At 45.4% G+C, this 72,089-nt stretch overlaps 3 non-coding genes across 3 annotated transcripts; 1 reads left to right on the top strand and 2 right to left on the bottom strand.

Moving 5' to 3' along the window:
* Positions 1–29,809: 29,809 nt before the first annotated feature.
* On the bottom strand, positions 29,810–29,881 carry trnaw-cca (transfer RNA tryptophan (anticodon CCA)). The gene has a single exon. It is a non-coding gene; the product is annotated as a tRNA-Trp (tRNA).
* Positions 29,882–41,757: 11,876 nt separating this feature from the next.
* Positions 41,758–41,831, bottom strand: trnan-guu (transfer RNA asparagine (anticodon GUU)). Its single transcript has one exon. It is a non-coding gene; the product is annotated as a tRNA-Asn (tRNA).
* A 6,687-nt stretch (positions 41,832–48,518) lies between these two features.
* On the top strand, positions 48,519–48,591 carry trnav-cac (transfer RNA valine (anticodon CAC)). The gene has a single exon. It is a non-coding gene; the product is annotated as a tRNA-Val (tRNA).
* Positions 48,592–72,089: the final 23,498 nt, after the last annotated feature.

Below are 72,089 nucleotides of genomic sequence, written 5' to 3'. Positions count from 1 at the left end.
TGTCAATGGGGATGTAGCACTTTATCAGGGAGGCTTTGAGTGTGTCTTGTAGAGTTTCTGCTGCCCACCTTTGGCTCGTTTGCCATGAAGGAACTCCGAGTAGAGCACTTGCTTTGGGAATTTCGTGTCTGGCATGCGGACTATGTGGCCTGCCCAGCGGAGCTGATCGAGTGTGGTCAGTGCTTCAAAGCTGGGGACGTTAGCATGAATAAGGTCGTTGATGTTGGTGCATCTGTCCTTCAAGGGGATTTGTAGGATCTTGTTGAGGCATCGTTGGTGATATTTCTTCAGCAACTTGAGGTGTCTACTGTACATGGTCCATGTATCTGAGCCTTGCAGGAGGGCATGTATTATTACTACAGCCCTGCAGACCATGAGCCTGGTGGCAGTTTTGAGGGCCTGGTCTTCAAACACTACTTTCCTCAGGCGGCCGAAGGCTGCACTGGCGTATGGAGGCCGTGTTGATCTCGTCGTCGATGCCTGCTCTTTGTGATAGGAGGCTCCCGAGATATGGGAAGTGCTCCACGTTGTCCAGGGCCGCGCCGTGGATCTTGATGACTGGGGGGCAGTGCTGTGTAGTTAGGACAGGCTGGTGGAGGACCTTTGTCTTACGGATGTTTAATGTCAGGCCCATGCTTTCATACGCCTCAGTAAATACGTCGACTCTGTCCTGGAGTTCAGCCTCTGTATGTGCGCAGACGCAGGCCTTGGTGAGGCCTCACCTGGAATATTGAGTTCAGTTTTCGTCTCCTAATCTGAGGAAGGACGTTCTTGCTACTGAGGGAGTGCAGCGAAGATTCACCAGACTGATTCCCAGGATGGCAGGACTGACATGTAAAGAAAGACTGAATCAACTGGACTTATATTCACTGAAATTTAGAAGAATTAGAAGGGATCACAAAGAAACATGTACAGGCCTGACGGGATTGGACAGGTTAGCGGCAGGAAGAATGGTCCCGATTTTGGGGAAGTTCAGAACCAGGGGACACAGTCGAAGGACAAGGGGTAAGTCATTTAGGACCGAGATGAGGAGAAACTTCTTCACTCAGAGAATTCTGAACCTATAGAATTCTCTGCCACAGAAAGTTGTTGAGGCCAGTTCGTTAGCTATATTCAAAATGGAGTTAAACGTGGCCCTTACGGCTAAAGGTATCAAGGGGATGCAGAGAAAGCAGGAAAGGGGCACTGAGGTGAATGATCAGCCATAATCATATTGAATGGTGGTGCAGGCTCGAAGGGCCGAATGGCCTACTCCTGCACCTGTTTTCTATGTTTCTCTGTTTCTATGTTTCTATGCAAAGCACTGAATAAAATGGTTGAAGTATCGACTCTGCCTCAGTTAGCATTTCGTTCATTGTGCAAAAGAAGGTGCGGGATTAATTAATGATGCTTTCCCATTAAAGCAACACAAAAATTTAACAAAAAAACATACGGTGACTGGCAGCTGAGCGCAGCTTCTGACAGCCGGTGAGAATGGGCGGGGATTTTAAAGCTCCTTGTATTGTGAAACCTTCATGTCGCCAAACATTTCCTATGTGCTGTATAGACCTCGTGGCGCAACGTTAGCACGTCTGACCCCAGATCACGTCGAAGTCTCTGTTCTTCAGGATAATTCTGGAATTAATAGTTTCTTTGCTGTCTCTGATTAACCATATCCTTGCTCCATGCTCTGTCTCACTTTTTTTTCGGAATCAGGCAAAGATACGCCTGCTGCCCTCATTTATTTCATGTGACAGGACACAAAACGTCAACATAAACCTGCAGTTGGTCACATATATCCCTAAATAGTCAAGTTGGCCGAGTGGTATAAGGTTGTGTATTTCGATTGCAGTCTCCACTGGAGGTGTGGGTTCATATCACACTTCTGACACTTCCACTTTTTAAACATTAAGTGTATTTCATTGTTTGTTTGACACCACGACCAATTGCTTGAAAGTGGGAGTCAGCAGTTCGCATGCTCGCTTGACACTTCCGTCTGACCGGGTGCTGAAAGTGTAGATGTTTCTGCAGTGTACCGGTTAACACCTTCGCCTCACACGCGAAAGCTCATCGGGCGGGAATATTTTCTGGAGCTTTCTCCTCATGCATGCTCAGCGGCGAGTTTGTTCTCCCGTGAAAGGTCTTAAGATCATAAACATGTAAGGATTAGGGGTCGGAGTAGGCCATTCGGCCCCTCGAGCCTGGTCCACTATTCAAGAACATCCTAGCTGTTCCTCGAAAGCAATTTTAAACATCTGGGGTGGAGCCAACAGGCGCCTGAAACAACTTTTGTCCCACACTGAAAGTTCTCAATCCTTCTCCTCCGCTGCCCTTTCCAGGAATGTTATGGATCACCCAGCCACCGTGTTCACTTCCACATTCTCAGAGTGCGGCCATAGAGGCTCCTACCTTCTCTCCACGATCAGCGAACTCGCCCAGTTTAAAAAAATAAACCCGGCACACGTGCCCGGCGAAAGGCAGAAGAAGTCAGATTGTCTGTAAGCTCGGTCATGTCACAGAAAGAATCGGTATTCATGGTGATTACTGCAATGATTAATCGTCTCACAGACCTCAATTATTTTTATGCGATGAATTGATCAACAATTCAAACCAGGTTAGTGCGCCGGATCTGAACCCATCGACCACCAGGGAACAATTATGATACATGTCGATATATTTATATATATTTATATATGAACCTGAATATCAACGGCTAGCTCCCTCGACCTCATGGCGCAACGGTAGTGCATCAACTTTGAGTGAAAGAAATTGTTCCACAGTGATGTCGATTTCATCTTTTGTCCCCATTAACACATGAGAAACTGAGACAGGGGAAATAAATAGAGAAATAAAATCCCAGGGATATAGACAAGAGGAAGAGAGAAGGGAAAAGATAATGTCTCCACCCAGAACTAATTCAGAAACCACTCTGCTGTGCTCGAAGTGGCCACCCGCAGCCTGGATACACGAACGGGAGAACACCAGCGGCAGGACGGGGCCATAAAAGGAACGGCGAGCGGCCCTGCGAGCAGCTTGGAGGTCCCGGCAGAATATCCAAAGGAGCAGCGCGAGCTGGTGCAGGAGGGCGGCGGCAGCGAAGAGTGATATCATTAAGGTCCAGGCCGGTGATTGGAGCGTGGGCAGATACAGCAGGAGCGGCGAGATCGGGGCGAAGGAGCGTCGAGAGACTGTGGATGGATGTGATCGGGGCGAGGGAGGCATGAGCTCATGCCAGTGTCCCAGGGGCAGCACGGGCCAGCCCACACTGTGATACGTGTGTGCACTAGCTCCGTGCAGCAGAGCTAGTCTCCAGTCATCTTGGTTGATCCTTGCCACTGGACCAAGACCTCGCCCTGTCAAGCACGTGTCATTGCTGGGGTGCAATGGCCCCCACACGTTAAAAAAATCCACGCACAGGCATCTTCCACCCTACAGGATGTAGTGCGGGTCCTTCATTGAAACAACTGTGAACTCATCCTTTTTCGGCGTGGAAGCAAGTCATCCTCGTTTCGAGGGATCGCCTATGATGACGATGATGGATACATTAATGTCCCAACAGCTCATTTACTGAAGGAGTGGGACCATGCAGCGCTTCTGAAAACATTTCTAAAATGCAAAGTCACCGATTTCGTCTCATGTGCTCCTCCGATCAAGAATAGTAACACATACTAAAAATGCTTCAATAATGATTACATGTTATCTCCACATTTGCTAAGCACGTTGGTCTCGGGGTATGATTGTTGCTTTGGAGTTGTTACTGGCAATTTGCGAGAGATCCTGCTTTCAAATCCCAGAGCAGCCTTGAATTTGCATCAAACATTTGCAAACAAGGACTTGCATTTCTGCAGCGTTTGTCAGGAACTCATGACGCCCCAAATTGATTTGCAGTCGTTGAGTTGCCTTTGAAATGTTGTCACGTGAGGAAAGATGTGCGCAAATCACATCACACGCACCTCAATTCTTTGCAAAGGAGTTCATTGAATCAAAGAAGTTTACAGCACGGAAGGAGGCAATTTCGGCTCATCGTGTCCACGCCGACCAACAAGAGGCTCTCCAGCCTAATCCCACTTTCCAGCTGTTCGTCCATAACCCTGCAGGTTACGGCACTTCTCGTGCACATCCAAGCACTTTTTAAATGTGGTGAGAGTTTCTGCCTCTACCACCCTTTCAGGCAGTGAGTTCCAGACCCCCACCACCCTCTGGGTGAAGACATTTCCCCTCTAATATTTCTACCAATTACTTTAAATTTATGCCTCCTTATTGTTGACCCCTCTGCTAAGGGAATTCGGCCCTTTCTATCCACTATATATGGGCCCCTCATAAATTTATACACCTCAATAAGGTCTCCTCTTAGATTCTGTTCATTGGAAAACAAATCCAGCCTATCTAATCAGTCCTCATGGCTAAGATTCTCCACTCCCAGCAACAGACTTGTAAATCTCCTCTGTACCCTCTTCAGTGCAATCACGTCTTCCTGTAATATGGCGACCACAACTGCACGCAGTACTCCAGCTGTGACATAACCTGCTCCATCGATTCCATCTCTTGTATTCTATGCCTCGGCTAATAAAGGCCAGCATTCCATATACCTTCTTAATCACCTTAGCTACCTGGCCTTCAACTTTCAGGGATCTGTGGACATGCACTCGCTGGCTTCTGGGGAAGACGCAGCAGATTGGAAGAATGCAAATGTAATGCCCCTATTTAAAAAAGGAGGCAGAAAAAATCAGGAAACTATAGACCAGTTAGCCTAACATCTGTGGTTCGGTAAATGTTGGAATCCATTATTAAAGAAGCAGTAGCAGACAATAGAATCATCGAAACATAGAAAATAGGTGCAGGAGTAGGCCATTCGGCCCTTCGAGCCGCACCACGATTCAATAAGATCATGGCTGATCATTCAGCTCAGTCCGCCTTTCCTGCTTTCTCTCCATACCCCTTGATCCCTTTGGCCATAAGGGCCGCATCTAACTACCTCTTGAATATATCTAACGAACTGGCATCAATAACTCTCTGCGCCAGAGAATTCCACAGGTGAACAACTCTCTGAGTGAAGAGCTTTCTTCTCATCTCAGTCCTAAATGGCTTACCCCTTATCCCTTAGACTCTGACATCTGGTCCTGGACTTCCCCAACATCGGAACTTGTCCAGTCCCGTCATAATGTTATATTTTTCTATGAGACCCCTCTCATTCTTCGAAACTCCAGTGATCTCTCGATCCCTTGATTCCACGAGACTTTAAAAATCTATCTCACGCAGCCTTGAATATATTCAGAGACTCAGCATCCACAGGCCTGTGGGGCAGAGAATTCGAAAGATCATAACTCTCTGAGTGAAGAAATTCCTCCTCATCTCTGTCTTAAATTGCAGAACCCTTAATCTGAGTCTGTGCCCCATGGTTCCAGACACTCTAGCCCGGGGGAAACAACCTTTCAGCGTCTACTCTGTCAATCCACTTTAGAATATTGTGTGTTTCAATGCGATCACCTCTCATTCTTCTCAACTCCGGAGAATATCGGCCCATTCTACACAATCTCCCAACTTAATACAGTCCTCTCATCCCAGGAATTAATCTGGTGAACCTCCGTTGTACCACTTCCAAGGCAAGTTTAACCTTCCTTAAATAAGAAGACCAAAACTTTGTGAAGTACTCCAGGTGTGGTCTCACCAGGGCCCGGTGCAATTGCAGCAACTCTTCCTTACTCTTGTACTGTGGTCTATATATTAGGTACTATGGGCCGAGTGCCCTGATTTTTTGCTGATATGACGGTTGTATAAAAAGTTATTAAAATTTGACAGTTCCTCGGCAAACATATTTGTATTTCCTTCAGTGTACTCCTGACTCTTCAAGGGCTAGATTTTCCCCAAGAAGTTTTGTCGGAAATGGCGCGGTGAAAAACTCGCCCCATCCTGGCCGCTGTGTACAGTCCCCGGAGTCCTGGCGTGGGTCGATGGTAAAGTGGAGGGCGGAGCGAAATGCCTGCGCTGAAAACACTGCCGGCACCATCGCGCATGCGTAGTAGGGAGAGAAAATTTGGCACTCTGCCATTGTCAAACAGTGTCAAACCCGATGAAAAGCATAGCAGCTTCTCAGCTTCTCCGCTCGCTCGGCCGGCTCTCCCCCCGTCCCTCCCCGATAAAACGCATAGCTGCAGCAGCTGCAACGTCTCCGGTCCACAAGCTCGCACTTCTCCGATGTGTCTTCCATCCCCTATCCCAGGGATACAGGGACCGATTGTAATGGAGCCAAGTTTGCTGATGATACAAAGATGTCTGGGAAAGTAAATTGTAATACAGCAAAGAAAATTTCAATTATGGGAGAGCAATATGGAAAAGTGCAGTGACGCCGACATGATATAAACACGCAGCCTTCTGATGTGCAGTCAGACACACTACTTTTTCACCACGAGGTCTACAGAGCAGAGTGTCCATGTTGGTGTCCATGAAGGTTCCTGAAACATAGTTTCATTTACCCTGCATTGGTGCAATTAAAGGGCTTTAAAATCCCCGGCCACTCCCACCGTGGGTCAGACAGCATCAGAAGCAGTAATTACCTGTCACTCGTCCTCTCACACCCGCTTTCATTACCTGCTGCCAGCGGACTGCAGAAAATCAACTTCATCATCATCATCGACAGTCCCTCGAAGCGAGGATGACTTGCTTCCACGCCAAAAAAGGATGAGTTCACAGGTGTTTCAATGATGGACCGAATATTCCATGTCCCGAATTGCATGTTGAAGGCTGGAAGATGCCTGTGCGTGGATTTTTTAAAAGTATGGTGGCCGTTTCACCCCAGCTATCACAGGTGCTTGACAGAGTGAAGTCTTGGTCCAGTGTCAAGGGTTATCCAAGATGACTGTACACCAGCTCTGCTGCACGGACCCAGTGCCCACACATATCGCAGTGTGGGCTGGCCCGTGCTGCCCCTGGACACTGGCCCTGAGCTCAAGCCGCCCCTGGGCCACGATCACATCCCTCGACTGTCTCTCGCTGCTCCTGCTGCACCTGCACAAGTTCCAATCACCGACCTGGACTTTGATGACGTCACTCTTCGCTGCCGTCGCCCTCCTGCACCAGCTCGCGCTGTACATTGCCGTGGTACACCACCACACTGCACCCAGGCCGCCGCTCATCGCACATTTTATGGCCCCGACCTGCCGCTTGTGTTCTCACACAGGTCGGGGCATCCACGCTGCTCCCAACAAATCCAGTTACACGCCGTTTCACCGCACAATTCTTAGCTGTGATGGTAAGCTGACTAGATTTAAAGCTATCGCAGAGACTGCACGCAGCGTTCCCTGGTAGTCGAGTGGTTGTGATTTGCTGCACTTACTGCCATGGTCAGGGTTTGATTCCCGGGTTGGAAAACAATTTTTACAGAGCAAGTTGACAAAAATAATTCAAGTCTGTGAGAGACTGAATAATTGTTTCACTCATCATTAATCCATCCACATGTGTAGCAGATGAAGGAAATTCAAATATTTTTGCCGAGCAACTGTCGAATTTTAGTAACTTTTTATACAACCGTAGAATCAGCAGAGAAACAGGATATTTGGCCAATAGCATTTCATATATAGCCCATAGTACAAGAGTAAGAAAGTCTTGCAACAATTGTACAGGGCCCTGGTGAGACCACACCTGGAGTACTGCGCACAGTTTTGGTCTCCTCATCTGAGGAAGGATACACTTGCCTTGGAGGTGGTACAACGGAGGTTCACCAGATTGATTCCTGGGATGAGAGGACACTCCTCTGGTGAGAGATTGTGTAGAATGGGCCGATACTCTCTGGAGTTTGGAAGAAAGAGACGTGATCTCATTGAACAGGACAATATTCTGAAGGCGATTGGCAGGGTAGGTGTTGAGAAGCCCTGCTATCTCAGTCGGTAAAGTATGAGACTCTGAATGTCAAGGTCGTCGGCTCGAGCCCCACGTGGGTCGATTACTTTTATGTTGCTTTTGCGGGTAAATATCATTACGAACCCATGATCTTCATTTGCACAATGATAAAACTGCAAACTCAGGGATGTTGTTAATTTCATCAAATAATAAGAGCAGCGCCTCAGACCGCTCGGCCGTCCGGACTGTTAGATGTTCCAGTTAAAAGTTATTACTCAGGAAAATTTTAGACTGGGCGCTTGTTCAGTGTTGCTGGAAGGCCCAGTGACCGGGATATCCTCTCCCCCGTGGTTTTCCTGAGCCTCTGCTCGGTGCACGGCGAGCTTTGGCCCGGGTCTGAGGTTGCTTCCATCTCAGGGATGGACAATAACCCTCTGAGCTCTGGAACTGGGGAAGAGCGAATAATCACCGAATTTTTTGTCGCTTTCAAATGCAGCTTAGATCTGCTGGGAAAAAGCGATAGCATTTCTTTCAGTCTGTCAAACAACGCTAACAGGGACAGTCAAAATTTCAATAACTGAACTTTAATAATTCATGAAACTTTAATCCTTGATGAAGTTTTATCCCCGATCTGATTTTACACAACCTGTATTTGAGGAGACTGGTTTTCAATGTTCGTTGCTCATGCAACAAGGTATTCAAAAAAGGTTTTGTTCAATTTTATTGCAGACAAGTTTTTGCTTGAGATGTAATGTTTCTGCGCAGGCTTGAACCGGGAACCTTTCACGTGTGAGGGAAATGTGATAACCACGACACGACAGAAACTGTTACTGAGCTCAGTGCCCAGAGAGAAATGTTAAGCAACAAGCTGAAATGCTCAATCCCTCTCTCTGCAAAAAGTTCCTTTCACAATCATTTCTCTGACCAGAACTGCACCAAACAACAATGTTCTCCTTTCAAAGTCATTAACTTCCCCAATTTCCACATCTGCAACTTTAAGGACAAGGACTGAAAGCTTTTTCGATCAGAAAATTGCCGGAAACCCCTGTGGTTAATGACAGGGCTTTTGATGGTTGATTTCTTTAAACGCCTTGTGATATGTATTTAATCCTTGGCAACATGTATCACACCACCATCAGAGGGCCCACCTGTTGGAATTCCAAGTGATCCCAGCATCCCTTGGGAGCACGGTATATAAGCAGGCCACCCATGATGTACCTGCACTCTGGAGTCTTATTAAAGGAGCTAATGTCACAATTACGCATTGCTCACAGTACTCAGTTTCATCCTTTATTTTGAACGTCTCAATTGGCGATGAGACACCGAACAACCACGCGAAAATGCAAGGAACATTTGGTAACCTGGAGAAGTTTTCAGAAGGGGACGACTGCGAAGCCTTCGTGGAGAGATTCGACCAATACTTCGTGGCCAACGAGCTGGAAAGGCATGAGAAAGCTGCCAATTGAAGGGCGATCCTCCTTACCGTCTGAGGGGCAACAACCTATGGCATCATGAAGAATCTTCTCGCTCTGGTGAAACCAACAACTAATTCCTATGAATAATTGTGTACGCTGGTCGAGGAGCATCTGAATCCTAAAGAAAGCGTTCTGATGGCGAGGTATCGGTTCTGCACGTGCCAATGGTCGGAGGGCCAGGCAGTGGCGAGCTGTGTCGCCGAACTGAGGTGCCTCGCAGGACATTGCATATTTGACGGATTCCAAAATGAATGCTGAGAGACGTTTTGTGCTTGGCATTGGCCATGAGGTAATCCTTCGCAAACTGTTGACTGTTGAAACTCAGAATCTGAGCAAAGCCATAACGATAGGTCAGGCAATTTCCACCAGTTCCTTTAAACCCAATAACAGAATTTATTTCGAGTGGACTGGATGGAGGAACATGATACATGTAAAAAAATTGTTATTATTTTACATGAACTGAATGTTCATAAAAGAATTGGAGTGGAAAGTCACTGGATAACGGCACTGCTGGCAATGTTTGCGGAATATATTCGTGCAGCCAAAACGCACAATGACAACCTGGAACTGTCAGGCACAGAATTCTCGGGAAAAAACATTCAAAGACTTCGTTTTTGGGTGGGCTCGAACTAACAACTATTTGATAAACGGCTGAATGCAATAACCCATTGCCCAACAGCAACTAACTTAAACATACGTTGCAAGACATCCCAAACCAGGGTGTCAGTCAGTTAAAGCTTCAGATTGCTCTGGCCGGGATGCAACTTGTCCATTCTCAGTTGTACTTTTCCCAATTAAAGTGTGGGGCATTCATTGTGGATGTGTGGAAGCAGTCTGATCCCGCACACTGCAGACACTTGCATGTCACCGCCAACCAGCTCTCCCACAACCAGTGTGATCTACCTTCCAGCCTTCCAGCCTTGTCTGCGACGAATATGCTGATTGTGCCGAAGCCAGTATTTGGTTTTAATTCCTTTTCAGCTCCTGACTGCAGATATTCCTGTGATTAAACGTGAACTAAATGCTTACAGGGACAGTTGGATTCATCATATCTTTGCTTGGTGAAATTTCAAAGATTGAAAGTGATATACATCAACCCCAAACCTCGTCACCTGCTCGCTAACCACAACACGCTGCTCCCGTGAGATGGAAGCCCAATTGCTGTTTCAAGCTTGAATGCAGGTACAAGCAGAACTCATTCAATGAAAGTCCAAGTCACTGAGGCACCTGATTATTTGCACCAACCTCCTTCGCAAAGTGTTGAGGTTTGTGTGGGGTGATTGGGGCACATCTATCCCCACACTACAACACTTCAAACATAACTCAACGGCTGTAAAGCGCTTTGGGCGTCATGAGTTCCTGAATGCAGAAATAGAAATCCTTCTTTGCAAAGTTTCTATGCAATTTCAAAATTATCAGCAAAATAATGGGCTCATCCAGGGTTTGAACCCAAAGCTTCTCACAACAAAGCTGAATGGAGAATCATGCCCCGAGACCAACAAGCCAACTGTTTGACAAAAATGGAGGTAACGATTATAAAAGTATTATTTTGTGTGTCGCTATTCTTGATTAGAGGAGCACATGAGACCGAATCAGTGACGTTACTTTTTCGTCCTGTCTTCTGAAGTGCCACACGGTCCAACTGCGACAGTCAATGAGCTGTTGGGACGTTAGTGTATCTAGGCTGCGGGTGGCCACCCCGAGCGCAGCAGAGTGGTTTCTGCATTAGTTCTGGGTGGAACAGTATTTCCCCTTCTCTATTCCTCATGTCTGTATCCCTGTGCTTTGGTTTCTATATTTATTCCCCCTGTCTCAGTTTCTAGTGTTTAAAGGGAACAAAATATGAAATGAGTTTCACTGTGGAACAATTTCTCTCACTCAAAGTTAGATGCACTACTGTTGCGCCATGAGGTCTAGGCAGCTAGCCGTTGATAATCAGGTTCATATATAAATATATATAAATATATCGACAAGTATCGTACCTGTTCCCTGGTGGTCGAGTTTTTTAAGTCCGGCGCACTAACCTGGTAACGATTCTCGGTCAATTCGTCAAATAAATATAATTGAGGTCTAAGACGATTAGTAATTGCTGTAATCAACATGAATAACCCCATTATTTTATGTTATGGACCGAGTTCACAGATTCTCGTGTTTCTCCTGCCCGTTGCCGGACATGTGTTCGGGGTTTAAATTTACAAACTGGGCAAGTTCGCTGATCGCGGGGAGACAGTTGGAGACGCTGTGGCCCCACTGTGAGGATGTGGAAGTGAACACGGTGGCTGGGTGATCCGTGACATTTCTGTAAAGGGCAGCGGAGGAGAAGGATTGAGAACTTTCAGTGTGCGACAGAAGTTGTTTAAGGTGAGCCAACACATTCCTGATCCTCCTCTCTTCTTAGGTAATCGCCGGCGTCGAGGATGACTTGCTTCCACATGCCAGCTGTGCCAGAGCTTTCCTGAGTGTAGTGATTATTACGTTTGCTTTATCCGCGAAAGGTCACCGATTTGATCCTGGCCAGAAGCATAATGTTTAAACGTGCTGTGGATGAACAATCAGAGGTAAATCTAGTCTTCTGGCAAATGCTGCCTGACCTGCTGAGATTTCCAGTATTTGCTGTTTTTATTTGCTAATTATTCTCCTGGCAAAAGGGTTCCCTTATACCTAATTGCTCTTTATTTCACTTCAATAAATAGATAACTTTTAGTGAAAGAAAACGGATCCACCGGGGACCCTTCGTGTGTGAGGCCAACTTGATATCCGCTGCACTTCAGCCCATCAAAGGGCGAGAAACCACTGAATATAAAGGATACGTTTACAAATATCATGGGCAGTACAGTTTGTTCAGTTGGTAGAGCATGAGACTCTTCATCTGAGCATCTGTGATTCGAGTCCCACGTTGGGTGATAACTTTTCATTAAATTTTATATTACTTTCACGGAAATACATCATTAATTAATACATGATCTTCTTTTGCACAATTAAAGAAAGGCTAAATAAAGGAGAGTCCATAATTGAATCGTTTCTTCTCTGCTCTGCAAGTGAACTCTTCAACCATAAACCATTTTACACACTGTGCTTTCGGGGTCTGGTTCAAAATATTCATCCCTGGTAACATCAAAAGGAGACTGGGGAAACAGTGAGACTGACTTCAGAGCAAGAGACTGGTTATTGTGAAACAGCAAAGGAAATATAAATTCGAGAAGAATGACATAGAAAACAAATGTGACCCCGACACCCAGAAAGCAATGTTAAGGCAGAAGATTAAATGCTGCATTCCTCTGAGCAAAAAAATCGTTTCACAAACATTTCTTTGACAGAAAATGCACAAAACAAAAATGTTCCTTTCAAAGTCATTAAACTCCCGAATTTCCTCCCCCCCCCCCCGAATCTCCTGAATCAGATGCCTCTAGTTTTGCCGATTCAATACATGGCCATTTGCAATGTTCTGCTTCCACCCACACTATGAAATGTGCCTCTAACTTACAGAAGCATGGAATGGTTATAGCACGGAAGGCCATTCGGCCCGTCGTGCCCGTGCCGACTCTCAGCGAGTCCCACTCCCCCACCCTTTCCCCGTAGCCCTGCAATTGTTTTTCCTTCAGACACTTATCCAGCTCCCATTTGAAAGATAAAATTGATTCTGCCTCCACCGCACTTTCAAGCAGTGCATTCCAGATCCTAACCACTCGCTGCTAAATGGGCACCTCCTGTTCCTATATGTAATGTCTGGGAAATACGAGATCAAAACCTGCGACACTCACAGCCTTCCTAATGATAGCACCATCATTCTATTCTCATAAAACCAGCTCCTTGAAGTATCGGCCAGCTGTGTTGGGTAAAGCTCTGGTTATTTTCCTACCAGAACTTCAACTGCAGTGTTTCCGTAGTGTAGTGGTTATCACATTTGCCCAATGTGTGAACAATTCCTGGTTTGAAACTGAGTGGCAACATTTAGCAAACTTGGTCAACTAAATAAAAAAAAAACTGAATAAATCACATTAGTGGTTCAATGTTAACAAATAGCAGTGAGCCACAGCCCTGTTACAGTTGCGGTTTCTCTGTACAGTTCTGTACACACACAAAATCTCCACAGTGTCTCTCACTCCCTCCCGTTTCCAGCCCTGACGGTGCAGAAAGCCCCTCTCAAAGCTGCACATTCCGGCTGCTTTCAGTTGAGTTGTGAGAGATGATTAAATGCTCCTGCAGCGCCGCCTCGTTTCACAAAAGCAGATGAAAGCCGCAAACAACCCATCGACAAATCGCTCGTCCCCAGCTCCAGAGTGAGTAAGGCCGGGACAAGCAGCAACATTCCGGCCCCGCACTCTCCAATCAGCCGCTGCAGGATTGCAAGTCCTTCTTTGCAAAAGTTCCATGCAGATTCAAGGCCTCGTCCGGGATTTTAACCCGATACCTCTCCCAAATTTCAATCAACAACCCCGAAGTGAGAATCATCGCCCGAGATCAACGAGCCGACTGCTTGACAAATGTGCAGATAATGTGTATCCTTTATAAAACGCCTTTATTGTGTGTTGTTATTCTTGATAAGTGAAGCACATGAGACCGAATCAGTGAATTTGCTTTTTCTACCTGTCTTCTGAAGCGCCGCACGGTCCCACTCCGACAATCAATGAGCTGTTGGGACGTTAGTGTATCCAGGCTGTGGGTGGTCGCCCGGAGCGCAGCAGAGGGGTTTCTGCATTAGTTCTGGATGTGAACAGTATTTCCACTTTTCTCTTCCTCTTGACTGTATACCTGTGTTTTGGTTTATCTATTTATTTCCCCTGCCTCAGCTCCAGTGTTTAAAAGGGAACAAAAGATGAAATGGGCGTCACTGTGGAAAAATTTCTCTCACTCAAAGATAGATACACCACCGTCGCACCATGAGGCCTCGGCAGCTAGCCGTTGATATTCAGGTTCAGATATAAAGATATCCAAATATATCTACATGTATCATAATTGTTCCCTGGTGGTCGAGGGGTTAAGTCCGGCGCACTAACCTGATAACGATTCTTGGTCAATTCGTCAAATAAAAATAATTGAGGTCTGTGAGATGAATAGTATTTGCTGTAATCACCATGAATAACCCCATTACATCTGTCATGTACCGAGCTTACAGATTCTCTTGTATCTCCTGCCCTTTGTGGGACACTTGTTAGGGGTTTAATTTTACAAACTGGGTGAGTTTGCTGATCGCGGGGTGATGGTAGGAGCTTCTGTGGCCCCACTGTAAGGATGTGGAAGTGAACACGGTGGCTGGGTGATCCGTCACATTTCTGTAAAGGGCGGCGGAGGAGAAGGATTGAGAGCTTTCAGTGTGGGACAGAAGTTGTTTCAGTTCAGCCAACACATTCCTGATCCTCCTCTCTTCTTAGCTAATCCCCGGATCGAGGATGACTTGCTTCCACATTAAAAATCAGTGGTGATCAGCACAGAGGGAGCGCACTGGTCAGCTCCCCTCTGTTGTGCCAGCTGTGACAGAGGTTTCTGTCGTGTCGTGGTTATCACGTTTGTTTTTTCGTGAAAAATCCCTGGTTCGATCCCAGCCAGTAGCATTATGTTTAAACATGCTGTGGATGAACAATCAGAGGCGAGTTTATTCTCCTGGCAAATGCTGCCTGACCTGCTGAGATTACCAGCATTTGCTATTTATTCTGTAAAACTCGAAGCTTTCTCAAAATTCAAAGATTCCCCCTCTGTGTGAAGAAACCTTAAGGAAGGATCATTTTGGACTCGCTTAAAATGAACTTTGGGATTTGAAAAGATGCATGGGTCTGCAGGGGAAAAGGAGCTGCAAACCAGGGGACCACGAACCTCTGAAAAAGCGAGTCTTTGGGTATTGGAGCTAACTGCGATATTGGAGCTAAACAAATTGTCTGGGGAACTGTGTACCTCCAAAACTCTTCTCCCGAGGAGTCATAAACATAGCAACAATTGACCCAGAGATTGCCTGCTATAACTGGAAGCATGAAACCCATCCAGCACATGCACAATGTTAATCACCTATGCGGCCTGCATGGAAAACCCAGGTCTTGGCAGACAACGTAAACACCAAAAATAATTCGTATATCGCAACTGGAATCCAACAGATCGACACATCCTGAACAAGTTATCGTTAACGAGCTCGCCACAATTTAACAAAAATTATCAAGCCCGCTAAAACTAAGAAAAAGAATCGTGTTTGATTTGGCGCACAGATTAGAAAGGCTCTCAAGGTATAATTGTGGCCCTGTTCTACAGCCAAAGATCAGACTTTGCTTCCTCACCAGCTCCGTATAATTCAGACCTGGCAGACTTTGACATCAGCACACCAGCTTTCGTTAACCTAGTTCTTCAGAACATCGACCAAGACAGCATCGCAAACAACCTGGACACCAAGCACGCCGCGGCAGCAAGGAGATCATGAATCAACCACCAAGATATTACCAGCAACCAAATTGGTAATATTGAGCCACCACGAGCAACGATTTCCAAATCGAAATCAATTCGACGAAAACCCGAAGATTCACAAGCTGTTTGCACTCTACAAGCTCTCCCTGAGCTACCAACGGGCAAAACATTACCTGAAAGAACTTTAAAACCTACTGCAGAAGGAAGAAAATGGTTACTCACCCCATAAATCCAATATGCACGCTACCGCATCAGCGGACACCACCCAACTGAAGGCTACACAGTAAGAAGTCTTCCACGACGTTCGGGATACGGCAAGCAGAATCTACAGAATCTTCAAAACCATGAAACACCACTGACTATCAATAAGAGGATTGGTGAGCATTATCCCTGTTGCCCGAGGGTTTAACCTAGTCAGGTTTAGGTATTGGGAAGAGGGAGGTATATTATTTTCTGTAACCCATTTTGCAGGTGTAATAATGTGTTCCTTATTCTAGAGATTGTAAGTTTGGACATTGTACTTATCTTTCCTGAATAAATTCAAAGTTTCTTGCACCAAAACCAGTTGTCTCTTGCAATTTGTCACATCCCCAAATAAATCCAAAGTCTAGAACCCAGGGAGTGGGAGCGATTCGCACCACTCAGAAGGTCAGAGGTGGACCTAACTACGAGACCACCCGCTACAGTGCCTGTATTTCAAAAAACGTTACTTTTATTCATCCTGCGGAATGCATATTGCAAAGATAATCTCAGCACACATTGTGCAGGCAAAGGCAGCATTGGACAACAAACTGGTTTCTGCTCCGCTGATTTGAAACAGGTAATTGATGGTTGAACACACAATTTGACAACTCGACTTGGAGATCAAACATCAATGACAAAGGCAACAAAACTGTCCACCAGCACTAGGTGTCTTTCACTTGTTTGTCCCAAAATATCCCAGTCCTCTGACCACCCACTAGCCTTGGCCACATTGTATGCCCTTGTTTTCAATTTGATACCATCCCTTATTTCCTTGGTTAGCCACGGATGATAATCCCTTCTCATACAGTCTTTCCTTCTCATTGGGATATATGTTTGTTGCGAGTTATGAACTATGTCCTTAAATGTCTGTCACTGCGAATTAATCGTCCCATACTTCAATCTATTTTTATAGTCCTCTTCAGCCAACTCTGCCCTCATACCTTTGTAGTCTCCTCTATTTAAGCCCGGTGTGAGAACCAACTTTCTCACCCTCCAACAGAATTTGAAATGTACCCATATTATGGTCACTCATTCCTGGACGATCTTTTACCACAAGATAAATTATTAATCCTGCCTCATTACTGTAAGGAGGTGGTCTCTATGAGGAGGTCAGGTTCCCTTCTCATCAACTTGAGCAGTTCGAATTGCTCCCACTCCCTTGAGTTCTAGACTCTGGATTTTTATGGGGGGTGTGACAAATTGCAAAGCACACTGGTTTGATGCAAAAGAACTTTGTTTTTATTACAGTCAAGAAATTACAAACTTATAATTACTCTAATAAGAAAGTACTGTGTCAAAACTTATTCAAACTTATTAATGAACAATACCTTACAGATTCAGAGGGGTTCACAATAGCTTATAATGACTCTAATAGAGAACAACCCATTACATTCAAAGGGGGTTTCAGTAGAATTACACATCCCACCTCCCAATACCGAATGCTAGCTAAGTGAGACTCCAGGGCAGGCAGGGCCTATGCTTACCAAAACTTTAGACAGTTAGCGGTAGATCGCGGTTTCGGGGTTCGCTGGACGCGGTAGGGTCTGCTTGCCGTACCCCAAATGTCGGAGAAAACTGCTTTCTGCACAATATTCAGTTGGGTTAAGTCCGCTGATGCGGTAAGGCGCGTTTTGGATCTATGGGGTAAGTACGCGGTTTTCTTTGTTAAAAATAGGTTTCTACAGTCTTTTAGGGAATGTTTTACCCATCAATAGTTTTGGATTAGATTGTAGAGTGGAAACTTTTCAATTCTTCGGTTTTTCCCTGTTGGAGTTTTGTTTTGAGATTGGTCGATCGCGGTGGTTTTTCATTGATACCGCGTTGGCTGTGGTCGGTTGCTGCCGCAATGGTGATGTTCTTCATTCTCCAGGACTTCAGGACTTCGAGGTTGGAGAAGTTAGTTCATAACTGTCGCGTTGGTTTCTCTCCTTTTCTTGATGACACAAGCGCAGCATGGTGCTAGACGTAGTTGAAAGTGTGTCATAGCCTGTATTGAAACAGGGGGCCTGTTGTATGGTTTGATTCGTTCGAATCTTGGCACCAAATCAGTTCAAAATTCTTTGTTTAAATTTGGCAGGCTTGAATCTTCTCTGTAATATTTTGGCAGGCCCGTTAAAAGTTGATATGTTTTGTGTAGTTTGATGTTCGAAAATGTTTCCTGATCGAAATATTAGCTTGCTCATTGCAATGTCCTTTTATGCTTAAATTTTCGCATACAAGCTGGCTTAAGCCTCTTTGTGACGTATATGCTGAAATGATTTCCAGTTTCAAGTTGATGGTTAGATATCTTTGGGCCATTTTGTAATGTTAATGTCTCTTGTGGAGAAAGATTCTCGAATACCCATTTCCCTACACCCAGGTAGTCTCACGAATCAGTTTGTCTTCTGTCAGTCCTTTTCGTCCTGCCCACAGCCTTGAATTTGTCTTGTATGTTCAAAATTCTATTAAAGTTCATAGTTCATTCCATAAGCACTTTAGAGTTCCAAATTTTTTGGTAGGTAGTCCCAGATTAAATTTCCTTTCGAATCAGTCAAAAAACAGGGTGGGGTGGGCACTTCTTGTGCATTTTGCACCCTCTTCATTCCCCCCTGTTGAAACTACACACATGAGTGTCATGAAGGTAAGCACAATTCCTGCTCCCGAGTGCCAACCTTCCCTGCATTTACACTTGCTAAGCGTTACCCTGCATCCCCCATTTTAATGCAATACAACATGCAGGTGAATACAATTATTAAAATTCGGTTATAGTATAGAGGGGATGCCCCTCCTTACTCGGTTTTCTCAGTATAATAACGGTATACATCAAACACAATTTAAGTAGAGTAAAATAAAAGCACATAGCCAAACACATTCTTAAGTTCAGTAAAAAAAAAGGGACATAGTCAAAACATTTTAATAACATTCTTATAAAACTCGCGATGTTGCAGTTTACAGCAGGTAAAACCAAACACAAATTAAACATGGCAATATGGTGTCACCCCTCCCTGCACGATTCCCTAGTTCGGCCAAGGAGAGTACACCACCCTTTGCTGCCTGACCTGACGACCTCTGCATTTCACTCAGCAAGTTAGACCAAGTCAAGGATAATCGCGAGATGACAAATAACTAACATGTGGGAAGCGATTTGGATCAAGACTGGGACTTCTATATTTCTGTAAAAGTCCCACCAAGGCAGAATGGTGATCTCTAGAATCCTTTTCCCTATCTCAATGGTTTTCTGTTCCAGAGTGTAGGAGTGTTTTTGTGAGACATTACAGTTTTTGCAGAGCGGTAAGATGTTCGGGTAGAGGAGGAATTGCATAGCCAAATGCACAACATAATCCTGCAGGTTTTTAATGTTTTCCTTCACAGTGAGGTGGACAGTGGAGGTTTCAGGAATGGGGACACATGTTCCTGGCCCACTTGAACTGATGCCTCAGGTTTGAACCAGAAGTTTCCATGTTGGTAGTGGGGCGCACTGGTGGTGACACAGTATGTATGCTACCTGTGGAGGGACATGGTCTTATGCCATTACCTCCACGTTACAGTTGATAGGCTGCAGCTTTAAACCCACAGTGTGGTTTCGAATAAGCGTTCAAGTGCAGGGGACACAATATTACGTGTGCACCCTGCTCCATCTCCCGGAGAGGTCATAGCGTGCTCCCACTTTATGACATATGGTGGGACCGCTGTGAAATGAACGTGTGCCTCTCCTTGAATGAATCCAATGTTCCCCACTCTGTATACCGTTGCGGGTCGGGCTGTCACACCCATGACCGGCATCCTTAGAACTATCCCCATGATGATGTGATTAGAACGCCCGCAATCTACTGGGACAGGGTAGGCTTCAGAAGCTAGGCCGAGCTGGTACGGGCTTAGTGAATTACTGTGTGGGTGGAGGGCTGCGAGGTGCTTGTTACTGATCCAGGAGGGAACTAAACCTTGTTTTAAATCATCGAGGATGTTGCGGCCCTCGCCCAACCACCATGCCCCATACAGCACACACACCTCGTTCTGTGCAGCCTGGTCAGAAGCATTCCTACCCTCCCGTGTCAGTGCATTTGCTCTCTGTGCAGGTTTTTCAAGCTCAACCACTATTTCTTTTAAATGGACAGTCATAGCCTGGTCCTCGTGCAGTTCTGATTATACGGCAATGGGGAGTTTGTGAGGCGAGAGGCCTATAAAGGCCTAACAGTTCGAGGAGTTCTGTGGCAGTCAGGAGGGGGGAGTTCGTGATGCGAGAGGCCTATAAAGGCCCAACAGTTCGAGGAGAGTGGCAGCAGTCGGGAGGCGGGAGTTCGTGAGGCGAGAGGCGTATAAACGCCCAACAGTTCGAGGAGAGAGGCAGCAGTCGGGAGGTGGGAGTTCGTGAGGCGAGCGGCCGACAACGGTCCAGCAGTTCGAGGAGAAAAGCAGCAGTTGGGAGGCGGGAATTGGTGAGGCGAGAGGCCTATAAAGGCCCAATAGTTCGAGGAGAGAGTCGGAATGTGGGAGTTCGTGGGGCGAGACGCCTATAACGGCCCAACAGTTCGAGGAGAGAGGCCACAGTCGGGAGGCAGGAGTTTGTGAGCTGAGAGGCCTATGAAGGCCCAACAGTTCGAGGAGAGAGTCGGGATGTGGGAGTTTGTGAGGTGAGAGGCCTATAATGGCCCAGCAGTTCGAGGAGAGACTCGGGAGGCGGGAGTTCGTGATGCGAGAGGCCTATAAAGGCACAGCCGGTGCAGTTGCAGCTGGGTGAGAAGGCAAAATAGAAGTAGAAAGAAATCGAAGGGTGACGTCACAGCCACGGGGGTAAGTGATTGGCTGGTGATTGGTGAATCGCTTTTCTTTTTTCTTTTCTCAATCATTAAGTAATTTTACCATTGTTGTTGCCAAATTAAGTTTATCCCGGGGTTAATTAATGGCAGGAGATATCGGAGAAATGTTATGCTTCTTATGTACTTTGTGAGAAATCAGGGACGATTAATTGTGCGGGAAGTATACCCGCCTCCAGCTCCTGATGGACTGCAAGGCGGCACTGGAGCTGCGGGTGGTTTCTCTGGAGCATCCACAATGGGGAGAATGACGTGAATAGTACGTTTAGTGAGTTGGTCTCACCGCAGGTAAAGGGTACACAGCCCATCCAGATAGTAAATGGGTGACCAAAAGGAAGAGCAGTGCAAGGAATGTAGTGCAGGGGTCCTCTGCGGTCATCCCCCTGCAAAACAGATACACCACTTTGGTTACTGTTAAGGGGGATGATTCATCAGGGGAGAGCAGCAGCAGCCATGTTCATGGCACCGTGGGTGGCTCTGATGCACAGGATGGCAGGAAAAGAGTAGGATTGCGATAGTGATAGGGGATTCATTTGTAATGGGAATAGATAGGCGTTTCTGCGGCCGCAAATGAGACTCCAGTATAGTATGTTGCCTCCCTGGTGCAAGGGTCAAGCATGTCTTGGAGCGGGTGCAGGACATTCTGAAAAGGGAGGGTGAACAGCCAGTTGTCGTGGTGCATATAGGTACCAACGATATCGGTAATAAAAACGGGATGAGGTCCTACGAGACGAATTTAGGGAGCTAGGAGCTCAAATAAAAAGTAGGACCTCGAAAGTAGTAATCTCAGGATTTCGACCAGTGCCACGTGCTATTCAGAGTAGGAATCGCAGGATAGCACAGATGAATACATGGCTTGAGCAGTGGTGCACAAGGGAGGGATTCAAATTCCTTGGACATTAGAACCGGTTCTGGGGGAGGTGGGACCAGCACAAACAGACGGTCTGCAACTGGGCAGGACCGGAACCAATGTCCTAGGGGTAGTGTTTGCTCGCGCTGTTGGGGAATAATTAAACTGACATGGCAGGGGGATGGGAACCTATACAGGGAGACAGAGGGAAATAAAATGGGGGCAGAAGCAAAATATAGAAAGGAGAATAGTAAAAGTGGAGGGCTGAGAAACCCAAGGCACAAAACAAAAAGGACCACATGACAGAAAAATTCTAAAAAGACAAGCCTGAAGGTTCTGTGCCTCAATGCGAGGAACATTCGGAATAAGGTGGACGAATTAACTGCGCCGACAGCAGTTCAGCGGTATGATGTAATTGGCATCACGGAGATATGGCTCCAGGGTGACCAAGGCTGGGAACTCAACATCCAGGTGTATTCAACATTTAGGAAGGATAGGCAGAGAGGAAAAGGAGACGGGGTGGTGTTGCTGGTTAAAGAGGAAATTAATGCGACAGTAAGGAGAGTCATTCGCCTGGATGATGTGGAATCGGTATGGGTGGAGCTACGGAATACCAAAGGGCAGAAAACGCGAGTGGGAGTTGTGTACAGACCACCAAACAGCATGAGTGAAGTTGGGGACAGCATCAAATAAGAAATAAGGGTTGTCTGCAATAAAGGTACAGCAGTTATCATGGCGACGTTAATCTACATATTGATTGGGCTTATCAAACTGGTAGAAATGCAGTGGAGGAGGATTTCCTGGAGTGTATTACGGATGGCTTTCGATACCAATATGTGGAGGAACCAACTGGAGAGCTGGCCATCCGAGACTGGGTGATGTGTAGTGAGAAGAGAGTAATTAGCAATCTTGTTGTGCGAGGCCCCTTGGGGAAGAGTGACCATAATATGGTAGAATACCTGATTAAGATGGACAGTGACGCAGCTAATTCGGAAACTAGGTCCTCAATTTAAAGAAAGGTAAATTCGACGGGATGAGGTGTGAATTAGTTGGTATAGACTGGCAAAGGATACTGAAAGGGTTGACAGTGGATATGCAATGCAAACATTTAAAGATCACATGGATCAACTTTAGCAACTATACAGCCCTGTTTACAGTAGAAATAAAACGGGGAAGGTGGCTCAACCGTGGCTAACATGGGAAATTAAGGATGGTGTTAAAACCAAGGAAGAGGCATATAAATTGGCATCAAAAAGGAACAAACCTGAGGACTGGGAGAAATTTAGAATTCAACAGAGGAAGACTATGGGTTTCATTAAGAGGGGGAAAATAGGGTAGGAGAGGAAGCTTGCAGGGAATATAAAAACTTACTGCAAAAGCTTCTGTAAAAAAGTGAATGGAAAAAGATTAGTGAAGTCAAACGTAAGTCCTTTGCAGTCGATTTATGTGAATTTCTAATGGGAAACAAAGAAATGGCAGACCAATTGATCAAATACATCGGTTGTGTCTTCACGAAGGAAGACACAAATAACCGTCCGAATTTATTGGGGACCGAGGGTCTAGTGAGAAGGATGAACTGAATGATATCCTTATTAGTGAAACAGATGGGATTGATGGCCAATAAATCCCCGTGGCCTGATAGTCTGCATCCCAGTGTCCTTAAGGAAGTGGCCCAGAAATAGAGCATGCATTGGTGATCATTTTCCAACAGTCTATCGAATCAGGATCAGTTCTTATGGACTGGAGGGCAGCTAATGTAACACCACTTTTTCAAAAAGGAGGGAGAGAGAAAACGGATAATTATGGACTGGTTAGCCTGACATCAGTAAAGGGAAAAATGTTGGAATCAATTATTAAAGATGAAATAGCAGCGCATTTGGAAAGCGGTGACAGGATCGGTCCAAGTCAACATGGATTTATGAAAGGAAAATCATGCTTGACAAATCTTCTGGAATTTCTTGAGGATGTAACCAGCAGAGTGGACAAGGGAGAACCAGTGGATGTGGTGTATTTGGAATTTCAAATGGCTTTGGCAAGGTCCTGCACAAGAGATTGGTGTGCAAAATCAAAAAGAATTGTATTGGTGGTAATGTACGGATGTGGATAGAGAACTGGTTGGCAGAGAGGAAGCAGAGAGTCGGGATAAATGGATCCTTTTCAGAATGGCAGGCAGTGACTTGTGGAGTGCTGCAGGGCTCAGTGCTGGGGCCCCAGGGATTTACAATATAGTTTATCGATTTAGATGAAGGAATTGAGTGTAATATAGAAACATAGAAACGAAGAAAATAGTTGCAGGAGTAGGCGCCTCGAGCCATCACCGCCATTCAATAGGATCATGGTTGATCATCCCTCACTACCCCTTTCCGGCTTTCTCTACATACCCCTTGATCCCCTTAGCCGTAAGTGCCATTTCTAACTCCCTCTTGAATATATCCAATGAACTGGCATCAGCAACGTTCTGCAGCAGGGAAGTCCACAGGTTAACAACTCTCTGACTGAAGAAGTTTCTCCTCTTCTCAGTCCTAAATGGCCTGCCCTCTTTCCAAAGACAATGTCGCCTGGTTCTGGACTTCCCCAACATCGGGAACATTCTTCCAGCATCTAACCTGTCCAGTTCCGTCAGAATATGACACGTTTCTATGAGATCCCCTCTCATCCTTCTAATCTCCAGTGAATAAAAGCCCAATTGATCCAGTCTGCCCACATATGACAGTCCAGCCATCCCTGGAATCAGTCTGGTGAACCTTCGCTGCACTCGCTCGATAGCAAGAATGTACTTCCTCAGATTAGGACAACAAGACTGAACACAATTTTCCATGTGAGGCCTCACTAAGGCCCTGAACAACTGAAGTAAGACCTCCCTGCTCCTACATTCAAATCCCCGAGCAATGAAGGCCAACATGCCATTTGACTTCTTCACCGCCTGCTGTACCTGCATGCTAACTTTCAGTGACTGATGAACCGTGACCCATGTCTCTTTGCACCTCCCCTTTTCCAAATCTGTCGCCATTCAGATAATATTCTGCCTTTGTGTTTTTTCCTATGAAATGTATAACCTCACATTTATCCACATTATGCTGTATCTGCCATGCATTTGCTCACTCAACTAACCTGTCCAATTCACCCTGCAGCGTTTAGCGTCATCCTCACAATTCACGCCACAACCCAGTTTAGTATCATCCGCAAACTTGGAGATATTACACTCAATCCATCATCTAAATCGTTAATGTATATTGTAAAGAGCTGGGGTCCCAGTATTGAGCCCTGCGGCACTCCACTAGTCACTGCCTGCCAATCTCAAAAGGACCCTTTTATCCCGAACTCTGTTTCCTGTCTGCCAACCAATTTTCGATCCACGTCAGTACATTACCCCCAATACCATGCGCTTTGATTTTGCACACAAATCCCTTGTGCTGGACCTTGTCAAATGCCTTTTTAAATCCAAATACACCACATCCACTAGTTCTCCCTTTTCCACTCTGCTGGTTACATCTTCAAAATATTCCAGAAGATTCGTTAAGCATGATTTCCCTTTCATAAATCCATGGTGACTTCGACTGATGCTGTCACTGCTTACCAAATGTGCTGCTATCTCATCCTTAATGTTTGATTCTGACCTGGCTGAGTCTCAGAGCTTTTGCCGTTGTCAAGTTGTGGGCAGAGCCACATGATTGTGTGGCCGACCAGTCCTCCTTTGAGGGCTGCGGTGTCTCCCTGCTGCTCTTCAGCGATAGTGGGAGCCTGGTCATTCCATGTCCCGTTGGGAGGGCAGGTGGGTGCAATCCGTTTGCTCCCAGTACTGGCCCTGTTGGCCAGAGAGGTAGAGCCGATCGGGGGCAGGGTACCGGTAGTGTTGCCTTTGCCGTCCACTGATAGCTAGCCCTGCAGCTGGTATGCTCCTTCTGTATGTGGCCACACTCCCTGGGGTATCACATTTGTCCCGGAGGGGCAGGCTATATGGTCGCTGGAACTGGCTGCTGATGGGAGGTTGCTTTTGGTTTTGTCGGCATGCATGTAAATCACAGCATCGCACATCATCACTTCGTTTACTCTCACAACACATTGGTTCTGGCCGCAATCGCCCGACTTATCATGATTAGTTACATTTACAAACTTGAAATTGTCAGTTACATATTTTACCTATGTATCACCATCATCGCTGTATAAAGAGTGGAAATGTCACTTTAATTGTGATGGGTTGCCGGTATCCTTGAAGAGGGTTTTGCAATCTTTACCCCAATCCGGTTCGCCACTCGGCATCACGTGTTGCTCCCTTTTGGTCTGGCTGCAGCAATCTTGACTTCTGGCGCTTCACCTCGTGATTCGGACGCCATCTTCTTTTTCTCCATGACAAAGGCTGCGGTGATCCTTTTCTCCCCAGGTTCTGCCACGGAAGCCGGGAAGTTACTTTCTGCATGAATTTTCTTCCTCTGGAGTCCTGCCACTGGAGCCTGGAGGTGAGGTCGGGTCGCTTGGGCTGGATGATCTCGCCGTTGGGTTGAGCGGTCTGTGTCGTCACGTCACAGTCGAGTTGGGAGGTTGGTTTTTCAGGTGTTGTGCTGGATCCAACTTCGGGGCCGTGGAGGACGTCGATCGCTGGAAGTTGGAGCTTTACCCAGATCCAAGTGATCTTTTTCATCCACCTTGTTCCTAAGAGCTTTGGACCATCAACAGCAACGATCCACAAAGGTAAGCTGTGCATCGCGCCACCATGGAACACATGGACATCCACGCTGCCAACGACTGGGATGTATCGTTTGTGTCGGTGAGCAGTTTCACTTCGATCGGGATCATTTTAGTGCGTTCGGTTGGATTGTCCCAGAGTTTCTCAAAGGCCGCCTGATTCATCAGTGACTGATTCGCCCCTGTGTCCATCACCATCGTGACTGCAACATAGTTGATTTCAACTTCCATTTTCAACTGGGTAACTCTCGCTGGTTCAGGTAAACACTCCATACACGTCATTGTCGCTGGAGTTCGGATGATTGGCCAACTTCTCTTCAACTCGGGGAGTACGATTTCTCTTGCATATTCGCTGGAGGTGGCCCTTCCTGTTAAAGCCTTAGCAAGTATAGTCTTCATAGCGGCACTGGTGAGCCCTGTGATTTCCTCCACAGCGCCAGCATGGGGTTGTCCGGTTGGCCCCATGTGGCGGACTCAGGATTTTGGGACTCGGGGTTCTGTTCTCTCTTCCCTGAACGAAACTGCTAGCAGCAGCCCTGCCGCTAAAAGGCACAAGTCGGTTCACAGTACTGGCCGGGTGAGAGTCCTGCGGGTGAGACATCCACTAGGAATCGCACGCCGAGATCATGAACGCCTTGCTCACGTTAATTGCCTTCTGCAGGGTGACCATGGTGTCCGCAGAGAGCAGCCTGTGGAGAAGGCCCTCGTGGCCGATTCCAATAACAAAGATGTCCCTCAGTGCTTCGGTGAGGTGATCGCTAGAATCACATGGTGCAGCCAATCGTCTCAGGTCTGCAGCATGTTTTCCAATTTCTTGACCTTCGGGCAAACGGTGGGTATGGAACCGGCGTCTGGCTGTGAGGATGCTCTCTTTAGGTTTGAGCTGTTTCTGTATCAGCATTACGAGCTCCACATATGTTATTGTCTTCTCTGGGGCTAGCAAATCCCTGACAAGTCCATAGACGGCGGGCCACAACTGCTGAGCAGGATAGCTCTTCACTTATCAGCCAGCGAGGTCGGGTCGTCTCCCGCCAGGTCATTCGCAATAAAGTGTTCGAGCCTTTCTGCAAAGGCCTCCCAATTTCCCCATCGACAAATTGTTCAAACGTGCCAATATTAGCCATTTTCGCGTGGAGAATCGTATTCTCGTCGAAAGTTATTGCGTCTGTAAGCACCCTCGTAATGACTCCACGAGGTAAGGTATTGTACTTGAACTGTGGTGACCTTAGTCCATTTATTACAGCTCCTGAGTGCGGGTACAGCAAGGTTGAACTCCCTTTTATACCAAGTTACCTGTCGTGCACAGGTGACCCCGAGGTCTCCACCAGTTGCACCCTCTGTGTGAAAGTACATCCAGTAGTCTTATGTAATTGGACATTGAGTGTACAGGATGTATACGTATTTTATACATGCACAACAAAAATCATCAATAATTAATTTTTCCGTGAAAGCAGGATAATATTTATCGATGATTTAATTTGCATTTAGAAAGACATGGGTTTATCATGGATAGTCAGCATGGATTTGTTAAGGGAATGTCTTGTCCGACTCACTTGATTAAATTGTTTGAGGAGGTAACCAAGCGGATCGATGAGGGCAGTTCATATGATGTAGTGTATAAGGAATTTAGCAAAGCTTTCGCCAAGTTTCCAAATGGAAGACTGGTCATGAAAGTAAAAGTCCATGGGATCCAGGGCAAAGTGGCAAGTTGGATCCAAAAGTCGCTCAGAGGCTGGAAGCAAAATGTAATTTTTGATGGGAGTGTTTTTGCGACTGGAAGGATGTTTCCAGTGGGGTTCCGCAGGGCTCAGTGCTAGGTCATTTGTTTTCGTGAGAACATCAATGAATCAACTTAAATATGGGAGGTATGATTAAAACGTTTTTAATTAAAACTAAAGTAGGATGCGTGGTTGATAATGAAGAAGAAAGTTGCGGACTGTAAGACGATAGCAATCAACTGGTTAGGTGGGCAGAACAGTGGAAAATCGAGTTGAATCCAGAGAAGTGTGAGGTAGTGCATTTGCAGAGGGCTAACAAGGAAGATACACACATTTAAATGGTAGGACATATAGAAGCGTGGAAGAACAAAGGGACCTTGGACTGCATGTCCACAGATCCCTGAAGGTAGTCGGCCAGTTGGATATGATGGTTAAGAAGGCACACGGAATACTTGCCTTTATTGGCTGAGGTATGGGATAGAAGAGCAGGTTGGTTATGCTTGAAATGTATAAAACGCTGGTTAGGCCACAGCTGGCGTGCTGCGTGCAGTTCTGGTAACCATATTACAGGTATTCCGTGATTGTACGAGAGGGTACAAAGGAGATTTACGAGGATGTTGACAGGAGTGGAGAATCATAGCTATGAGGACAGATTGGATAGGCTGGGTTTGTTTTCATTGGAACAGAGGAGGCTGAGGGGAGACAACATTGAGATGTATAAAATTATGAGGGGCCTAGATATAGTGGATCGCAGAGGGGCAATCAACCAGGGGGCATATATTTAAAGTATTTGGTAGAAGGTTGAAAGAGGATTTGAGGTTAAAATTCTTCATGCAGAGATTTGTGGGGGTCAGGAACTCGCTGCCTGAAAGAATAGCGGAGGCAGATACCACATGTAAAAAGTATTTGGATGTGCAGCTGAAGTGCCGCAACCTACAGGGTTATGGGCCCAGAGCTGGAAAGTGGGATGAAGCTGGATCGCCTCTTGTTGGCCGGGGCGGAAATGATGGGTTGAAATGGCATCCTTATGTGCTGCAAACTTCTATCATTCGATAATTCTATGAAAAATAAATGTCACACGTAGGTCTTGAAAACACGACCCTGTGATTAAACGTCTTGTATTCCACCGACTGAGCTTGCCAGGCATCTGTCAAACATACTATTCTGTCACTGATTGCAGTCAAGCGCCTGTTGGCTCCGCCCCAGATGTTTAAACTTGCTGTCGAGGAACTGCCAGGATTTTTTTGAATGGTGAACCAGGCTCGAGGGACCGAAGGGCCTACTCCAGCCCCGATTCCTTACATGCTTATCATCTCATGACTTTTCACAGGAGAACAACCTCGCCCTTGAAAATGTCTGCGGAGAAAGCTACAGAATATATTCCCTCCCGTTGAGCTTTCATGTGTGAGGCGAACGTGTTAACCGCTACACTGCGGAAACATCTCCATTTTCAGCACCAGGTCAGACGCAGATGTTCGGCGAGCAGGTGAACTGCTGAATCCCATTTTTAATGAGTTGGTCGTGGTGTCATACAATGAGATTCGCTTAATGATTAAAAATAAGAAATGTCAAAAGTAGGATTAAGACCCACACCTCCAGAGAAAACTACGACTTAAACAAAGCAACTTAAACCGCTGGACCATTCTGACTATGCAGCGGTGTGTGTGGCCAGCTGCAAGTTGATTTTGAACTTTTGTGTCCTGTCACATGAATTAAATGTGGGCAGCAGGCGCCTCTCTACCTGACATCGAGGAAACAGTGAGACAGACCTTGGAACAAGGGTCTGGTTATTGCCAAAGAGCAAAGAAAATATTAATTCTGGAAGAACAATATCCAAAATAACAGTGACCCCGACGTGATTTGAACACGCAACCTTCTGATTTGGAGTCAGACGCGCTACCATCTCGCCACGAAGCCTACACAATACGGTTGAGATGTTGGTCTATATGAAAATTTCACAATACAAGGGGCTTTAAAATCCCCGCCCATTCCCAGCAGTTGTTCGAAGCAATTATTTCAATCATCATTAATCCAGCCACATGTGTTGCACACTAAAGTAAATACAAATTTGAACGACGGCCGAATTTTAATAACTTTTTATACAACCGCAGAATCAGCAGAAAAACAGGTCATTCGGCCCATAATACCTAATATATAGCCCACAGCACAAGAGTAAGGAAATCTTGCTACAATGGTACAGGGCCTTGGTGAGACCACAACTGGAGTACTGTGCACAGTTTTGGTATCATTATCTGAGGAAGGATACACTTGCCTTGGAGGTGGTAGAACAGGGGTTCACCAGATTGATTCCTGGGATGACAGGACTGTCCTATGGTGAGAGATTGCGTAGAATATGCCGACACTCTCTGGAGTTTAGAAGAATGAGAGTTGATCTCATTGAAACGGACAATATTCTGAAATGGATTGACAGGGCTGCTGTTGAGAATCCCTGCTAGCTCAGTCGGTGGAGCATCAGATTCATGATCTCAGGGTCGTAGGTTCGAGTTGGGCGAATTGTTTGCCTTAAACTTTATGTTGCATTCACGGGATAACGTCTTCAATGAACCCATGATCTTCTTTGCACAATAAAAGGAATGCTAACTGAGGGAGAGGTGATAATTTAATAATTGTTCTGTGATCTGCATAATTTAGATTGATGTCACAAAGCACTCAAGCGTGGTGTCAAAACATATGATTTTGCAATTACAAACAATGAATGTTAAGAGTGGGATTCAAACCCATTTCTCCAGAGAATACTTTGACCTGAACGCAGCACCTTGAACCGCTCGGCCATCCTAACTATTGGATGTTTGTGTTACAAGTTATTACTCTGGATAGTTTCAGACTGGGCACTGGTTCAGTGTTGCTGGAACGCCCATTGACCGGGATATCTTGTTCCATGGGATTTTCCTCAGCCTGTGCTCGGTGTACAGGAAGCTTTGGCCGAGGCCTGAGGTAGCTTGCATCATGCGTCAATGTACCCTGGAATGCTTTTGTTCAATTTTATTGCAGACATGCTTTTGTTTCAACAACAATGTTTATTGTCTGTAATCGAACTGGGAACTTTTCGCATGTGAGGCGAACGTGAACGTCACTGCAATTCGCAAGCTGCTGCTTTGAGCAGTGCCCAGAGAGAAGTGCTCAACAACAAGCTGAAATGCTCAATCCCTCTCTCTGCAAAAAGTTCCTTTCACAAACATTTCTCCGACCGGAACTGCAGTAGAAAACAATGTTCACCTTTCAAAATCATTAAACTCCCGAATTTCCACGTCTGCAATTTTATGGACAAGGACAAGGACTGAAAGCGCTTTGTGATCAGAAAATTGCTGGAATCCCTGTTGTTGATGACAGGGCATTTGATGGTTGTTTTCAGTAAACACCTTTTATTCAGGAGAACCGAATTTATGGTTTGAAGTTCAAGGTAAACCCACGGAGCGGAGCCAACAATCACCTGGCAGCAATCAGCGACAGAAAAATGCAACATAAGCAGGACCGGCTATCAACGGCATTCCCATTGCCGAATCCCCCACCATCAACATCCTGCGGGGTCACTGTTGACCAGAAACTTAACTGGACCAGCCACATAAATGACCAGCAACAAGAGCAGGTCAGAGGTTGGGTATTCTGCTGTGAGTGTCTCATCTCCTTACTCCCCAAAGCCTTTCCAGCATCTCCAAGGCACAAGTCAGGAGTCTGATGGAATACTCTCCACTTGCCTGGATGAGTGCGGTTCCAACACTCGAGCAGCTCGATACCATCCGGGACAAAGCAGCCCGCTTAATGAGCACCCCATCCACCACCTTCAACATTCACTCCCTCCACCACCGGCGCACCGTGGCTGCAGTGTGTACCATCTAAAAGATGCACTGCAGCAACTCACCAAGGCTTCTTCGGCAGCTACTCCCAAATCCGTGAACCATGCCTCCTAGAAGGACAACTGCAGCAGGCGCATGGGAACACAATCACCTCCATTCTGCGGGGAGAGGGTGAACAGCCAGAGGTCGTGGTCCATATCAGGACCAATGACATAGGTAGCAAGAGAGATGAGGTCCTGCAGGCAGATTTTAGGGAGCTAGGAAAGAGATTAAAAAGCAGGACCTCAACGGAAGTAATCTCCAGATTACTCCCGGTGCCACGAGCTAGTGAGTACAGAAATAGGAGGAGAGAGCAGACGAATACGTGGCTGGAGAGATGGTGCAGGCGGGAGTGCTTTAGTTTCCTGAGGCATCGCGACCACTTCTGGGGTAGGTTGGACCTTTACAAGCTGGACAGTTTGCACCGAAACAGAGCCGGGACCAATATCCTCGCGGGGGGCGGGGTGGCGGGGGGGGGGGGGTGTTTGCGATTGCTTTTGGGGAGGGTTTAAACTTGCTTGGCAAGGGGATGGACCTGAGAATAGATTCAGTCGGGAGGGGAGTAATGCTGGAATTAGAAAGCAAAAATAAAGAAAGTGAGTTTGAAAGAGAGACGAAACAAGCAGTTAAAAACGGTAAATAACCAAACTGAAAGACAATGTTGTCGGAAGGCAAAGGCACCTCGTGAATATATAAATGTATGTACGTTTAAAATGTTTGCCAAATATACAATGGCTGCCAGGGGGCTTAGAAAAGCATGATGGGGGCACGGTCAGCCAAGTTAGCTCAAACTGCTGACTGAGCGCTGACCCTGCAGAGCCTGGTACCAGGAATGTCTTGAATCAACAACTTGAGGCAAGATAGTATACAGAACGCTGCGGTAGCTAGTACGGAATGTCCTCAAGTCAGTGACCCCCAGATGGGGTGCCAAGCAACCACGGAGATATGGAGCTGGGCACCGGCGGCACCCATGATTAACGAAGATAAGGGGGGTCTGGAAAACATCACACGGAAATGAATCAGCCCCAAACTGTCATGAACTGATCATGCAGCCCCCTGATGTACCGGGGTTAATTCTGTTGGCCCATTTAAACCTATATGTAATCTATAATCATTATGATTGGATTGTGTCCAGCCGAAGTGGGCTGAGGAACTGCAATGAACTATTGTAAAACATATAAATATCGATGAATTTCTTTGTTCGGCAGTGTAGAGAGCCTGGATTTGGACCAGAGGCTCACTCCCCGCCGGCGTAATAAAAGCCGTTTTGGCATTGAAACCGATCCCGAGTGTCAAGTGATTCTTCCACGAAAACATTTGCGCTAACAGTGGTGTCACGAACAGGATTTCCTGTCGTCGCTGGATGTCCATAAAAAATCCGGGTGAGTATAAACATGTTTAATTATAAAAGATGCGGAAGGTGGAGGCTGCTTGATCGACATGACGAGATGGTCTATAATCTCAAACGCCAAGCCTGTGCCTGAATTAAGAGAACTTTTGTCCCACGTGACGGCCAGGAACTAAGTAGGCGTAGGGAACACATTTAGACCTTGGGATCGTGATACCGAGCGACATCTCCCTGAGCCAGTAGTGTGATTTGAAAATATACCCCGGAGACCAGGCGGTGCACAGCGACCAAAGGAAAAGAAACCTGTGAACAGGGTCGGACCGACAGATAAAACGGTGGTAGTTCGTCGTTAAGGAGGCGTGGGGCACTGCGGGAATTGATTAAACGCGTTTTAAGAATTGTATAAGTTTGTGTAATAGCAGAAATTGTGACCTGACAGTAGCCAGGAGACGGTCTGCTCCAAGTTACGCTCGGAAGAAAGTGGACCTCTGAGAGTCGATTCCGAATGTTTCTAGTCCTACCCAGGAATGGCCAATAAAGCAAGTAATCTCGAGTGGAGAGCAGAAGGGTCCCTTACCCGCCACCTGGCAGAAAAACAAAAGAAACGAATTGAAAGATGATTAAGTCAGGATGGAACTGTCAGGACCCGCCAGCAAATCAACGGGAATGGTGGGAGAAGGAAAGGAAAGATAAAGATGAGAAAGCCGTTGTCTTGTTTCTTCAAGCCCACATAAAATTAACAGAGGAAGTTAATCAATATGTAAGAAATAAAAAAAAACTTGATTGTGATTATCTTAAGTGAAGTATGGATCCAAGAATAGAGCAAGCCAAACAATAAAATTTGTTGAATGAAAAGAGACTTTTGTGAATATCTGTCCAGGAATGAGATAAAGAATGGAGAACAGAAGCTGTCAAGCCTTTAAAAAAAAGCCTGTGTCTCTGGAGGCTGGGGAAGTACGCTCCCATTTTTTCTTTGTGTATAACCTTGACGCGAAAGCTTTTAGCTCAGGAAAGAGATTTTTAAATTACAGATTGGCAATACAATATTTGAATTGGGATTTTGAGATATTTCAGGTGATTCTCATTGATAAACATTTTGGTTGAAAAGGAAAATCTTGGATTTGTTAGCCTTTTTAATAAAAGTACACATACTGCGTCTGGAACTGAAGCTTAAGAAATATGTAATTTATGAGATATAGTATCCCAAGATTGAAGTTACAGAGCAAAAGATGGGAGTTTTTGATCAGCTTCGAAAACGGAAGTTCGGCAACAAAAACCAGTAATACCATATTTGACATTTTGTTATTCAAAAATAAATACAAATTCTTCAAAAGGGGAGCAGAAATTAGGATGGGAATAGTGAAGAGTCAATTTTGTTGTGAAGGTTTCAAGTACCACTGGTTAAGAAAATGCACAACAAAATGCGATATATTTAAAACAAAAAGTTATATCTGATCACATTTAAAAAATAAAACTAAAAGATTTGGAAAAAAAGATGTAACGTATCAATAAGTGCTGAAAAAAAGGGTTTGCGATGGAAAAATACATAATTTACTAAATACGAGTTGATATTGGCTGTGAAAAAGATATTGGTTTGATTGGGAAAAGGAAAAAAATTTGGAGGAGATAAGAGACACTCTCCATTGATAATGATTTGAAATTACGAGAAAGTTTCACTGCAGTTTGAAAAGATTTCCAGAATAGACGTTGTTAATCAAGAAAAGTCACGAACAGTCGAAGCAAGCAGGAGGGTTTTGAAAATAACGAGGAGAAAATAAATAATCTATGCGAACTCAGCAGAGAGAGAAATAAAACACAAGATTTGCCCATTGAACGGGACCGTTAAAAAAACCCGAAATGTTGACATGTATATGGCTTGTGTGAACATTGGATTTCAGTAAACAATATAGCTATTAAAAATATGTGCTCTCATTTTAAAAAAAAATCTTTGGCAAGTAATTCAATTAGATGTTAAGAAAAAAAATTGAGTTTAATCTAAAATGCTCTCTTTCCCGATGAGAAAATTTTTATTATGACCACTTTACTAATGATTTCTACTGTTTTAACGGATTCCTAATTTCTAAGCAAGTCTTGAAGGCACAAAGATTTGGATGACGACGAGAAGGCACGTAATGACATCAGGCTTTCTGACAAACCTGTAAAGGAGTTAACCCTTTCCATTGACAGCTGTTTTACACTGGACCTTAGTAATTTGAATTTCTTACTAAAATGGAGAAGACTCACCTGACAGACAGTGGAAATGATGGGATAGTCAGAATAAAAATAAAAAAGAATTGGCTGGTCAAGAGTTAAAAGCTAAGATAAATAAGCTGGAAGAGATTTAAAAAACAGGACCAGACGGATAGTGCATTGTGCAGCCAAAGCACCATCACCTATGGCAATCGAGCCAATGTATCCCACGGTGGGTCGGTGGAGTCCACAAACCCAACCTAACAGTAAAGCAGACTGCGATGTTTGGAGTAATAGTGGTGTTAATTAGAATTTGCATAATATTTCGATGGTTCATCGTGCAGGCACGAGCACAGCAGGCTCAAATACAAAACCGACGGCAGCCCAGACAGGGACATGAAGTGATAGAGATGTTACGACTATAAAGAATATGGATCACCTAATCCTTACCTCCGATTTCACAGAGTGACCACGACACAAGTAGACCAGAACCTATCACCTGGTGACGACCAGGCTAACTGTTTAACATTTGCAGATAAACCCATCACCGAGATGGGACCACAGCGGCGACTTCGAATCTGGGGACTCATGATACTGGGAGCCTTGAGGCCCACACAAGCATTGGATAATACAGACGGACTACGAGAGATACAGCACACGCAAGAAAGACACAACTGCATCAACGATGGGGTTTTGTTTACTTTGACTGACGGAATATGCATTCCAGGAGCCAAGGACTGGAGCATGGACAGAACTGATTTTAACGCATGGCTGCAAATGAATCCGGATAAGAATAGAGATTGTGTGCAATGCTCCACTGGCACAAGAAGCATTATACGAAGGGAGGCCGGGGGGGGGCCCGATGAATGTATCTTTGGAATAATTTGCGCGCCTCCTGCCCAGCCACAACCGTTAGTCACCCACAAAAATGGGGTGGAGCTGTGTGGATACTATGAGCAGGTAGAGGCTGCCGCAATATCGGTGTATTTATGCTTCTCACCCATTCCGTCACTGCGTCCCATAAGAACCACCACACTGCCCATGGAATTGCCATGTCCAACAATTACAAGGGGACCAGAAAATGGGATCGTGCTGTCCAACGAGGGTGAACGATTGTATGATAATGTTAAGCATGAAATTGTGCCTGTCCTGATCAATATCTCAGGTATACAGATGCCGGAATATTGTACAGAGCAGGCAAGAAAAATATCTAATGTATTAAGTAAAGTTGTCATGCAGCAGGCTGCCGATGCCATGGGTGCCAGTAGATTCCGAGGACATGAGCCAGTTCATAGGAGTAATAGGGAAATATTTAATGATGTTGCTGCCGGTTTTAATGCTGGAACCTCCATAGTAAACTCACTGGACATACAAAGGCTAAATGAAAGAGTGGAGCAGAATAAAGGGGTGATGAAGGGATTATTAGAACGGGCAGAGCGGAATCAGGACGATCAAGCGAAACTCGGAAGAGAGGGTGCCGAAATCCAATTGGATGGCCTCTCGGTCCTGGAAGCTCAGGCAAAAACAATCAATCACCTTATCGACAGAGTGAGAGAAGATACCGCAGAACTGAGACAGGGACAACTCTGTCACGCTTATAGCCTATGTATGGTGGGACAGATATGGCACAATCTCGATCATATCCAAAGGGGGGAGTTGTCGGACTGGATAGACAGCCCACATCTGGCTCAGTTGGCCAAACTGAAGGGAACACTGGATAATTGCACTCTGAAGGAACTAACCAGAGTATGCACAGTGATCCTAAACTGTCGAATGGGCAAAGCTGCCGGAGCGGGAATAGCCCTGATGATACCTATCGTCACATAAGACTCAGGACCGTTTCCCCTTTATCAACTGTAGAATATCAGGATCATACTGGAAAACACCTCCCATCATTACTGTCTGATTGCAGCTCCTGCTATCCGCAGAGACAACACAATCTATGGGATCTTCCTGATGGGATGCAAGCAGACGGGTGACATTACGGTGTGCCCTCACCCGGTGGGACAGGGAGAACTAGTCGAATGTGGATTTAATCCAACCGATGGATGTGTATTGGTAATAATACCTGCCCCCACACATTTTGCCAGAACAGGTTACGGGGGCAAAGGGAAATACTGTGTCTCTACCACGGCACGTTCATATCGGTACAATGGCTTACAATGCCAGATCTCACAACCAATCTTTGCTTCACACCCCGACGACCCATCACAATAGGACAAGCCCGCATTATCCAGGTTCGAGAAAAAGGCCCAAAATCATTAACGCCAGCGATCAGCTCCACGATCACCTGCAGGATTATGACGAGCCAGAGCAGGCCCCAATCCCACTTTTAGTTGAAGTATTAAGGGAACTAAGACTCAGAGTAGGCCAGTGTGTCAGACTCTATCAGACAAAGATTAAAATACTGGTGAAGGATACTGACCAAGAGTTACAAAACCAGAGTTGGTGGAGGAGTGTCTGGGACTGGGGCATGAACGTAAACATCCACCACTGGATTGGAATAATAATACACATACTGGGAGGGATACAGCTGGTCTTAGCACTGACATGGAGAGTCACGGCCTGTCGATCCTGCAGGCATTATGCACGAAAAGGAGTATCAGAACAAGGGCTCAAGTAAATAAAGAGACTTGTCCAGCAGAGGGAAAGGGGAATCTGAACTATATCAATTTGATGTAAGCAACTGGGACTTCTGACACCACGTGACTGGACAGCGCGTTGAAGCAGGAATTACCGGGTGGTACATAAAAATATAAGTCGAGCAACAACTTATGTTGTCGGTTAAAGGAGACTAGAATTAGTCCACTACCGAAAGGAGGGGTTGTTGTAGGGCAAAGGCACCTTCTGAATATATGTATGCATATATGTATGTGTAAAATGGTAGCCAGTATAAAATGGCTGCCAGGGATTCTGCATAGCACTCGGGGAATTGAGCTAACAGTTAGCTTGACTACATTTTTGGGTAGCTGATGACACTGCAGTTCTGTGTACAGGAACACTGGAAAGAGCGAGCTCAGCAGAACGACCTTAAACAAATAAACCACAGATAAGACGTCCTAGCAAAATACTGAACAAAGAAATTCCTGTGACTGTGTAAGGATAAGGGGGTTAGGTGCAGAGAGAACCCAAAGACAGTAAAGATAAGGGGTTCTGGAGAATATCACAAGGCCATGAATAAGCCCCAGCTAAAACATGAGTTGATCACGCAGTCCCCTGGTGCCTGGGGGCCAATTATATTGACCCAGTGGAATCGATTTGTAATTTATAGTCGTTATGATTGGATTGTGTCCAGCCGACATGGGCTAAGTAATTGTAATGAACTGTTGTTAAAACATATAAATATCGATGAATTTCTTTGTTCAGTTGAGTGGAGTGCCTGGAGTTGGTCCAGAGGCTCTCTTCCCCGCCTGTGTAATGAAGACCATTTTGGCGTTGGAACTGACCCCGAATGTCGAGTGATTCTTCCAGGAAAACATTTTTGCTTACTTAACCCGTGCTGTGCCAGCCCTGGGAGAGAATGATGGGACAGTGTCGAGGGAGCTTCACTCTGTATCTAACCCCGTGCTGGACCTGCCTGGAAGAGGTTGATGGGACAGTGTAGAGGGAGCTTCACTCTATATCTAACCCCGTGCTGGACCTGTCCTGGGAGAGATTGATGGGACAGTGTAGAGGAAGCTTTACACTGTATCTATCCCCGTGCTGTACCTGTCCTGGGAGAGATTGATGGGGCAGTGTCGAAGGAGCTTTACTCTGTATCTAACCCCGTGCTCTACCAGCCCTGGGAGAGAATGATGGGACACTTTAGAGGGAGCTTCACTCTGTATCTAACCCCGTGCTGTACCTGTTGGAAGAGATTGATGGGACAGTGTAGAGGGAGCTTCACTCTGTATCTAACCCGGTGCTGGACCTGTCCACGGAGAGATTGATGGGGCAGTGTAGAGGAAGCTTTACTCTGTATCTAACCCCGTGCTGTACCAGCCGTGGGAGATAATGATGGGACAGTTTAGAGGGAGCTTCACTCTGTATTTAACCCCGTGCTGTACCTGTCCTGGGAGAGATTGATGGGACAGATTAGAAGGATCTTTACTCTGTATCTAACCCCGTGCGGGACCTGTCCTTGGAGAGAATGATGGGACAGTGTAGAGGGACCTTCACTCTGTATCTAACGCCGTGCTGTTCCTGCTCTGGGAGTGTTTGATAGGGCAGTGTAGACGGAGCTTCAATCTATATCTAACTCCGTGCTGTACCTGCCCTGGGAGAGATTGATGGGGACAGTGCAGAGGGAGCTTTACTCTGTATCCAACCCCGTGCTGGATCTTTCCTAGGAGGATTTGATGGTACAGTGTTGATGGAGATTTATTCTGTATCTAACCCCGTGCTGGACCTATCCTGAGAGAGATTGATGGGACAGTGCAGAGGGAGCTTTACTCTATATCGAACCCCGTGCTGGACCTGTCCTGTGAGAGATTGATGGGACAGTGTAGAGGGAGCTTTACTCTGTATCTAACCCCGTGCTATACCTGCCCTGGGAGAAATTGATGGGACAGTGCAGAGGGAGATTTATTCTGTATCTAACCCATGCTGTACTTGCCCTGGGAGGGATTGATGGGACAGGTTCGAGGAAGCATTACTGTATATCTTAATTGGGCTGTACCTGCTCTGTGAGTCTTTGATGGGACAATATAGGGCGAGCTTTAATCTGCATATAACACATACTGTACCTGCCCTGGGAGAGTTTGATGCGACAGTGTAGAGGAAGCTTTAGTCTGTACCTGCCCTCTGACTCTTTGTTGAGACAATGTAGAGGGGGCTTTAATCTGTATCTAATCCGTACTGTACCTGCCCTGGCGGGTTTGATGGGACAGTATAATGGGAGCTTTACTCTGTATCTTTCCTGTGCTGTGCCTTCCCTGGGAGGGTTTGATGGGACAGTGTAGAGGGAGATTTACTCTGTTTTAAACACGTGCTGCACTGTAATGTATATATGCCCGGGTTTACGTGCCACCAGGGGGACCCGCCGTCGAAGGTCATTGGGCCACAGGCACACAAATGCAACCTTTGTATATAAAGAAATCCTCCATGTTTAATCCTTAGTTCGACAGCTATAAAAGTAAGGTCAGAATGCACCAGATTGAGTTCACTGTCGTAAGCCTACTGAGTTATTGCATATGCAACATGCACCTGCCGTGGAGGAGTTTGATGGGACAATGTAGCGGGAGCTTTCCTCTATATCTAACCCCGTGGTGCATCTGCCCTCGGAGCGTTTGAAGGGACAGTTTAGAAGAATCTTTACTCTGTATTTAACGCATGCTCTACCTGCCCTTGGAGAGTTTCAGCGGACATTGTTGAGGGAGCTTTACTTTGTATATAACCCGTTCTGTACCCGGACTGGGACTGTTGATGGGACAGTGTAGAGGGAGTTTTACTCTGGATCTAACACGGGCTGTATCTGTCCTGAGAGGTTTTGATGGGATAGCGTAGAGGGAGCATTACTCTATATCGAACACGTGCTGTACCTGTCCTGGGAGAGATTGATGGGACAATGTAGAGGAAGCTTGACCCTGTATCTAACACGTACTGTACCTGCCCTGGGAGGCTTTGATGTGACTGTGTCGTGGTAGCTTTACTCTGTATTTAACATTATGGTGCTTTTCAAACCACTTGTTTCACACCGAAACAAATGGTAACCGTGATGTGAATTTAACGCCACGTGATTCTTTGAAATCTTCTTTTAATGATTGGCTAAAACGATTCCTTATTTCACCGACAAACAGTTTTGATTCCAGGTCTCGGCGATAACTTTTGTAACACCATATTTAAATTCAAAACCTTCTAAAAATTGACGACATGCAGCCAACGTGCAAAAGTAAAAATTCTTTTAATCACCGTTAATTAGCCGATAACCTTCTTCAGAATGAAACAACGAAGAATATAATGACTGAGGAACAGTGGTATCTCCTATCATTCATTTTCTCTTTGCATGTGATGAAGTTTTATCCCTATCTCATTTACACGCTGCATGGGAATGACTTAAATTTGTAAGTATTTATGATTCAGTTGCAAAACCATTGATTGTGTATGTGCCGATTCTTGATAGGAGGAGCACTTAAGACAGAAGTTCCAGTTCAAAATATGTATCAATAGAATCAATTTCCACCAGTTTCTTTAAACCCAATAACATAATGTATTTCTTGTGGGCTGGATGGAGGAACATGATCCATGTAAACATTTTTTATCGTTATAATGGAACAGAATGCTCAAAAAATATTGCAGTGGGAACCAAGTGGATTATTGCACAGCTGGCAACATGTGCGGAATAGATTCGTGCAGCCAAAACGGACAGTGACAACCTGGGACTGTGCGGCACCGAATTCTGGGGAAAAAACAGTTGAAGACTTCGTCCCTGGGTGGCCTCGAACCACCAACCTTTCGGTTAACAGCCGAACGCGCTAACCCATTGCGCCACAGAGACTGATGGCAATATCAGGTGCAAGACATCCAAAACCAGGGTGTCTGTCAGTCAAAGCTTCAGATTTCTCCGACTGGTATGGAACTTATTCACTCTCAGTGGGACATTTCCCCAAAAAATGGAGGGAAATTCATACTGGATGCGTGGAAGCAATCTGATCCCGCACACTGCAGACACTTCCATGTCACCACCAACCAGCTCTCTCGCAACCGGTGTAATCGACCTTCCAGCCTTCCGGTGCCTTGTCTGTGACAAAGTATTCTGATTGTCCTGAAGCTGGTATTAGGTTTTAGTTCCTTTTCATCTCCTGACTGCGGATATTCCTGTGATTAAACGGGAACTAAATGCTTCCAGGGACAGTTGGATTCAGCGTTTCTTTGCTTGGTGAAATTTCAAAGATTGAAAGCGAAACACATCAGCCCCAACCCTCCCATGAGATGGACGCCCAGTTTCTGTTTCAAGCTTGAATGCGGGAAAAAGCAAAACTTATTCAAAGAAAGTACAAGTCCCTGAGACGCCTGATTATTTGCACCAAACCCCCTTGCAAAGTGTTGAGGTTCATGTTTGATGATCAGGGCACATCTTTCCCCAAACTACAACACTTCAAACATAACTCAACGGCTGTAAAGCACTTTGGGGCGTCATGAGTTCCTGAAAGGCACTGCAGAAATGCAAGTCCTTCTTTGCAAAAGTTTGATGCAATTTCAAAATTTGCGAGCAATATAAGGGCTCCTCTGGGACCCCTCGTAAATTTCAATTCACAACTCCGAACGGAGAATCAAAGCCCTTGATCAACGAGCCAACTGTTTCACAAACGTGAAGATAAGGTGTAACCAAGATAAAAGCATTTTTTTGTGTGTCGCTATTCAGGACATAAGAACTTAAGAACTAGGAGCAGGAGTAGGCCATATGGCCTATCGAGCATGCTCCGCCATTTAATATGATCATGGCTAATCCGATCATGGACTCAAGTCCAGCTCCCTGCCCTTTCCCCATAAGCCATATTCCCTTATCAGTTTAGAAGCTATCTCTGTATTAAATTGATTTAATGTTGTGGCGTTCTCAGCTCTCTGAGGCAGTGCGTTCGACAGATTTACAAACCTCTGAGAGCAGAAATTCCTCCTCATGACAAATATAAATGGGCGGCACCTTATTCTGAGATTATGACTCCTAGTTCTAGTCTCCCCGATCAGTGGAACCATCCTCTCTGCATCCACCTGGTCAAGCTCCCTCATTACCTTATACATTTCGCTAATATCAACTCTCATTGTTCTGAATTCCAATGAGTAGAGGCCCTACATACTCAACCGTTCCTCATAAGTCAACCCCCTCATCTCCGGAGTCAACCGAGTGAACCTTCTCTGAACTGCCTCCAAAGCAAGTATATCCTTTGGTAAAGTGTTTCTGATCCTCGCCCAATTGCCAGACGGACGGTTTGAAACGCCCCCACCTTACGAAAGTTCTAGATCCGGGAATTATTATTCAGAGTGTAAATTAAATGAGTCACGGAAAGGAATGCTTCGGTGATAAATCGTAGGATATTTTTTTGTTCTAGCATACACTGGCTAAAACATGCTCTACTAAACGAAATCACTGTCTCTGTGGAGAATAAAATCCAGATTACAAACAACATACATACAGTACAGAAATGCGACCTTGTAACACGCAGTAATAGCATGGTGGATTCTAACCCCACCCATACCAATGAATTATCCCTCCACAGAATAGCTCAGAAAAGCATCACTTCTGAGAAAACCCTGAGCCCTTACACAACTGGCTGGGATATCTGGTTACTGGCTACGGATACTTGCGAACATGTTCACCACCACACGCAGCCCTTTCCTTGCTCAGCTCAGCTGTGGGAAGTCACTGCCTGGTCTTCAGTCTCGGTGGTTTCTTCTGCAGTACTGCGACCCCTTACTCTGGGACATCGATCGGTATAGCGAGAGCGAGAGAGAGCTCTCTCTAGACACAAGCTGCAAGCTGCAAGCTCCAAGCTTTACACCAAGCCTCTGAAAAATAAAATCCACAACATATTCTTGACTGAGTCCATTCCTTGAACAGAAACTTTGCGATCTCTTCATTAGGCTCTGCTAATTATCGATCTTGCCAAGTAAAATTGCGTTGGCATTGCAATGAATTAATGTAAAATTAATGAAAAGAAAATGCAACGTGTTGTCGAGTGCAAAACATGCAGTGCCTGCATTTCAAAAGGCATTTATTTTATTCATCCTGCGGAATGCATGTTGCACAGATAATCTCAGCACACATTGTGCAGACAAAAGCAGCATTAGACAACGAAGTGATTTCGCCTCCGCTGATTTGAAGCAGATAACTGAAGGTTGAGCACACAATTTGACAACTTGACTTGTCGATCAAGCATCAATGACAAAGGCAAGAAAACTGCTCACTAGCACCAGGTGCTTTTCACATGTTTGTCCCAAATTTTCAGCAGCTGGGATAACAAGAACTTGAGTTACACTGAGATTTGAATTCAGATCACCGGATTTAAATTCCAGAGTGCTCACCTTTACACCATGGCACCAAGCATGCCAAAACTTTTGAAACATACTTCGTCACAGACAAGGCACCGGAAGGCTGGATGGCAGATTACACTGGTTGCAAGAGAGCTGGTTGGCGGTGACATGGAAGTGTCTGCAGTGTGCGGGACCAGACTGCTTCCACACATCCACAATAAATGTCCCACACTTGACTTGGGAAAAGTAGAACTGAGAGCGGACAAGTTCCATTACGGTCGGAGCAATCTGAAGCTTTAACTGACTGACACCCTGGTGTTGGATGTCTTGCAGTTTGTATCTGTGCCGCAATGGTTTAGAGCATTTGGTTGGTAGCTAAAAGGTGGGTGGTTCAACACCACCAACGGGCGAAGCCTTCAACTGTTTTCACCCGAGGTTTCAGTGCCGCACAGTTCCAGGTTGTCCTTGTGCATTTTGGCTGCACGAATATATTCCGCAAACATTACCAGCTATGCTGTTATCCAGTAAGTTCCCACTCCAATACTTTTATGAGCATTCAGCTCAAGTAAAACGATAACAATTTCTTACATATATCATGTTCCTCCATCCAGCCCACTCAATATAAATTATTTTATTGGGTTTAAAGAAATTGGTGAAAATTGATTCTCTTGATACATATATAGAACTGAAATTTTGGACTCAAGTGCACCTCCTATCAAGAATAGACTCACACACAATCAATGGTTTTACAACTGAGTCATGAGCACTTACAATTTTAAACCTTTCTCATACAGCGTGTAAATGAGATAGCGATAAAAATTCATCACATCAAGCATTACGATGTAGCGATGCAGCAATGCAGCGTTCCCTGGCGGTCCAGTGATTAGGATTCGGCGCTCACACCACCGCGGCCCTGAGTCGACTTCCGGCGAGGGAAATTGCACTTCCATCAAAATTAAAACCTTATAATAAAGAGTTGCATGAATCTCATGTGGAAAAAATGATTCATTGAATTAAACATCATTAATTAATCCATTGTAAAACTTCAATCATTTATTTTGCCCTGAGTACGTGAGGAACTTTTATCCCGACCTCACTGTATTTTAGGAACAAGGTCCAGCCCCGGTATCTCCACCTATGAAAGTAGGAAACTGCTGGAAATACACAATAGGACGGACGCCTTTGACAAAAAATTAACCCTAGTTTACAGGTTCTCTTCCTTCCCCTACCTTTTGCGGGACACTTGTTCCCCTTTAATTTTACAGACTGACTGAGTTCACTAACCGCGGGGTGAGAGTTGGTGCCTCCGCGGCCCCACTGTGCTAACATGGAAGATAGCACGATGGGGATGTCGGGTGGTGGCTGTGGATCAGTGACATGTTTGTGTAAAGGCAGTGGAGGAGAAGGATTGACAGCTGTCAATGAGGGACAGAAGTTGTTTAAGGCGAGGCAACACATTCCCGATCAGCACAGAAGGCATTCACTGGTCAGTTGTCCTCTGCTGTACTTCTGGTCAGAGCGGTTTCAGCAGTGGAGCCATTATCACGTTTGCTTTCCACGCGAAAGTTCCCATGCAGGAAGATTATGTTTAAACTTGCTGTTGATGAACAGCCATGGGCGAGTTTAATCTCCTGTCAAAAGGGCGACAGTGCCTTCTCCCTTATTCTTTAATTGCTCTTTATTTCACTTCATTAATAGATATATTTGGGTGAGAGAAATTGTTCCAGAATGTCGCCCACTTCATCTTTTGTTCCCATTTAAACATATAAAATAAGGCCGGGGAATAACTACAGAAAACAAAGCAGACGGATACAGACAAGAGGAAGAGAGAAGGGGAAACACTGTCCCCACCCAGAACTAATGCAGAAACCCCTCTGCTGCGCTCAGGGTGGCCACCCGCAGCTCATTGACTGTCGGAGTCGGACCGTGCGGCGCTTCAAAAGACAGTTCGAAAAAGCAAAGTCACTGATTCGGTCTCATGTGCTCCTTCTGCCAAGAATAGCTACACAAAAAATGCTTTTATAAAAGTTACAACTTATCTCCAGGTTTGTCAAAAAGTGAGCTCGTTGTTCAAGGGGTATAATTCTCGTTTCTGGCTTGTTAATTGAAAGTTGCGAGAGATCCCGGTCGAGCCCATTATTCTGCCGCGAATTTTGAAATTGCACAGAAGTTTTGCAAAGGAGGACTTGCTTTTCTGCAGCGCATTTCAGGAACTCATGACGCCCCAAAGCGCTTTACAGCCGTTGAGTTATGTTTGAAGTGTTGTTTTTTGAGGAGAGATGTGCCCAAATCACCCCAACAGGAACCTCAACTCTTTGCGAAGGAGTTTGGTGCAATAATCAGGTGCCTCAGGGACTTGGACTTTATTTGGATGATTTCTGCTTTTACCTGCATGCAAGCTTGAAACACCAACTGGGCTTCCATCTCACGGGAGCAGCGTGTTGTGGTTAGCGAGTATTTGACGAGGTTTGGGGTTGATATGTGTCGCTTTCAATCTTTGAAATTTCACCAAACGAAGATATGATGAATCCAACTGTCCCTGTAAGCAATTTATTCGGGTTTAATCACAGGAATATCTGCAGTCAGGAGCTGAAAAGGAATTAAAACATATGACCGGCTTCGGAACAATCAGTATACTTTGTCACAGACAAGGCAGTGGAATGCTTGAAGGTAGATCACACCGGCTTCGTAAGAGCTGGTTGGTGTTGACATGGAAGTGCCTGCAGTGTGCGGGACATGACTGCTTCAACGCATCCACAATGAATGTCCCTCCATTTTTTTGGTGAAAGTGCAAATGAGTGTGGTCAATTTCCATCCCGGTCGGAGCAGTCTGAAGCTTTAACTGACTGACACCGTGGTTTGGGATGTCTTGCAATGTGCTTTCAATTTAGTATCTGTGGCGCAATGGGTTCGTGTGTTCGGCTCTTAACCGAAAAGTTGTTGGTTCGAGCCCAACCTCGGACGAAACATTTAACTTTTTTTAAACCCGCGGATTCGTTGCTGCACAGTTCCAGGTTGTTATTGTGCGTTGCACAAATATATTCCGTAAACATTGCTAGCTGTGCTGTTATCAAGTGAGGTCCCACTCCAATACTTTTATGAACATTCAGTTCAAGTAAAAACAATTTTTTACATGGATCATGTTCCTCCATCCAATCCACCAGAAATAAATTACGTTATTGGGTTTAAAGGAACTGGTGGAAATTGTGTTACCTATCATTATGGCTTTGCTCAGAAACTGAGTTTCAACTGTCAACAGTTTGCGAAGGATTACCTCATGGCCAATGCCAAGCACAAAAAGTCTCTCAGCATTCGTTTTGGAATCCGTCAAATTTGCAATGTCCTGCGAGGCCCCTTAATTCAGCGACATATCTCGCCACTTCCTGTACCTCCGGCCGTTTGCACGTGTGGAACCGATACCTCGCCATCAGAACGCTTCCTTTAGTGTGTAGATGCTCCCGGACCAGCGTACACAATTCTTCATCGGATTTAGTTGTTGGTTTCATCAGAGCTAGAAGATTCTTCATGCGGCCATAGTTTGCTGTCCCACAGAAGGAAAGGAGAATCACCCTTCATTTGGCAGCTTTGACGTGCCCTTCCAGCTCGTTGGCCACGAAGTTTGGATCGAATCTCTCCACGAAGGTTTCGCAATCGTACACTTCTGAGAACTTCTCCAGGATACCAACTGTTGCATGCAGCTTTGCGTGGTTGTTTATTGTCTCGCCGCCAATTGATACGCTCATTATAAAGGATGATACTGAGTACTTTGAACAATGACTAAGTGTGACCTTAGCTCCTTTAATAAGACTCCAGAGCGCAGGTACCGCATGGGTGGACTGCTTATATACCGTGCTCCCAAGGGATGCTTTGATCACTTGGGACTCCACCAAGTAGGCCCTCTGGTGGTGGTGAGATACAGGTTGTCAAGGGAAAAATACATAACACAAGGTGTATGCAGAAATCAACCATCAAAAGCCCTATCATTAACCACAGGCGTTTCCGGCAATTTTCTGATCGCAAAGCGCTTTCAGTCTTGTTCTTAAAATTGTAGACGTGGAAATTGGGGAGTTTAATGATTTTAAAAAGAGAACATTGTTTTTTGGTGCAGTTCCGGTCAGAGAAATGTTTGTGAAAGGAACTTTTTGCAGAGAGAGGAATTGAACATTTCAACTTATTGCTGAACAATTCTCTCTGGGCACTGAGCTAAGTAGCAGTTTCTGTAGTGCAGTGGTTATCACATTTCCCTCACACGTGAAAAGTTCCTGGTTCAAGCCCGGGCAGAAACATTATTCCTCACGCAAAAACTTGGCTGCAATAAAATTGAAGAAAAGTTGTTATAGATACCTTGTTGCATGAGCAATGAACATTTAAAACCAGTCTCCTCAAATACAGAGTATGAAAAATCAGATAGGAGATAAAACTTCATCAAGGATTAAATTTTCATTAATTATTGAATTTTCAACTGTCTCTATTTGCATTTCTTTCATTCTGTGAAACAAAATGATCGGTTTATACCAGCAGCTCTAAGCTGCATTTGAAACCCGCAAACAACTCATTAATTATTCGCTCTTTCCCAGTTCCAGAGCTCAGAGGGTTATTTTCCATCCCTGTGATAGAAACTACCTCGGACCCGGGCCAAAGCTCCCCTTGCACCGAGCACAGGCTCAGGAAAACCCCGGGGGAGAGGATATCCCGGTCACTGTGCCTTCCAGCAACACTGAACAAGCGCCCGGTCTGAAACTTTCCAGAATAATAACTTGTAACTTCAGCATCGAACAATAAGGATGGTCGAGCGATCTCAGGCGCTGCTTTCATTATTTGATTAAATTATCAACTCTCCCTCTGTTCGCATTTTTATCATCGTGCAAAAGAAGATCATGGGTACATTAATGATGTTTTCCTGATAAAGCAACATCAAATTTTCAGGAAAAGTAATCGCCCAACGTTGGAGCTCTATCCCACGACACTGCAAGTAAAACACTCATGCTCCAACGACTGAGGTAGCCGGGCTTCGCAAGATCTAACCTGTCAATCCCCTTCAGAATATTGCCCGTTTCAATGAGATCACCTCTCATGCTTCTAAACTCCAGAGAATATCGGCATATTCTGCACAATCCCTCACCATAGGACAGTCCTCTCATCCCAGTAATCATCTGGTGAACCTCTGTTGTACCACCTCCAAGGCAAGTGTATCCTTCCTCAGATAAGGAGACCAAAACTGTGTGCTGTACTCCAGGTGTGGTCTCAGCAGGGCCTAGTTCAATTGGAACAAGACTTCCTTACTCTTGTACTGCGGGCTACATATTAGGTACTATGTGCCGAATATCCTGTTTTACTGGTGACTCTTCGGTTGTATAAAAAGTTATTGAAATTTGACAGTCGCTTAGCAAACGCACTTGTATTTGCTTCAGTGTGCAACACATGTGGATGGATTAATGATGATTGAAACAATTATTCAGTATTTCACAGACTTGAATTATTTGTGTCAACTTGCTCTGTAAAAATGCTTTTCCTGATGAGGAATCGAACCCAGGTGAAAGCAGTGAAAGCACCAAATCCTAACCAATAGGCGACCAGGGAATACTGTTTGCAGCCGCTGCGATAGCTTTAAATATAGTCAGCTTACAATCACAGCTGAGAATTGTGCGGTGACATGGCGTGTAACTGGATTTGCTGGGAGCACCGTGGAGGCCCCAATCTGCGTGAGAACACCAGCGGCAGGTCGGGACCATAAAAGGAGCGGTGAGTGGCGGTCTGGGAGCAGCGTGGTGGTGTACCACGGCAACGTACAGCGCGAGCTGCTGCAGGAGGGCGACGGCAGCGAAGAGAGACGTCATCAAAGTCCAGGTCGTTGATTGGAGCGTGGGCAGGTACAGCAGGAGCAGCGCAAGACTGTGGAGGGATGTGATCGGGGCCCAGAGGCGGCGTAAGTTCAGGGCCAGGGGTCCATGGGCAGCACGGGCCAGCGCACACTGCGATATGTGTGCACTGGGTCCGTGCAGCAGAGCTGGTCTCCAGTCGTCTTGGATAGCCCTTGCCACTGGAACACGACCTCGCTCTTTCAAGCCCGTGTGATGGCTGGGGTGCAACGGCCACCACACGTTAAAAAAATCCACGCACAGGCATCTTCCACCCTTCAACTTGCAGTTCGGGACATGGAATATTAGGTCCATCATTGAAACACCTGTTAACTCATTGTTTTTTGGCGAGGAAGCAAGTCATCCTCGCTTCGAGGGAATGCCAATGATGATGATGAACTGGATTTTCTGCAGTCCGCGTGCAGTAGTGATGAAAGCGGGTGTGAGAGGGTGAGTGACAGGTGGGCACTGATTCTGATGCTGTCTGACCTACGGTGGGAGTGGCCGAACATTTTAAAGCACTTTCATTGCACCAATGCAGGGTAAATGAATCTGCTTTTCAGCAACCTTCATGTATACAAACATGCACACTCTGCACTGTAGACCTCACAATGCAACGGTAATGTGTCTGACTCCACATCAAAAGGCTGCGTGTTTATATCAGTCGGGGTCACTGTATTTTCCATATTGCTCTCCCTGAATTGAGATTTACTTTGCTGTATCACAATTTGCTTTCCCACCCATCTTTGTATCATCAGCAAACTTCGATCCATTACACTCGGTCCCTGTATCCCTGGGATAGGGGAGGGAAGACACACCGGAGAAGTGTGAGCTTGTGGACCGGAGAAGTTTGCGCTGCTGGAGGTGTGCGTTTTATCGGCGACGGAGGCGGGGGAGAGCCCGCCGATGAACCGGAGAAGCTAAGAAGCTGCTGTGCTTTTCATCGGGTTTCACACTGTTTAAAAATGGCAGAATGCAACTTTTCTCTCCATACTGCGCATGCACGAAGCTGAGGCTGTGTTTTCGGCGCAGGCATTTGGCTCCGCCCCCCACTTCACCATTGACGCCACGCCAGGACTCCGGGGACTGTACACAGTGGCAAGGATGGGGCGAGTTTTCCCCCGAGCCGTTTCCACCGCACAATGTTGGTGCGCTTTAGGTCAGCGTGCCGACAAAACTGCTTGGGGAAAATCTAGGCCTCGAAGAGCAAGGTGTATACTGAAGGAAATACAAATATGTTTGCCGAGCAACTGTCAAATTTTAATAACTTTTTATGCAACTGTAGAATCAGCAAAAAACAGGGCACTCGCCCGATATTGCCTAATATATAGCCCGTAGTACAAGAGTAGGGAAGTCTTGCTACAATTGTACAGGGCACTGGTCAGACCACACCTGGAGTACTGCGCACAGTTTTGGTCTCCTTATGGAAGGTAGGAAATATTTGCCTGTGAGGAGGTACAACGGAGGTTCACCAGATTCATTCCTGGGATGAGAGGACTGCCTTAAGTTGAGAGATTGTGTAGAATGGGCCGCTACTCTCCGGAGTTTAGAAGAATGAGAGGTGGTCTCATTGAAGCAATCAATATTCTGAAGGGGATTGACAGGGTAGATGCTGAGAGATTGATTCCCCCGGGCTGGAGTGGCTAGAACGAGAGGGCACAGTCTCAGGTTAAGGGGTCGTCCATTTAAGACAGAGATGAGGAGGAATTTCTTCACTCAGAGGGTTATGCATCTGTGTTATTCTCTGCCACACAGGCCTCTAGATGCTGAGTCTCTGAATATATTCAAAGCTGCGTTAGATAGATTTTTGGAGTCACGGGGAATCAAGGGATCGAGAGATCACTGGAGTTGAGAAGAATGAGAGGGAATCTCATAGAAACATATAAATTTCTTACATGACTGGACAGGTCCCGATGTTGGGGAAGTCCAGATCCAGGGATAAGAGTCTGAGGGATAAGGGGTAAGCCATTTAGTACTGTGATGAGGAGAAACTTCTTCACTCAGAGAGTTGTTAACCTGTGGAATTCTCTGCCGCAGAGAGTTGTTGATGCAAGGTCTTTAGATATATTCAAGAGGGAGTTCGATGTGGCCCTGATGGCTTAAGAGATCAAGGGGTGTGGAGAGAAAGCAGGAAAGGGGTACTGAGCTGAATGATCAGCCATGAACTTATTGAATGGTGGTGCGGCTTGAAGGGCCGAATGGCCTACTCCTGCACATATTTTGTTTCTATGTTTCGATGTCCTGCTACTGCATTTTTATAAACAATTCCAACATTTTCACAACCACAGATGTTAGGCTAACTGGTCTATAGTTTCCTGCTTTTTGTCTGCCTCCTTTTTTAAATAGGGGAATTACATTTGCAGTTTTCCAATCTGCTGGTTCCTCCCCTGAAGCCAGCGAGTGCATGTCCACAGATCCATGAAAGTCGCAGGCCAGATAGATAAGGTGGTTAAGAAGGAATATGGAATGCTTGCCTTTCGTTGCCGAGGCACAGAATACAAGAGATGGGGTCGGTGGTGCAAGTTAGGTCACAGCTGGAGTACTGCGTGCAGTTCTGGTCGCCATATTACAGGAAGGACATGATTGCACTGAAGATGGTACAAAGGAGATTTAGGAGGATGTTGCCGGGAGTGGAGAATCTTAGCTGTGAGGACAGATTAGATAGGCTGGATTTGCTTTGCATGGAACAGAGCCTGAGGGGAGACCTCATTGAGGTGTATAAAATTATGAGGGGCCGAGATATAGTGGATAGAAGTGGGGTCAATAACAAGGAGGCATAAATTTAAAGTAATGGGCAGGAAGTTTAGAGGGGAAATTTCTTCACGCAGAAGGTGGTGGGTTTTTGGAACTCACTGCCTGAAAGGGTGGTAAAAGCAGAAACCCTCACCACATTTAACAAGTGCTTGAATGTGCAGTTGAAGTGCTGAAACCTGCAGAGTTATGGACCTAGAGCAGGAAAGTGGGATTCGGCTGGATAGCCTGTTGTTGGCCGGCGCGGACACGATGGGCCGAAATGGCCTCCTTCAGTGGTGTCAACTTCTTTGATTCTATGACGTCCTTTGCAAGAATTAATGTGCGTGTGAGGTGATTTGTGCACATCTTTCCTCATGTGACAGCATTTCAAAGGCAACTCAAAAGCTGCAAAGCGCTTTGGGGCATCATGAGTTCCTGACAGACGCTGCAGAAATGCAAGTCTTATTTGCAAAAGTTTGATGCAAATCCAGTGTTTATCTGGGATTTGAAACCAGGATCTCGAGCAAATTTCAATTATCAATCCTAAAGCAACAATCATACCCTTACACCAACGAACCAACTGCTTAGCAAACGTGGAGATGAGATTTAACCATTATTGAAGCATTTTTAGTGCGTGTTGCTGTTCTTGATCGGAGCAGCTCATGAGACGGAATCAGTGACTTTGCCTTTTCGACATTTCTCCTGAAGCGCCGCACGATCCCACTCCTGCATTCAATGAGCTGACGGGACGTTAATTTATCCATCATCATCATCATCACAGCGTTCCCTCGAAATGAGGATGTCTTCGTTCCACGCCAAAAAAGGATGAGTTCACAGGTGTTTCAATGAAGGACCCAAACTGCATCCCGAAGGGTGGAAGTTGCCTGTGCGTGGATTTTTTTAACGGGTGGTGGCCATTGCACGCCAGCCATCACACGGGCTTGATAGATCTAGGCCTTGGTCCAATGGCAAGGGTTAACAAAGACGACTGGAGACCAGCTGTGCATCACGGAATTAGTGCACACACATATCGCAGTGTGGGCTGGCCCGTGCTAACACTGGGCCCCTGGCCCAGAACTCAAGCCTCCCCTGGACCCTGATCACTTCCCTCTACAGTCTCTCGTCGCTCATTCGCCCCAATCTCACCGCTCCAGCTGTATCTTCCCAAGCCCAAATCATCGATCTGGACCTTGATGACGTCAATCTACGCTGCCGCCGCCATCCTGCACCAGCTCGCGCTGCTCCCTGGAGTCGTCTTCCGGGATCTCCAAGCTGCTCCCAGGGCCTCTCGCCGTTAATTTTATGGCCCCGCCCTGCCGCTGGTGTTCTCCCATTAGTGTATCCAGGCTGCGGGTGGCCACCACGAGTGCAGCAGAGGAGTTTCTGCAGTAGTTAAGGGGCATGACTCATCAGGGGAGAGCAGCAGCAGCCAAGTTCATGGCACAGTGGATGGCTTTGCTGCACAGAAGGGCAGTAAAAAGTGTGGGAGAGCTAAAGTTATAGGGGATTCGATTGTAAGGGGATAGAAGTTTCTGCGGCCGCAACCGAGACTCCAGAATGGTATGTTGCCTCCCTGGTACAAGGGTCAAAGATGTCTTGGAGCGGGTGCAGTATATTCTGAAAATGGAGGGTGAACAGCAAGTTGTCGTGGTGCATATAGGTTTCAACGATATCGGTAAAAAATGGTATGAGGTGCTAAGAGTTGAATTTAAGGAGCTAGGAGTTACATTCAAAAGTTGGAGCTGAAAACTAGTAATCTCGGAATTGCTAACAGTCCCACCTGCTTGACAGAGTAGGTATCGCAGGATGGCTCAGATCAATACGTAGCTTGATGAGTTGTGAAAAAGTGAGGGATTCAAATTCCTGGGACATTGGAACCAGTCCTGGGAAGGTGCGACCAGTAAAAACCGGAATGTCTGCATCTGGGCAGGACCGGAACCAATGTCGAGGGGAGTGTTTCTAGTGCTGTTAAACTAACACGGCAGGCGGAAGGAAACCTATGCAGGGAGATAGAGGGAATTAAAATGGAGGCAGAAGCAAAAGATCGAAAGCAGAACAGTAAAAGTGGAGGGCAGAGAAATCCAAGGCAAAAAACAAAAAGGGCCACATTACAGCAAAATTCTGAAGTGGAAATGTGTGTTAAAAAGACAAGCCTGAAGGCTCTGTGCCTCAATGCGAGGAGTATTCGGAATAAGGTGGATGAATTAACTGCGCAGAAAGCAGTTAACGGCTTGGGTGTAATTGGCATCACGGAGACATGGCTCCAGGGTGACCAAGGCTGGGAACTCAACATCCAGGGGTATTTAACATATAGGAAGGATAAGCAGAGAGGAAATGGAGGTGGGGTAGTGTTGCTGGTTAATGACGAATTTAATGCATTAGCAGGAGGGACATTAGCCTGGATGATGTGGATTCGGTATGGGTGGAGCTGCGGATTTGCAAAGGGCATAAAACGTTCGTGGAAGTTGTGTACAGACCAACACACAGCAGTCGTGAGTTTGGGGACAGCATTAAATAAGAAATAAGGGATGTGTGCAATAAAGGTACTTCAGTTATCATGGGTCACTTTAATTTACATATTGATGGGATAACCTACCTGGGAGCATTGCGTGGAGGAAGATTTCCTGCAGTGTATTGAGGATGGTTTTCTCGACCAATATGTCGAGGAACCAACTAGAGAGCTGGCCATCCTAGACTGGGTGATGTGTAATGAGAAGGGACGAAATAGCAATCTTGTTGTGCGAGACCCGTTGGGGAAGAGTGAACATAATATGGTCGAATTCCTTATTAAGCTGGAGAGTGACACAGTTAATTCGAAAACTAGGGTCCTGAACTTAAGGAAAGGTGACTTTGATGGTATGAGGTGTGATACTTAAAGGGTTGACGGTGGAGAAGCAATGGAAAACATTTAAAGATCACATGGATGAACTTTAGCAATTGTACATCCCTGTCTGGAGTAAAAATTAAACGGAGAAGGTGGCTCAACCATGGTTAACAAGAGAAATTAAGCATAGTATTAAGCCAAGGAAGAGGCATATAAATTGGCCACAAAAAGCAACAAACCTGAGGACCGGGAGAAATTTAGTATTCATCAGAGAAGGACGAAGGCTTTAATTAAGAGGGGGAAAATAGAGTACGAGAGGATGCTTGCAGGGAACATCAAAACTGACTGCAGAAGATTCTCTAAATATGTGAAGAGAAAAAGATTAGTGAAGACAAATGTAGTTCCCTTGCAATCGGATCCAAGTGAATTTATAATGGGGAACAAAGAAATGGCAGACCAATTGAACAAATACTTCGGTTCTGTCCTCTCGAAGGAAGACACAAATAACGTTCCGAATGTACCAGAAGAAAGTGGTTCTAGTGAGAAGGAGGAACTGAAGGATATGCTTATTAGGCAGGAAATTGTGTTGCGGAAATTGAAGTGATTGAAGGCTGATAAATCCCCGGGCCTGATATTCTGCATCCCAGAGTACTTAAGGACGTGGCCTCAGAAATAGTGGATGCATTGGTGATCATTTTCCAATAGTCTATCATATCTGGATAATTTCCAATGGACTGGAGGGTAGCTAATGTAACACCACTTTTTAAAAAAGGAGGGAGAGAGAAAAGGGGTAATTATAGACCGATTAGTCTGATATCAGTAGTGGCGAAAATGTTAGAATCAAACATTAAGGATGAAATAGCAGCACATTTGGTAAGCAGTGACAGCATCGGTCGAAGTCACCATGGATTTATGAAAGGGAAATCATGCTTAACGAATCTTCTGGAATATTTTGAAGATGTAACCAGCAGAGTGGACAAGGGAGAACTAGTGGATGTGGTGTATTTGGATTTCAAAAGGCATTTGACAAGGTCCAGCACAAGGGATTGGTGTGCAAAATCAAAGCGCATGGTATTGGGGGTAATGTACTGACGTGGATCGAAAACTGGTTGGCAGACATGAATCAGAGAGTCGGGATGAAAGGGTCCTTTTCAGATTGGCAGGCAGTGACTAGTGGAGTGCCGCAGGGCTCAATGCTGGGACCCCAGCTCTTTACAATATACATTAACGATTTAGATGATGGATTGAGTGTAATATCTCCAAGTATGCGGATGACACTAAACTGGGTGGCGGTGTGAGTTGTGAGGATGACGCTAAAAGCTGCAGGGTGAATTGGACAGGTTAGTTGAGTGACCAAATGCATGGCAGATGCAGCATAATGTGGATAAATGTGAGGTTATACATTTCATAGGAAAAAACACAAAGGCAGAATATTATCTGAATGGCGACAGATTTGGAAAAGGGGAGGTGCAACGAGACTTGGGTCACGGTTCATCAGTCACTGAAAGTTAGCATGCAGGTACAGCAGCCGGTGAAGAAGGCAAATGGCATGTTGGCCTTCATTGCTCGGGGATTTGAATGTAGGAGCAGGGAGGTCTTACTTCAGTTGTTCAGGGCCTTCGTGAGGCCTCACATGGAATATTGTGTTCAGTTTTGTTGTCCTTATCTGAGGAAGGACATTCTTGCTATTGAGAGAGTGCAGTGAAGGTTCACCAGACTGATTCTAGGGATGGCTGGACTGTCATATGTGGGCAGACTGGATCAATTGGGCCTTTATTTACTGGAGATTAGAAGGATGAGAGGGGATCTCATAGAAACGTGTCATATTCTGACGGAACTGGACAGGTTAGATGCTGGAAGAATGTTTCCGATGTTGGGGAAGTCCAGAACCAGGCGACATAGTCTTAGGATAAACGGCAGGCCATTTAGGACTGAGAAGAGGAGAAACTTCTTCAGTCAGAGAGTTGTTAACCTGTGGACTTCCCTGCTGCAGAACGCTGTTGATGCCAGTTCATTGGATATATTCAGGAGGGAGTTAGATATGGCACTTACGGCTAAGGGGATCAAGGGGTATGTAGAGAAAGCCGGAAAGGGGTACTGAGGGATGATCAACCATGATCTTATTGAATGGCGGTGATGGCTCGAGGCGCCTACTCCTGCAACTATTTTCTATGTTTCTATTTTTCTATATTACACTCAATTCCTTCATCTAAATAGAAAAACTATATTGTAAATCCCTGGGGCCCCAGCACTGAGCCCTGCAGCACTCCACAAGTCACTGCCTGCCATTCTGAAAAGGATCCATTTATCCCGACTCTCTGCTTCCTCTCTGCCAACCAGTTCTCTATCCATGTCCGTACATTACCCCCAATACAATTCTTTTTGATTTTGCACACCAAACTCTTGTGCAGGACATTGCCAAAGCCTTTTGAAATTCCAAATACATCACATCCACTGGTTCTCCCTTGTCAACTCTGCTGGTTACATCCTCAAGAAATTCCAAAAGATTTGTCAAGCATGATTTTCCTTTCATAAATCCATGCTGACTTGGACCGATCCTGTCACTGCTTTCCAAATGCGCTGCTATTTCATCTTTAATAATTGATTCCAACATTTTTCCCTTTACTGATGTCAGGCTAACTGGTCCATAATTATCTGTTTTCTCTCTGCCTCCTTTTTTAAAAGGTGGTGTTACATTAGCTGCCCTCCAGTCCATAAGAACTGATCCTGATTCGATAGACTGTTGGAAAATGATCACCATTGCATCCACTATTTCTGGGCCACTTCCTAAAGGACACTGGGATGCAGACTATCAGGCCACGGGGATTTATTGGCCATCAATCCCATCTATTTCACTAATAAGGATATCATTCAGTTCATCCTTCTCACTAGACACTCGGTCCCCAATAAATTCGGACGGTTATTTGTGTCTTCCTTCGTGAAGACACAACCGATGTATTTGATCAATTGGTCTGCCATTTCTTTGTTCCCATTAGAAATTCACATAAATCGACTGGAAAGGACTTACGTTTGTCTTGACTAATCTTTTTCTATTCACTTTTTTACAGAAGCTTTTGCAGTCAGTTTTTATATTCCCTGCAAGCTTCCTCTCCTACCCTATTTTCCCCCTCTTAATGAAACCCATAGTCTTCCTCTGTTGAATTATAAATTTTTCCCAGTCCTCAGTTTTGTTGCTTTTTGATGCCAATTTATATGCCTCTTCCTTGGTTTTAACACCATCCTTAATTTCCCATGTTAGCCACGGTTGAGCCACCTTCCCCGTTTTATTTTCACTGTAAACAGCGCTGTACAGTTGCTATAGTTCATCCATGTGATCTTTAAATGTTTGCATTGTATATCCACTGTCAAACCTTTCAGTACCCTTTGCCAGTCTATACCAACTAATTCACACCTCATCCCGTCGAAGTTACCTTTCTTTAAATTCAGGACCTAGTTTCCGAATTAGCTGTGTCACTATACATCTTAATTAGGTATTCTACCATATTATGGTCACTCTTCCCCAAGGGGCCTCGCACAACAAGATTGCTAATTAGTCTCTTCTGACTACACATCACCCAGTCTCGGATGGCCAGCTCTCTAGTTGGTTCCTCCACATGTTGGTCTCGAAAGCCATCCGTAATACACTGCAGGAAATCCTCCTCCACTGCATTGCTACCAGTTTGGTAAGCCCAATCAATATGTAGATTAACGTCGCCATGATAACTGTTGTACCTTACGGCTGACATCCCTTATTTCTTATTTGATGCTGTCCCCAACCTCACTACTGCTGTTTGGTGGTCTGTACACAACTCCCACTCGCGTTTTCTGCCCTTTGGTATTCCGATGCTCCACCCATACCGATTCCACATCATCCAGGCTAATGACTCTCCTTACTGTCGCATTAATTTCCTCTTTAACCAGCAACACCACCCCGTCTCCTTTTCCTCTCTGCCTATCCTTCCTAAATGTTGAATACCCCTGGCTGTTGAGTTCCCAGCCTTGGTCACCCTGGAGCCATATCTCCGTGATGCCAATTACATACACTGCTTAACATCTGTCTGCGCAGTTAATTCGTCCATCTTATTCCGAATGCTTGTCGCATTGAGTCACGGAGCATTCAGGCTTGTCTTTTTAGAATTTTTCTGTCATGTGGTCCTTTTTGTTTTGTGCCTTGGGTTTCTCAGCCCTCCACTTTTACTATTCTCCTTTCTATATTTTCCTTCTGCCCCCATTTTATTTCCCTCTGTCTCCCTGTATAGGTTCCCATCCCCCTGCCATGTCAGTTTAATTATTCCCTAACAGCGCTAGCAAACACTCCCCCTAGGACACTGGTTCCGGTCCTGCCCAGTTGCAGACCGTCTGTTTGTGCTGGTCCCACCTTCCCCAGAACCGATTCTAATGTCCAAGGAATTTGAATCCCTCCCTTGTGCACCACTGCTCAAGCCATGTATTCATCTGTGCTATCCTGCGATTCCTACTCTGACTAGCACGTGGCACTGGTCGAAATCCTGAGATTACTACTTTTGAGGTCCTACTTTTTAATTGAGCTCCTAGCTCCCAAAATTCGTCTCGTAGGACCTCATCCCGTTTTTATTACCTATATCGTTGGTACCTATATGCACCACGACAACTGGCTGTTCACCCTCCCTTTTCAGAATGTCCTGCACCCGCTCCAAGACATGCTTGACCCTTGCACCAGGGAGGCAACATACCATCCTAGAGTCTCAGTTGCGGCCGCAGAAACGCCTATCTATTCCCATTACAAATGAATCCCCTGTCACTATCGCAATCCTACTCTTTTCCTGCCATCCTGTGCATCAGAGCCACCCACGGTGCCATGAACTTGGCTGCTGCTGCTCTCCCCTGATGAATCAACCCCCTGTTAGCGTTAGTGTTTTCTCTGAAGAATCACTCAACACTCAGGGTCGGTTCCAATGCTGAAGCAGCTTTATTACGCTCAGCGGGAAGGAAAAACTCAGGACCGTATCCAGGTTTCTCTTCACAGAACAAAGAGTTACATGTACCTTTATATGTTTTACAACAGTTACAAAACAGCTTACTGCAGTTACACAGCTCATCACGGCTGGACACAAGCCAATCATAACAATTATAGATTACATATAGGTTTTTTAATCCAATAGAATTCTCCTAGTAACCAGGGAACCATTGTCAATTTGGGTTGATCGATGACTTTATATGTTCTCTCCCTAGTTCTTTCATCTGGGAGAAATAATTGGTTTGTAGCCTTGTTTACAGCAAATGGTTTCCCTCTTATCTTTCTTCCTGGGGAATTAATTGGTTTATGGCCTTGTTCACAGGAGATGGCTTCCTTCTTATCTCTGCCTTCCCAGGCATTCCTACAGTGGGCCTCACAGGGTTATTGCTCGGTCAGTGAACGTTCAACAGTTCACAGTTTGACTACCTGATTTCCCATAATGCCTGGGCAGCCATTTTATGTGTGTGTCCATTTAAGCTTATGTGAGTTCTAAATATCCAGCAGGTGCCTAATGCCTAAGTCTATATATATCTTTCGACTCTCTACAACAATTCCCCCTTTCGGTAAAGGGACTAGCCCTAGTCCCCTTTTAACCGAAATACTGCCTTTATCTGATATTTGTGCACGGCCCGGTATTCCTTGCCTCAACGTGCTGGCCAGTCACGCGGTTTCAGGAGTTCCGGTTGCTCAAATCAAATTAACAAAGGCTAGCTCCTCCCGTCCCCTTATCAAACAGACTTGTTTAATATCCAGGGAACGGTGATTGGTCCGTTTCTGCCGTTTGTGGCGCCTGCATACCTGGCAGGCCATCACGCCCCATGTTATTGCTAAGATTAATTGTATTCCGACCAGTGTGTGTGAAATAATTCGAATCCATGGGTGGATGTTCACATTTATTCCCCAGTCCCAGACCTTTCTCCACCAACTCTGACTTTGTAAGTCTACCTCGGTATCTTCTTTGATTTTAGTTTGTAGCTGGTGATAGAGTTTTACAGATTGACCCACTCTGAGCCTCAACTCCCGTAATACTTCGGTTAGATGTGGGATAGGGACCTGCTCTGGCTCGTCATAATCCTGCAAATGATCATGGAGCTGATCAGTTACTTCAATAACTTCGGACTTCCGGCGCCTAACCTTGGTGATATGCGCTTGCCCGATCGCAACAGGTCGTAGTGGTGTAAAGCAAAAGTTTGGCTGCGGTATAGGGCACTGCAGGCCATTATACTGGTATGAACGCTCAGTAGTAGAGACGCAGTATCTTCCCCTCCCTCCGTAGCCTGCCCTCGCGAAGTGCATGTGTGCGGGCACTATTTCTAGTACACACCCATTGGTTCGGTTAAACCCGCACTCGTCTAGTTCGCCTCGGCCCACCGGGTGAGGGCATACTGTGATTTCCCCCCTTTGCTTGCAATCTGCTAGGGAAATCCCGGTAAGTATGTTGTTTCGACGAACGGCAGAGGTGGTGGTTAGGTAGTAGCGTATGGAGACATTTTCCCGTATTACTCCGATATTCTCTAGTTGGTATAAGGGGAACGGCCCTGAGTCCGGCGTTGCTATGGGGATCAACAGGACTATCCCTATCCCGGTAGTCCTACCCATCTGGCAATCTGGAATTGCGGGGTATACTCGGGTCAGTCCCTTCAGAGTACAATTATCCAGTGTCCCCCTTTGGTTCGCCAACTGAGCTAAATGTGAACTGTCTATCCAATCGGGTACCTCCCCGCGTTGGATCTGGTTGAGGTTGTGGCGGATCTGTCCCACCATCCACAGACCATAAGCATGACAGAGTTGCCCCTGTCTTTGCTTTATTGTATCTTCTTGTTCTCTATCAATGAGGTGATTGATGGTTTTAGCGTGAGCTTCCAGGACTGAGATGCCATCCAACTGGATTTCGGCCCCCTCCTTTCCTAGGTTGGCCTGGTCTTCCTGGTTTTGCTCCACCCTCTCCAATAACCCCTTCATCACCCCTTTAAGCTGTTCTACCCTCTCATTTAGCCCTTGTATGTCTATCGAGTTCACTACGGAGGTTCCTGTATTGAAAACGGTAGCAACATCATTTACTATTTCCCTCTTCACCCTGGGTGCTAACCCCTGTCCCCGGAACTTACTGGCACCCATGGCATCGGCAGCCTGCTGCATTACGACTTTACTTAATACATTGTACATCTTCCTTGACTGTTCGGTACAATATTCCGGCATCTGGATGCCTGAAATATTGATCAGAACAGGCACAATTTCATGTTTAACATTATCATACAATAATTCCCCTTCGTTGTACATTGCAATCCCATTTTCTGGTCCCTTAGTAGTTATGGGACAAGGCAGTTCTTCGGGCAATGTAGTGATTCTTATGGGGCGCGGTGTCGGAGGGGGTGAGAAACATACATACAATTATATTGCAGCCGCCCCCGCCTCCTCGTAATACCCACACAGCCCCATTCCCTTCTTGCGGATGACTGATTGCTGGGATTGTCCCGGAGGCGCGCAAATTATGCCGAAAGTACATTCATCAGGCCCTTTGACATCCCTCCGTTTAATGCATCTGCTCCTTATACCCGTGGAGCACTGTACACATACTCTTATTCTTATTAGGATTCTTATTAGGATTCACTTGTAACCATGCATTAAAATAAGTCCTGTCCTTGCTCCAGTCCTTGGTTGCTGGGATGCACATTCCGTCCGTTAAATTAAACAAGACTCCATAGTTCATATAGTTGTTTATTTCCAGCGTGCTCTGCTGTCCGTCGGTGTTGCCCAGGGTACGTGCATGTCGCAGGGCTATCCAAGGAATTTGAATCCCTCCCTTGTGCACCACTGCTCAAGCCATGTATTCATCTGTGCTATCCTGCGATTCCTACTCTGACTAGCACGTGGCACTGGTCGAAATCCTGAGATTACTACTTTTGAGGTCCTACTTTTTAATTGAGCTCCTAGCTCCCAAAATTCGTCTCGTAGGACCTCATCCCGTTTTCGTATTCCCATTCCGGTAAGTATTATCTGTAATTTTAAACAGACGGCCTGGTCGTCACCAGGGGTTAAGTTTTTTTGCTCTACGAGTGTCCCTGTCACCCTGCAAAATCAGAAGGACAAGGTTATAATCGAACCATTTCGAGCTGAATCTGTAGGGCGTGCGCCCGTGTCTTTACCCACTTAAATATTACCCAAACTCCTATTATGACCAAGGCCAAAGCTATTCCTCCAAACATCGCTGTCTGCTTTACCGTTAGGTTGGGTTTGTGGACTACACCTACCCACCGTGGGGTACATTGGCTCTATTGCCAGAGGTGATGGTGCTATGGCTGCGCACTGCACTATCCGTCTAGTCCCGTTATCTCTTCCAGCCTGTTTATCTTAGCTTTTAACTCTTCAATTTGTTTTATTGAATATCTATTTCTTTATTGTATCAGGCAAGTATTATTACATAAGCTAGTTCTGTTTTTATTTTTGTTTCCTCTGTTAGGTGAGTCTTTTTTTTCCCTATTAAGAAATCCAAATTAATAATGTTCAGTATAAAACGGCTGTCAATGGAAAGGGTTAACTCCTTTCCAGGTTTGTAAGAAGACCTGATGTCATTACGTGACTTCACGTAATCATCTGAAAAAAAAGTCTTTGTGCCTTCAAAACTGGCTTCGAAATTAGGAATCCGTTAAACAGCATAAATCATTAGAGTAAACTCCAATGTTTTCTTAACTTCTAATTCAAGTACTTGCCAAAGAATTTTTTTTTTTTTAATTGTTTTAAAACAAGACCACACATACAATAGCAATTTTGTTTACTGAAATTCAATTCTGTTTTTTTTTTATTTCTCTCTTTCTCCTCGTTATCTTCAAAACCCTCCTGCTTGTTTAGACTGTTCGGGACATTTTGGAAATCTTTTCAAACTGCATTGAAACTTTTTCATAATTGAAAATTCGAATCCATGTAGAGTGTTTTTTACTTATTCCAATTTTTTTTTTTTTTTCCTCTTCTAATTAAACCAATATCTTTTTCACAGCAAACATCAACTAGTATTTAGTAAGTTATGTCTTTTTCCATTTAGTCCGTTACATCTTTTTTTTTTTTCTTTCTTCAAATTAGGTTTTGTATTTTACACGGAGGGTTCGTAACTCCATAAAGTTGTTAATTTGTTTACTTTCAAAGTGGCGTCTTTATCTTTTTCTTTTTCTCCATAACTGGAATGGAGACCAGCTTTGAGAGTTTGAGTGCTGCCTTTCGTTATCTCAAAATGCTCCAGTTTCAAAGCCGTTACTAAAGCTTGCTGTTTTTTAACATTTTCCAAAAGTTCCTTTTACACCTTCGCAGATAGCTCGCCACTTGCCCAGGAGTTTGACCTGATCAGATTTAATTTAATCTTTTTTTTTTTAAATCCACCTCAGTATTTCCTGTGCCTTCTCTGAATATCTCAAAATCCCAATTCAAACTTTGTAATTTCAATCTTTATTTGAAACTTTTTTTTTTTAGAAGCTCTTTTTTTTTAAAGCATTCTTTATCTCATTCCGAGACTAAATTTATGTCTTTCAACCCAATCAATCATTGCATGTTTTCTTTCGGCAAGTAAGTGAGCATGTCAAATAAATATTTTGCTCAACAAACCTATTCTTTATTTGTTTATTCTCCTAGCTCCGTAACTTATCATCCGAATAAATCCACACCTGCGTTTCTAACTTAAATGTCTTAAAACTTCCCACATACAGGACAACATTACAAAGGGTTTTAAAAAAAAGACTTTCACTCTGTTTCTAAAATAAACAGACACTTGCATTCCTCTTCCAACCAGGCTTTCGGAACATGAAAACATAAAACAAAAATTCATTCTGCAGTCAAAAATCACACAGACACTTCTCACTCAACGATCAGACATTTACAACAGTCTCTCTTCTTGTTTTGGCCGGCTCTATTTTTGGATCCATGACCTTTCAGGGAATTCGTAGTTTTATCTAAATAATTCCTCACATAACTAATTCCTGAGGATTCCACCCTGCTTTAATCATTTTTTCAATTAGCTTCTTTTGTTTTTCCGCCAGGTGGCGGGTAAGCGACCCTTCTGGTCCCCACTCGAGTTTACTTGTTTTCATGGCCATTCCTGGGTAGGACTGGTATCGTTAGGAATCTACTCTCAGCGGTCCGCTTTCTTTCTAGCGCGACTTGTAGTAAACTGTCTCTTGGCTACTGTCAGGTCACAAGTTCTGCTGTTACACAAACTTATACAATTCTTAAAAACGCGTTTAAGCAATTCCCGCAGTGCTCTACGTATCCTTAACGACTACCTACCACCGCTCAGCCCGTTGGTCCGACCCTGTTCACAGGTTTGGATTCCGTTAGCCGCTGTACACCGCTTGGTTCTATCCCGGGGTATTTCAAATTACACTACTGGGTCCGGAAGATGTCTCTCGGTATCACGATCCCACGGTCTAAGTGTGTTCCCTACGCCTACTTGGTTCCTGGCCGTCACGTGGGACAAAAGTCCTCTTAATTCAGGCTCAGGCTAGGCGTTTGAGATATTAGACCGTCTCCTCATGTCGATCAACCAGCTTCCACCTTCCGCACCCTTTATACTTAAAAATTGTTTTTTTATACTCACCCGGGTTTTTTTCCAAGGGCGTCCAGCGACTCCGGGAAATCCTGCCGACTACGCCATTGTTAGCGTTAGTGTTTTCTCTGAAGAATCACTCAACACTCAGGGTCGGTTCCAATGCTGAAGCAGCTTTATTACGCTCAGCGGGAAGGAAAAACTCAGGACCGTATCCAGGTTTCTCTTCACAGAACAAAGAGTTACATGTACCTTTATATGTTTTACAACAGTTACAAAACAGCTTACTGCAGTTACACAGCTCATCACGGCTGGACACAAGCCAATCATAACGATTATAGATTACATATAGGTTTTTTAATCCAATAGAATTCTCCTAGTAACCAGGGAACCATTGTCAATTTGGGTTGATCGATGACTTTATATGTTCTCTCCCTAGTTCTTTCATCTGGGAGAAATAATTGGTTTGTAGCCTTGTTTACAGCAAATGGTTTCCCTCTTATCTTTCTTCCTGGGGAATTAATTGGTTTATGGCCTTGTTCACAGGAGATGGCTTCCTTCTTATCTCTGCCTTCCCAGGCATTCCTACAGTGGGCCTCACAGGGTTATTGCTCGGTCAGTGAACGTTCAACAGTTCACAGTTTGACTACCTGATTTCCCATAATGCCTGGGCAGCCATTTTATGTGTGTGTCCATTTAAGCTTATGTGAGTTCTAAATATCCAGCAGGTGCCTAATGCCTAAGTCTATATATATCTTTCGACTCTCTACAACACCCCTTAACAGTAACCAAAGCGGTGTATCTGTTTTGCAGGGGGATGAACGCAGGGGACCCCTGCACTACCTTCCTTGCACTGCTCTTCCGGTTGGTCACCCATTTACTATCTGGAAGAGCTTTGTACCCTTTACCTGCGGTGAGACCAACTCACTAAACGTACTATTCACGTCATTCTCACCATTGTGGATGCTCCAGAGTGAATCCACCCGCAGCTCCAGTGCCGCCATGCGGTCCATCAGGAGCTGGAGGCGGATATACTTCCCGCACAAGTAATCGTCAGGGCACCGAAAGCGTCCCTGATTTCTCACAAAGTACAGAAGAAGCATAACATTTCTCCGATATCTCCTGCCATGAATTAACACCGGGATAAACTTAATTTGGCAACAACAATGCGAAAATTACTTACTGATTGAGAAAAGAAAAAAGAAAAGCGATTCACCAATCACCAGCCAATCACTTACCCCCGTGGCTGTGACGTCACCCTTCGATTTCTTTCTACTTCTTTTTTGCCTTCTCACCCAGCTGCAGCTGCACCGGCTGGGCCTTTATAGGACACTCGCATCACGAACTCCCGCCTCCCGACTCTCTCCTCGAACTGCTGGGACGTTATAGGCCTCTCGCCTCACAAACTCCCACACCCCGACTATCTCCTCGAAATGTTGGGCCATCATAGGCCTCTCGCCTCACAAACTCCTCCCTCCCGACTGCTGCCTCTCTCCTCGAACTGTTGGGCCGTTATAGGCGTCTCGCCCCACGAACCCCCACATTCCGACTCACTCCTCGAACTATTGGGCCTTTATAGGCCTCTCGCCTCACCAATTCCCGCCTCCCAACTGCTGCTTTTCTCCTCGGACTGCTGGATCGTTGTCGGCCGCTCGCCTCACGAACTCCCACCTCCCGACTTCTGCCTCTCTCCTCGAACTGTTGGGCCTTTATAGGCCTCTTGCCTCACGAACTCCCGCCTCCCGACTGCTGCCACTCTCCTCGAACTGTTGGGCCTTTATAGGCCTCTCGCCTCACGAATTCCCCGCTCCTGACTGCCACCGAACTCCTCGAACTGTTAGGCTTTTATAGGCCTCTCGCCTCACGAACTCCCCATTCCCGCATAATCAGAACTGCACGAGGACCAGGCTATGACTGTCCATTTAAAAGAAATAGTGGCTGAGCTGGAAAAACCTGCACAGAGAGCAAATGCACTGATACGGGAGGGTAGGAATGCTTCTGACCAGGCTGCACAGAACGAGGTGTGTGTGCTGTATGGGGCATGGTGGTTGGGCGAGGGCCGCAACATCCTCGAGGATTTAAAACAAGGTTCAGTCCCCTCCTGGATCAGTAACAAGCACCTCCACCCACACAGTTATTCACTAAGCCCGTGCCAGCTCGGCATAGCTTCTGAAGCCTACCCTGTCCCGGTGATTGCGGGCGTTCTAATCACATCATCATGGGGATAGTACTAAGGATGCCGTTCATGGGTGTGACAGCCCGACCCGCAACGGTATACAGAGTGGGGAACATTGGATTCATTCAAGGAGATGCACACGTTCATTTCACAGCGGACACACCCTATGTCATAAAGTGGGAGCACGCTATGATGGGTAGTGACCTCTCTGGGAGATGGAGCAGGGTGCACACGTAATATTGTGTCCCCAGCCCTTGAATGCGTATACGAAACCACACTGTGGGTTTAAAGCTGCAGCCTATCAACTGTAACGTGGAGGTAATGGCATAAAACCATGTCCCTCCACAGGTAGCATACATACTGTGTCACCACCAGTGCGCCCCACTACCAACATGGACACTTCTGGTTCAAACCTGAGGCATCAGTTCAAGTGGCCCAGGAATGTGTGTCCCCATTCCTGAAACCTCCACTGTCCACCTCACTGTGAAGGAAAACATTAAAAACCTGCAGGATTATGTTGTACATTTGACTATGCAATTCCTCCTCTACCCGAACATCTTACCGCCCTGCAAAAACTGCAAATGTCTCACAAAAACACTTCTACACTCTGGAACAGAAAACCATTGAGATAGGGAAAAGGATTCTAGAGATCACCATTCCGCATTGGTGGGACATTTTCAGAAATATAGAAGTCCCAGTCTTGATCCAAATCGCTTCCCACATGTTAGTTATTTGTCAACTCGCGATTATCCTTGACTTGGTCTAACTTGCTGAGTGAAATACAGAGGTCGTCAGGTCAGGCAGCAAAGTGTGGTGCACTCTCCTTGGCCGAACTGGGGAATCGCGCTGGGAGGGGTGACACCATACTGCCAATGTTTAATTTGTATTTGGTTTTACCTGCTGTAAACTGCAACATCGCGAGTGTTATAAGAATGTTACTTAAAATGTTTTGACTATGTACCTTTTTTTTACTGATTTTAAGAATGTGTTTGATTATGTGCTTTTATTTTACTCGACTTAAATTGTGTTTGACTGTATACCGTTATTATACTGAGAAAACCGAGTAAGGAGGGGCATCACCTCTATACTATAACCGAATTTTTATAATTGTATTCACCTGCATATTGCATTGCATTAAAATGGGGGATGCAGGGTAATGCTTAGCAAGTGTAAATGCAGGGAAGGTTGACACTCGGGAGCAGGAATTGTGCTTACCTTCATGACACTCATGTGTGTAGTGTCAACAGGGGGGACTGAAGAGTTTGCAAAATTCACATGAAGTGCCCACCCCACCCTGTTTTTTGGCTGATTCGAAAGGAAATTTAATCTGGGACTACAAACCAAAAAATCTGGAACCCTAAAGTGCTTATGTAATGAACTATGAACTTTAATAGAATTTTGAACTTATACAAGACAAATTCAAGGCTGTAGGCAGGCCGAAAAGGACTGACAGAAGACAAACTGATTCGTGAGACTGCCTGGGTGTGGGGAAATGGGTATTCGAGAATCTTTCTCCACAAGAGACATTAACATTACAAAATGGCCCAAAGATAGCTAACCATCAACTTGAAACTGGAAATCATTTCAGCATATACGTCACAAAGAGGCCCAAGCCAGCCTGTATGCGAAAATTTAAGCATAAAAGGACATTGCAATGAGCAAGCTAATATTTCCATCAGGAAACATTTTCGAACATCAAACCATCCAAAACACATCAACTTTTAACGGTCCTGCCAAAATATTACAGAGAAGATTCAAGCCTGCCAAATTTAAACAAAGAATTCTGAACTGATTTGTTGCCAAGATTCGAACTCATCAAACCATTTAACTGGCCCCCTGTTTCAATGCAGACTATGACACACTTTCAACTACGTCTAGCACCATGCTGCGCTTGTGTCATCAAGACAAGGAGAGAAACCAACGCGACAGTTATGAACTAACTTCTCCAACCTCGAAGTCCTGAAGTCCTGGAGGAAGGAAGAACATCACCATTGCGGCAGCAACCGACCACAGCCAACGCGGTATCAATGAAAAACCAGCGCGATCGACCAAACTCAAAACAAAACTCCAACAGGGAAAAACCGAAGAATTGAAAAGTTTCCACTTTACAATCTAATCCAGAACTATTAATGGGTAAAACATTCCCTAAAAGACTGTAGAAACCTATTTTTAACAAAGAAAACCTGGTACTTACCCCATAGATCCAAAACGCACCTTACCGCATCAGCCGACTCAAACCAACTGAATATTGTGCAGCAAGCTGTTTTCTCCGACATTTGGCGTACGGCAAGCAGACCCTACCGCGTCCAGCGAACCCCGAAACCGCGATCTACCGCTAACTGTCAAAAGGATTGGTAAGCATAGGCCCTGCCTGCCCTGGAGTCTCACCTAGCTAGCATTCGGTATTGGGAGGTGGGATGTGTAATTCTACTGAAACCCCCTTTGAATGTAATGGGTTGTTCTCTATTAGAGTCAATATAAGCTATTGTAACCCCCTCTGCGTCTGTATGGTATTGTTCATTTATAAGTTTGAATAAGTTTTGACACAGTACTTTCTTATTAGAGTAATTATAAGTTTGTAATTTCTTGACTATAATAAAAACAAAGTTCTTTTGCATCAAACCAGTGTGCTTTGCACTTTGTCACACCCCCCAAATAAATCCAGAGTCTACAACTCAAGGGAGTGGGAGCAATTCGAACTGCTCAAGTTGATGAGAAGAGAACCTGACCTCCTCATAGAGACCACACCCTTACAGTAATGAGGCAGGATTAATAAATTATCTTGTGGTAAAAGATCGTCCAGGAATGAGTGACCATAATATGGGTACATTTCAAATTCTGTTGGAGGGTGAGAAAGTTGGTTCTCACACCAGGCTTAAATAGAGGAGACTATAAAGGTATGAGGGCAGAGTTGGCTGAAGAGGACTATAAAAATAGATTGAAGTATGGGACGATTAATTCGCAGTGACAGACATTTAAGGACATAGTTCATAACTCGCAACAAACATATATCCCAATGAGAAGGAAAGACTGTAAGAGAAGGGATTCTCATCCGTGGCTAACTAAGGAAATAAGGGATGGTATCAAATTGAAAACAAGGGCATACAATGTGGCCAAGTCTAGTGGCAGGTCAGAGGACTGGGATATTTTGGGACAAACAAGTGAAAGACACCTATTGCTGGTGGGCAGTTTTGTTGCCTTTGTCATTGATGTTTGATCTCCAAGTCTAGTTGTCAAATCATGTGTTCAACCATCAATTACCTGTTTCAAATCAGCGGAGCAGAAATCAGTTTGTTGTCTAATGCTGCCTTTGCCTGCACAATGTGTGCTGAGATTATCTTTGCAATATGCATTCCGCAGGATGAATAAAAGTAACGTTTTTTGAAATACAGTCACTGCAGCGGGTGGTCTCGTGGTTAGGTTCACCTCTGACCTTCTGAGTGGTTCGAATCGCTCCCACTCCCTGGGTTCTAGACTTTGGATTTATTTGGGGATGTGACAAATTGCAAGAGACAACTGGTTTTGGTGCAAGAAACTTTGAATTTATTCAGGAAAGATAAGTACAATGCCCAAACTTACAATCTCTAGAACAAGGAACACATTATTACACCTGCAAAATGGGTTACAGAAAATAATATACCTCCCACCTCCCAATACCTAAACCTGA

Source organism: Pristiophorus japonicus, unplaced genomic scaffold (assembly GCF_044704955.1).
Source record: "Pristiophorus japonicus isolate sPriJap1 unplaced genomic scaffold, sPriJap1.hap1 HAP1_SCAFFOLD_73, whole genome shotgun sequence".
NCBI classification, from domain to species: Eukaryota; Metazoa; Chordata; class Chondrichthyes; family Pristiophoridae; genus Pristiophorus; species Pristiophorus japonicus.
Note: the sequence above shows the minus strand (reverse complement) of the source record. Positions and strands in the feature narration are given on the sequence as shown.